The 72,089-nt window shown below is 42.0% G+C and overlaps 1 pseudogene; it reads left to right on the forward strand.

Annotated features, from left to right (window-relative positions):
• The first annotated feature begins 18,603 nt into the window (after positions 1–18,603).
• Positions 18,604–19,530, forward strand: LOC148009687 (short-chain type dehydrogenase/reductase pseudogene; annotated as a pseudogene).
• Positions 19,531–72,089: the final 52,559 nt, after the last annotated feature.

The raw sequence follows: 72,089 nt of genomic DNA on the forward strand, positions 1-72,089 counted from the left end.
CACTGTGGAGGATATGTTTCCCTATGCACTACAACATATAGAAATCTCTGAAAAAATAGCAAAGTGGGTGGTTCACTTCAAGAGTTTGATTATACAGTGCAGGTTGAAAAAACAACTCGAGCATGCCTGGTTGATATTTTGACAAGCAGGTGCTATGAGAAAAATCTCAAGGTGAAAAGAAAGGACCTTCCACCACCCCCATCCATAAAGACTCTTATAGATGCTTATAGCCTCTACTTTGATGGTGCATACAAGAGAACTAAGGATAAGGTTGTCGCAGGCATTGTTGTTTTCTCTCCTTTAGGAGAGAAAATCTATGGTGAAGTAATCATCTTGGAAGGCGTCCACTCTAACAATGAGGCAGAATATCAAGCTTTAATTCATGGTCTTTGTTGGTGTCTTAGTAATTCAATCGAGAGGTTGAATGCTTTTGAAGATTCCATGCTATTGGTAAGGCAGATGCAAGGTACATGGGCATGCAAAAATACAAACCTCTCTAGTAAAATGAGAGAGGCCAAATCTCTTATGAAAAGATTTAGGGAGGCACAAGTACATCATGTGCCAAGAGTCCAAAACAAAGATGCCGACCATCTAGCATCATCAAAGCTGAATGAGTCAATGGTGGGAGCAGTGGCTATCAAAACACCACTTTAGCAAGGCAAGGAAGACTTAGAAGATATTCTACATCTCTTAGAGCAAGGAGAAGCTCCCAAACACTTGACTAAGGGGGAAAGACAGTGGCTAGCTCGGAAGGCTACAAGATATCACATGGTAAATGATAGTTTGTATTGTCTTGGTAAGGATGGTGTGCTTAGGAAAGTGCCTTCAAAGTGAAAAATTGAAGAAATCTTAAAAGCTTGCCATGATGATGTGTATGGAGGCCACTTTACACACGACATCACAAGTAGAAAGATTCTACAAGCTGGCTTTACTTGGCCTAGTATACACCGAGATGTCAAATATTGGTGTCAAACATGTGAAGAATGTCAGAAATCAGGACTACGATGGCTCATAACAGAACCCCAAACCCCAATCAAGGTCTATGGACCCTTTGAGAAGTGGGGAATTGATGCCATAGGGCCTCTACCACGCACTCCATCAAGAAAAGAGTATATTATCATGGGGATAGATTATATGAGTAGACGGACTGAGGCTATGCCAACTAGAAGAATCACTGCTAAGGAAGTGAGTAAATTCATCTTTGACCACATTTTTTATAGGTTTGGTACCCCTCTTGAAATACTATCAAATAGAGGACTAGGGTTTAGAGCTAATGTGGTGGGTGAACTTATGCAAAAGCTAAATATTCAACGACGATAGTCTACCCCTTACTACCCTCAATGCAATGGATTGGTGGAGAAGGTAAATGGAATGATTTGTAAAATCATCAGCAAACAGGTACATTCAAGGCCCCGAGACTGGGACAAGCACCTCAGTGGAGCTCTATGGGCTTACAGAACCTCCTTCAAAACCATGTTAGGGTTCACACCTTTTCATCTAGTTTATGGACAAGAGACTCTTTTGCCTATTGAGGTGAAATTAGCTAGCCTTCGGGTATTAGGTGGCACAATAGGCTCTCAAAAGGAAAGTTACATCAAAGATTACTCAACCTAGAGAGGCTACAATTGGATCGTGAAGAAGCCATCAACCACTACTCCCAGGAAGCTGAAAAGCGTAGAGAAAAGTTCAACAAGAAGCTAATAGATAAAAACATCAAGGAGGGATCTTTAGTGCTTCGATATGACAATCACTTTGATAAAAGAAAGGATGGCAAGTTTCTCTACTAGTGGGAGGGACTGTTTTGGGTCACAAAAAAATTCAACAATGGCTCCTACAAACTTCAAGACATTGAGGTAAAAGTGCACAAGACTAGGGCAAATGGATGGTGCTTAAAACCCTATCACATCAGGGTGGGGTCACCTCAAGATACCAAAGAGTGTCTAGAGGCATAAATACCTCTAGCCAGGTTGGGGGGGCTATATAATCCGATAAAATCACAAAAAAATATTTGTCTAACACTTTGTTGATTTTTTGTACATTTGGAGGTTAGAAATAAAGAAGAGGGTGGGAACAACCTCTTGGGAAATCCAAGAAATCACAAGATGGAAATATTTCATGGACCGGTTTATCAAGGGGGGGTGAAGAGTAAAGATCAATGGAGGAAGGTGAAGGAAAAATGTGTAATGTGAAAAGAAAAGATATGAAATGGATTTGGAGCCATCCAAAGGGCATGTGAGGCTCATAATGTCATGGCTTTGGAGCCTTATGATAATTCAAACAAATGGGACCCTTCTTGGAAGCATTAGTAGAAGAAAAATCAGGCACATGATTTTGTAAGATTTTTAAAAAATACTTCCACTCCGATCCAAAAAAACCTTTCAACATGAAAGTTGTAGCGTGTGAGCTGAAGTTTCAGCTGGTATTTTTTTATATTTTTTTGAAGCTAGGAGTCGGGAGATATGGCCAAAATAGTGGATGACAACTTTTTCCAACTGTGGTGGAGACCACCTCCCAATTTTATACACACCCACACTTTCTTCCCCACACTTAATACTTCCATAAAACATAATTCATTAGACTTGCAACCCTTTCCCCTCTCTTCTTCTCTCTCTCAAGCTAATAAACCATTAGAATTCACCTCCTTAATCACCCTCAAATCATCCTTAATTGTAGTAGTAATGTATGAAATCTCACCACTCTCTCTCCATTATTGCTAGACATGATCTTATTTTATGAAGATTCTCTATATTTTTTTATAGGAGAGCTCTTGGACTCAAGCTATAGGGGGAGAATGGAGAGAACTCACCTATGATGGAACTTGATTAAGTACAAAATTGGTCAACAAAACATCTAGATGGAGCTTCCACATTGGTGGAACCGCCTTAATGCAGCTTTGGTAGTGTTAATTCCTATTCTATCTTAACCTCCTCCCTAAACATCCTCAAGGCCTATATAAAGAGGCATTCTCCTTTTAATTTACAAGAGAGAGCCAAGAGGCCTTCTTCAGCCCTATTGAGCCTTCCTCATTCTCTCTCATGAGCTTATGCAGTTCATTCCCTTACTATAGCTTATGCATGCTCTACAGTGTAATAAGCCCATGCTATTGGTGTCCATATTGTGTATATTGATTATGTCTTGAGGGTTCTCCATCTCTTACGCCCTCTTAAGTTTTATTGATTCATCTATTTTTTGTAGTTCTCTCTCTCTCTCTCTCTCTCTCTCTCTCTCTCTCTCTATCTCTCTGTTTTCCTCTCTTCTCCCTCACAAGCTCCTCTCCCTCTTGCATAGCGTCCTAGTCTGCTCTTCCATGACTAGGTGGTGCCCTTACCTCATTCACTTTGTGGCAGAAGGGAGTTTGGCATAGTACAGAGGCTGCCATACCGAATTTCCTTCGTCAAGTATGTAGGATAGCATAAAAGATAGCTACGATCCAAACTCCATTTCGATTACGTATGAAACTAATTCTATGTTGCCCATGGAATTGTTGATTCCAATTTTAAGAATTGTGGTACAAAAAAGATGGAAAGGAAATTCTTGGACACAACATTTTACAAAATCAAAAAGATTAACAAAAACTAGATTGTTGGCACTCCATGCACTCATTAAAGAGAAAGCATGTAGAAAGGATTATATGACAAGTATGTTCAATGTAGAAGCTTTGATGTAGGAAAAATGGATTTTATGTTCAAAGAAAAGGGTTTCAAGATTATTAAATGTTAAGATCTCAGCCCTTGCTAAGCTAGAAATATGATGGAGAGCTATTATAACAAAAACTATATTAAGATGTTATCCAATCAAATATTCAAGACATGGAGAGCCCTACAAAATGATGACTTCCTATGTTACAAATTGTAACTTAGCATTTGCATCTTAATGCACTCATGCAAGGGGAGAGCACATGTGACTATTAAAGAGGTAAAGATTTAGGCAACTATGGAATCAATGTTGAACTAAGGATAGGTTTGGCCTATGTATGCTATTTTGGATGTTGCTTTTAGAAAGTCAAGTTCTGTATTTTTTTGGATGGCTACATGGGTCTAGAAAAACCTTTGTTTAAAGTGCTTGATTATAGGCTAAAATTAATTTGCAATCGTTTCCCTTGCACATACATCACAATGCAGAGACTCGGTGGCATCTAATGCAAATATTGTTTCATCTCATTAAAGTCTATTTCTCATAGCATGTCTTTTTATTATTTTTTGGTAAATTGTTGACATTTAAATTTGCTACATGCAGGGTACTCCACAAACTACTATTTGAGTATGACCAATGTTTGTGATGGACACTTGCAAATTCAATGGAGAAGGAGGTGAAATGACCATGGAAAATGACAACGTAATGTTGTTTGCTTTCTCTGTAGATTGTAGAACTATGGCACGAGTTCAAAATTAGTTTGTATCACTTGTCAAAAATGATAGTTTAATTGCATTATAGCAAACTTCAATTTGCTACATCATAGCATATTGAGAACTTCTTATCATGCTTCAACCTTAGATCTCAACTAATTTGCCAAATACAATGGATGTTCTTTTATGAAGATTTCTTTCCTTTGCATGATGAAGAAGCTTGGCATATTCTCAAAATTAGATTGTATTTTCTGCCATTGATGGTATTGACATTGCAATGCATTGCAAAATGGCTTTCTATAGCAAAGCACAGTGACAAGTTTGATCTCCTCAAATGAATTATTTCACACTAAAAGTGGGGACATCTCAAAGTGCAAAGAACAAGGCCTTATATCATGTTAATTGTCAGTTTGCATGACATATAAGAGGCATATGCATACCATTTCCATATTTATTCTCATCATGTTTGTTATTTTTATGATATCAATAGAACTTGTCTTCATATATGAAGATATGCTTGGCAATACAACTACTTCTTACCATAGTAGACAACATAGAAGACAAAAAGCATGTCATTTTAAAAGGAAGTAAGATGAAAAATGTTATTATATTCATTGTTGTGATTTTTTTTTTCATATTTTGACATGTGCTTGTCATGATTGAGTGGTTCTTATAGTTTCATAATGCATATAAATGAAAAAACTTCACATCTGCATCTCTTATGCAATCATGTTTGCTGTTTTGCCAACTCAAGGGAAAGTACTACATGGTTTATATCCTTTATTTACCCACTTTTGTTTCGTTTCAATGAGAAATCATATTTTCTAGGATGCCAAATGAAGAATGTTGAATGCATAACCTGAAAGACAATGCTTGTGAGACCATATTGTTATGATGGGAGTGATTTGAAGAGTTCCATTGCAATAATCCATTGCATACAAATGACTTGCATGCATTGTAACTTTGCATAGGTCACTTTTTTAATAGTATGAACATGTTATCTCAATCACAATCATGTGAAATATTTTTTGACAAACAAATCCACACATTGATATAGCACAACATATGCATCAAGACCTTTTTCTTTGGATATATTTGAATATTATGTTCACATAGTTTTGTTGCACACGCGCACACACACACACACACACACACACACACACACACACTCTCTCTCTCTCTCTCTCTCTCTCTCTCTCTCTCTCTCTCTCTCTCTCTCTCTCTCTCTCTCTCTCAACTCTAACAAGGAGAGTATCCAAACATAGGTGGCTAGCACCTCGTATCACGTACATAAAGAGCTCCTCCCTAGCAAATTGCTTTGGCTCCTACTTTGCAGCTCTTCTACACCCTAGGGATTGGCCCCAGGATAAAGCACCATCTCAAACATGAAACACAAGTGTAACATTGGCCACTCTTTTGATAAGGCATTCCAGGAGATTATTTTGTTTCCTCACTTGATTAGTCCCCGAAGAAAATCATACCATCCTGCATTTCAAGGATCCTCACATGCTCTCATTGTTGGTTAATCGTTTTAGCAATCAATTGTGATGCATCCAGGAGACTTCCTCTCTCTTGATACCATGTATAAGAATGAAAATTCAAGGTGTAATGTCATATAGTGCTCAAAAAAATTAGTCACAAATCCACCACCATGTCATGTGAAAAACATTATTTTAACGATTTTCCTTCTAATAATGAAGTGCTACGTTGCTTAGAAACAAAACCGAACTAATTCATGCTAATGTCCTTGTAAAAAGATTAAATGAACCCTATATAGTTTATTTCAATGCACAAGCACTTATATTTCTACATAAAATTCTTAACATTTTCACTTCTTTGTGTTCATTTATTATGTAAGGTGTTTTCTATGTTTCAATATATTTTTTCCATAAAAACACCCTCAAAATGACCATTTTAACACACAAATGGGTGCACATTGAGGCCAACCTCATGGTCTATAGCCATTGTACACTCATAGGCCTTCCCCTAACTTTCGGTAATTTTTCTCATCCTTAAACTAAAATTTTAAATGATTTTTATCATTTATTTTAATATTAATTTTTAATTTTTAATTTTTAGATTCATGAAGCTTATATAGATTGTGATTTGGCATTATATTCAAGATAACTCTGTAGAAACATACTTGAACCATAAAAACCCATGAAATTATCATTTTTCTACTAAATCCCGCATTGCAGGTTTTACAGGTTTGACTACCATTACATGAATTACTGGAAATTACTGACTATTCTATGATTTCAAACATATTCAACCATTTTCAACCATTTTCAATCATTTTTCTATCACAAGAATGAAATATGTATTTTAAAATTTCAATAAAAGGCACTTATGCTATAATCTGCACACATGCATTGTATTTCGAATATAGGAAGCTGCTAACACTAGTTTACAACTGCCATTGATGCCTCCTTTGCACTTCCTTGATCCATCCCTCACATTTCTTCACGAACCAGCATCCATTCCCCCTCATTATCTTAGTCCATATGAACCACATTTATGGCGAGAGAGAAAGATTGAAATCTAATCTTTTCACTTCGATGCACCAAATTGTGCACGGTTTCGAGTGATTGGGAGCAAAGAAATCAAGGAATCCATGACTAGTAGCATTAAGCCTAATGCACGAACAGCCAAGAGATCCCATTTTTTCATGATTTGAGGGGTCACCAAAAAAATGCCCCCCCCCCCCCCCCCCCCCCCCCCTCCTTCATTGAGTTTCAAGAAGATTAGCTCCCTCTAAGCTATTAACAAGTAACTTGCAAAAAAATTAGTACAACCCTCTTGTGTTCGCACTATACAAAAGTGGTTTTCGTCCAAACAGAGGGGAAAACAACCTCTGATTTACGATTTGACTTGATGCGTAGCTTTTTAGCATCAAAATCTATTATCTAGCCTCCATCACTTGCTTTCAAACTTCTGCATCAAGTAGCTACTTCTAAACACCAAACCTTGCGGCCATTAAGTGGGGGATCAAACGGACTCCAATCAAGGAATTGTTGGGTTCCCGACATCGAAATGCATCTAGGAAAATTCTAGCTCCTTGATCTGTGATCATTCTATTTTTTGCAAAAAATTCCTTGTTTACAGCTCTCGTGCCACTTTTGCGCTTTAAAATCGGCTCTAAAATTTAACTTTCAAGTAGTAAGTATGCTAACTAATCAAAATGCACCCATATTGCATCTCTTATGATGATAGCAAGCAAATAAGGCTAGTCACGTATCACCCAAATGGTCAAGGTAGTGTGAAAAATATATATGAAAGCATTTACACACTACATGTACCCTTATGTGACACAAGCGGGTGTGATCCATTTGTTATAGGATTCTACTTGCTCTAGATTGATGATAGTTTGATTTCACTCAGAACGCATAGCATTACGTTTGACAAAGTAAGTTTTTTTTCTTTAGTTGGCTATGGACAAGACTTTGGGGGGGAAATCTCTTACCCAAAAGTGTCCGCCACGTAGAAATTATAGATCCAATCTCAATCAAGCACATATCCCTATGGACACTTTTTATTTTGCAAAACTAATGGTCTATCTTTGTGTGTAGCCAACCTAAGAACCTTGGAGCATTTATTTAATAACAAGTTTGATGAATTAATCTTATTTGTTTTGCTATTAACCCAAGTCATTATGATCAAAAAGAAGAAAGGCCATTTCTTTTTTTGTAACCCCACCCACCCCCAACCTTGGTGTGACTCAACCCTTATACTATTCATCTAGGCAATGTAAGCAACTACAACATGTATCTCGCCATCCATGCCACATCTCTCTCTCTCTCTCTCTCTCTCTCTCTCTCTCTCTCTCTCTCTCTCTCTCTCTCTCTCTCTCTCTCTCTCTCTCTCTCTCTCTCTCTCTCTCTCTCTCTCTCTCTCTCTCTCTCTCTCTCTCTCTCTCTCTCTCTCTCTCTCTCTCTCTCTCTCTCTCTCTCTCTCTCTCTCTCTCTCTCTCTCTCTCTCTCTCTCTCAGCACATAGGCATTCTAATAAGCAGCAAATATTTCATGGCTCTTCGTGGACCACAATTGCATAAGGAAAGAGGTGGGATGAAGGAGAATAGGCAACAAAAGTAGGAGGCCAAATGAGGGTAGGGTGACACACACAGATATGTAGGTTCATTACCTTGAAAACATCACTCTTTATTATTGCAAAAGAGGTACAAGCTCACACACATAGGTGGGGTCAATATTATAATACAAAGCCAATAACATGAACCTATAATAGTAGGTCAATGTTGATGGCAATGATGGACATAGTAATGTGGCTTTTCATCTGCAAGATTGTAGGGATAGTTTGACTAAAATAGCACCTTATTGACATGCCACATGTATTAATGCTACCATAAAATGAACATAGTAAATACATGGCATGATATGCATAAACCAAATAAGAGGTGCAAATTGAGGGAGGACTTAAAAAGTATGCATGTAGAGAGAGAGAGACTGCATATTGATAAACTAATATCTACATTGTGTAATTATATGCATATGAATTTGGTACATACATATGGTTATGCAATGAGGAGAGGGACAATGATTTACTTATTCTAGGTCTTTGATAGATGACATAATAATTTACTACAAGTTAGTTAGTAAGCTATATTATATAGGTCATGTATCATAAGTTCATCCATAGAACGGGTGGTATTGGTAAGCATGAACAAGGCAAGGGACATGAAAATTAGTGCATAGCCATCAAGCACCCATGAGGATTGCACAACATGGCAATTGGACCTATTTCAAAAAAACACAACATTATTAGAGAGAGAGAGAGAGAGAGAGAGAGAGAGAGAGAGAGAGAGATGAATTTAGTAAATGCAAATGCATTTGTAGTAATGACTGATGATGTGGATTCATGTACCTCTAACCATATGGCATCTCATGGAGAATGGTTTAGAGAAATGAAAATTTTGGAAATGCTTGGTTTTGTGGAAACATGTGACAATACAACACATCCTATTGCGCGTGTTGGGAGTGTCCCATTGTCTATGTAGGATGGAAAAGTTAAGTGTTTCATTGATGTGTTTCATGTGCCTAACATCACAAAGAACTTGGTTTCTATTGGGTAAATGGTTAAGCAGGGATTGCAAGTAGAGTTCAATCAAAAGGGCTACTTTATAGAAGATTTCAAGAATGGATGTAAATTGGTTACAAAAGACAAGAGTCTAGGAAGGATATTTACCTTAGATATAAATGTACTCAAGCTGAAGGCTACTATGTTTGTACAAAGTATAGGAGTTATGGGGCTGATATTGACATTTGGCATAAACGTATTGGCCACATAAATGTATAATGGTTGAAGAATATGCGGTCATATAAAATTGTGATAAGCTTACCTAAGTTCAAAGTGGTTATATGTAGAATGTGTGTGAAGCATGCCAATTTGGAAAAAAAACAAGGTATGCATTTCCTAATGATAAACACGTAAGCATGTATTTACTTGATGTTGTACATTCAGATATACATGGGTCTACAAATATTGCATCAATGGCTAGTGTTGACCTTTTTACAAAGAAGCCACGAGAAGCAGGAAACAACAAGCTACTAGAGTACACTAAGGGAAGCCAAAGATAAAAAAAGCAAGAGGTACAAAAGTTGAGGAGAATTCAAGAGTGAGGGCCTAAAGGAATAATGACTACATCCATTTGTTTGGTGAAAATTCAAAATCTAGAAGAAAAGCACTTATCAAGCTTTTAAAAAAAAGATATGAATAAAAATAACATAAAAGCGTAAAGCACTTTGGAAAAAATAAAAATTAAGAAAGAGGATCAAATAAATTTTGTAAAATCATTTTTGAGCACCAAGCTCACTCTCATGCAAATTGTAATTAATGCACATTTAATGGCACACGAGTGAGTGAGTTTGTATAATTAGATGGGACATTAGGCTCGAAGAGTAAGCATCAAGAGATTACGGGCAGTGGGAACCTTGAAATAAGAGGTCCAACCCAAGTTTAAATTCAAAGGCTACATATATATGGTAGAAAACCTTATTGTAAATCATTCCTATGATTAATGCGAAGCAAGCTTATCTCTTTCTTCTCCACTATCTTTGCTTCCATCTCTATGTAGCCATCTCGCACTTGTAGATGTTTTGAGAGATAGAAGAGCTTGTGAGCTTGCTCTCTGTCTCTTTGCTATATTATGCCATCTCTTCCCCTCACCTTCTTAGAATCTTCCCAGTATAGGTTGGAAAGGTAGCGATTATGTTGCAAAGACAAAGAGCTAGAGAGAGAGAGAGAGAGAGAGAGAGAGAGAGAGAGAGAGAGAGAATGCAAACTCACAGGAGCTTGGAGGAACAAACGACATGTTGAGATATTGGCAATCACAATCAGCTTAGCCTCTTTGTATGGAGCAGTGTGGGCTCAGGATGCAGAATCCCATATGCACAGTGGTGGAAAGCATAGCCTAGTCTATTCCTATAAAGCATTGTACTTGCTCTCATTTTGAATGCAATGTCATAGTACTTTTGTACTTCTAACAAAGTGTCTGTGTCATTGTCAACACACAAGATTGTGTTTATGAGTCCAAGCTTCCATCATCTTGGAACCTAATTCAATTGTGTGACATTTGGTCTTGATGTCTATTACCTCATGAGCTCACTCTTCCTCTTTCAACCTCCATAGCCATGCTCTAGATCCGACATTCTTACATGGTATTAGAGCCCAGTCAGGCATGGCTTAGCTCTACAAATCACTCCTTGAGCTCCTTTCAACCTTTGGTTAGCTCAGTGACATAAACCCTTCATCTTCCACCTCCATCTTCATTCTATCTCTCTTGGCTGCCATAGATAATACCTACCTACCTCTATTAGAGCAACCATATCTCTTCAACCAGGCCATATCTCTTTGAGATTTCTTCTCGAGCTCTTCAATATTTCTTCTCAAGATTGTTCCTTAGGTCAAGGCATATCTTTCTAGCTCAAAATTGCCTGACATTGTGCAACATACAGCCCGACATTGTTGAAAAACACAAATCTAGCTTAAATTTCAATTCTGTATAAATTGGACATGTTCTCTCTCCCTATTGTAATTATTATTCCACAAACTATCATAGAGAATTTGTTGATAATATATGTGACTTACTTCAATTAAGAGGGCTTGAGAAAATTCCACTCCAACAGAGAGATATTAGAAGATTGCTCAGAGTGGTACTACATGAAGCCATAGCCAAGCCTGATGTTATTCAACTGATGGTGCCATCATCACGCCTCAAAATGTCAAGGGCTACCATAGGGCCTTTGAATTTTTTCATATGGGCTACCTCCTGACAAAATTTCAACTCAAATGGTCCATTGGGTGAGCTGCTATAGCCAAAATATCATGCTTCTATCCTGAAATCGTAAAATTGGTAGCAATAGCCACTTACCTTCAAGCTCATTTTTTCCTCATCTTCTCTCTCTTGCCACTTAAACCAAGCCAAGCCCACTCTGATCTAAAGTTCTTAGAAAGCATTTCCCATCAAATCAGCAAGGAGGGAAGAAATCCAAGCATCAAAGCATCAAACTCAAGTGCCTGAAAGCATAATATCTATTGATACATCAAGTGTTATTTGACACTACATTCCTTGTGTCTCTTGACACAATTAAATCTTTTGCTACTCAAATCTAAGAGTTTTGGTGCTGATTTTCTGCTCTAGCATGGCAAAGACTCTAAAATTGTTCAGTTCAAAGGGCTTGGGTTCCACACCTGGCAAACCCGCATTAAGCTCATCCTGATAAAGAAGGGTCTTTGGGCCATTACCAATGGCAAGGAGAAGAAGCCTCCTAGCCATATGGCCAGGCACATCATGATGTCCCCATCCATTTTATCTTTTTCTTTGTGGTTGCATGAGTAGGACTAGAATGGGAGGCCCCCTACTTATTGTTGAGAATAGCAAATGATGCTTGCCCATAGAGGCTAGATGTATGCCTTGAAGAGACTAGAAAATAGAAAAATGATGTATGCTCTAGGAAGAGATGATCAGAATCCCATATGCACAGTAAGGAGAGTGGTACTATCCAAAAATCTATAAAGTTATGTACTTGGTTGACACTCATTACAAGGTAATGGTACTATCAGTTTGAGTCATTGTCATTGTCATTGTCCATCTTACACAAGAATGTGTTTATGAGTCCAAGCTAATCTATCTTGGAACCTAATCCACTTGTGTAACATTTAGTTTATCTAAGTCTGTCATCATGAGTTGTATATTCATCTTCCATCCTCCATAGCTCCTGCCATGCTCTAGATCTATGTTTTTGGCATGGTATTAGAGCTCAGTTGAACATGGCATAGCTTCATACATTGCTTGTCTAGTCTCTCTTCACCTCTAGTCATCTCTGTCTAGCTCATGACTTCATCTTGAACTTCATCCTCATCTTCCACCTTGTGCCAGCCATAGCCAAGACTGCACCTATCCACATTGGAGCTTCTAGATATCTCTCTATAGGCCATATCTTCCACCAAAAATTCCTTTTGGAGTTATCTTCCTCTACTCAAGGCGCTTCCTCCTGGCACCTCAAACACAAACATTGGTGGTATACAACTTTAGCATTGGCAAAATTCGTGGTCATTGTCCTGGTTGCGCTTGCATGCTCTTCATATTGACGAATTGTCTCCTACACTGTGCGATGTATCCTATGAGCATAGGGCTTTGAAAGCTCACTATGTAAGCTCTCTTGCCATAAAACATCTTCAAGAAATTTTTCTCCCACAAGCTGCACCACTAGAAGAAAAATCAGATAGGTTCAGAAACCCTAATTGTGGAGTCCATAGCCACTCAAGCTTTGTTGAGTTGGCAAGCTCAACATGTGCGGACATTGATTGTGGACTGCCTGGCTAGATGGGTCCGCACATCTACACTTAGCACATTGGTGGTCATTATGATACTCACATGGCCACTAACTTATCACTTATTATATTTAGTTTGTCACACCTACCTAAAGCTGGCAAAGATATAGCACCATTCGATTAGTGTAGTCTGTTATGCACTGTTTGACTTAGTAGGCAACTTTTCTTTATGTTGTATCTTACCTATACAGTGAGATGAGATGGTAGGAAACCTCGCAGAGGGTGAGAGCCTATGAGCGAACTTGACTTGAGCGAGTACATGATTGATATGTGTTATTCCATCTAGATCTGGCACGTAGGTGAAGTGGTCCTAGATTTTGGTTTTGTTGCCAAGACATGAGGGAATCCCTCTTGATGAGTTTTTGACCATAGATGATGAGCGGAATATGCCCGATAAGATGGGATTTCTAGCTATGACTTGTTCGATGTCAAAACCTCGCATATCATAGTTAGGAAGGACGGATTGAAGAAAGGGAACCAATCTATGGTGTGCACTTGTTTTTTTCCTTCAAGAATAGGCATGGATTTTTGAGAATTTTTAGATTAGGATTAAATACATTTTTATTTTGGAAAAAAAAACCCAATAGAAAAACAAAACTACTCTTGCTTGCCAACAATAACCGGCATAGTTTACATCATAGGCAATAGTGAAACTCTATCATTTGAGCATGCTTGATGGGTTGATAAGTCATGAAAATTGCAAAAAATTCATGAGATCTTATTGGTTTTTATGAGTTTTTATCATGAGATGCATTAGCATGTCACGGGGGGCCGAGAGTTTGATGGCAACTAGCTAGTTGCAGTCAACACATGACTACCGAAAAACCCCTTGACTGCAAGTGTCAATGCTAGCAAATGAACGGGGCTAAAAGATGCATCCCAAGAACATGACAATATGGATGGTCTGTTGTAGCTAAGTTGAATTCACTAAATTGAGAGCTTGGTAGGGGAAACTCATAGAAGTGGGCCATGCTTGTTACAATTAGATGCATCACTTATTGTGAATGAAATTTTGACATGAATGGGAAATATTGAAGCACATAATTAATGCTAAAATTTTACTGAATTTCCCTATTATTCATCATTAAAATTCATGTGGGTTAAGGGGGAGAGAAAGAATTTATGACAAGATAGTACAACACCACAAAACAATCTAGTTACGAGTGTTGCGAGTAGTCTAAGGAGACTAGAACATGCATGCATAACAGGAGAATGATGGAGGCTGAATGTTGAATTCAATTAATTCGATAAAATTTTTAGTTTTTGAATGTCAAATCATCATGAACGATCAAAAAACTACGTGATTGACTCTTGGTGTTTTACCAGTGCACCTGATTATTGTGGAAATAATGTGATTATCAAGCTTGTGATTGAAAATGTTTTGCCCAAGCAACTGGATGAGCTGATTAATGAAAGTTAATTTTTGAACTCATGGAAAGCATTGAAATTTTTTGATAATTTGTTGGTTGTATGAAGCATAAGTGCAAGAGCTAGACAGGGTTGACTAGCTAGTTTATGGGGCCTATAGGGAACTTGTTCTTGGTCATGTTGTCGATTGAATTATCAAATAGAGAATTGCTGTAATTTATTGTGTGAGAGTAGAAAAAAAATGCTGAAATTTGATCGGAGCCTGAGGCATATGTTTTTGGGCAAACCACTTGACCCAACAAGGGAGAAAACTAGCTATGTTGGTGCCACCATTGGCTAGTCCGGACTAGTGAAAGTCTAAGCCAAACTATGCAAGCCATCAAAAATCTCATGATATTCAGCCAAAGCAGGCCACAACCTGCAATTTCTCTGATAATCATTGAGCATTAACCATGGATATCATAGACACCACCTATTGTAGTGAGTTAGTCCTCCGTAGTGTCAATTAGATCCTCTTAATGGGGCCTAAGGGTGCATAGTTTGGAGAGGTATAAACCAAGGTAAGAAAGGATGTCACATGCATGCTTAGTTCGGAAAATTTACTGTTATTACCAGCCCAAGAGGTGCATTAAGTTTTTTGTAGTAGAAAAGGATGTTGCTAGAGGCTAGCAGACTATTCGCAAGGGCCCAAAAAGCTAGTTTGGGGACTCTCTGGGTCATAGTTTCAAGCAAATTGTAATTTGGACTCTCGCACCATTCCCCATAATGGAATTGTATGTTTAGTTGATGAATTGAAGGTTTTGCACCAAAAAGAGCCTTATGCAGTCAGTTATTCGATGTGGATAGGTTGATTGATGGGAAGTGGTCAATTAGTCATTGCCTAGTAATGAGCTTACCTTTTTGGGATTAGGGCTCCTTGTGTTGAATATCACCAAATCATTGAGAAGGAATCCACTCTAAAGTTGAAGGGCCTAGGTTATGACCTTACAAAATTTCACGTAGTTTACGATCTCTAATGAAACACATCGTGGACCACTATGGATGATTGAGAGACCCCCTTGAGGACTGACCAATTGCATAAAATAGGTTAAGCATCTTGCAAGCAAGATTTAAGTACCTTTCGCATCCACTCATCCCATCCACTTAAGTCACATATGAGTTGTGACCTTTTGATCAAGGCTAAAGCTGGTAGAGGCTATCAATCACCTCATAACTTCCAACACCTTGAGACTTAGAATTTGAAGCTCTTATTGTCCAAGAGACATCCACTTGAGGTGTGGGGGGAGTCTAGGGTTAAGCCTTAAGTGCTTCCATGTAGAAAACCTTGAAAACCCAATACAAAGCAAGCTAGACTTAGTGGCATGAAGTGTTGCCTGAGAGCCTCGACGACTAGAGACCTTGTCTTGAGTGATGAGCAACCAACCATTTTTAGAGAACACCCTAGACTCTAGATTTCGACCAAAGATGGTCCCGTCACCACCTCGCATTGAGAGTCGTGTTGTCTAGTGACAACGCCTAGAATTTGACTAGAAGCTAGAAACATCTAGAAAGCTTGAACCAATTACAATTGATACTAGTGGTACTACCATCCTTGTCATTGACACTACCATCATCAATGGAAGTGTACCTTCAACTTGTATAGGGATACAATAGGCACTGACAATGGCCTAAAGCCACTACCAATACTATCATCATTGTGAAATCATATTTCAAACCTCATTAACTCAAGATCTTCATAATTGTATGCTTGGCCAAGACAGGGAGTCCATATGACACAAGTATACCCTTAGGATCCATCAAGGTCCAAGCAAGGGCAATGTGTGCGTGGCAAATACTCTTAATGACCCAAGAAATCATCATTACACTAACCCAAGCTACCAAGCTACACCATGTTTGTAATGAGCACAATGATCCGAATTGGAGCACCAAGAATTGCCCCAAGCATGAATAAAAGTTGAGTTAAGTGCAATGGATGGTACATCACCACAATGCTTCTTCCAAGTATATTAATGTGTGTCATCCTCTCAAAGAGAATCAAAATCCCATGGAGCCAACTTCGACCCTCGATGCTTGTGGAGCAAGCCCACCCACCTCGAGATCCTTGCAATCTCATACCTACATTGAGAAGCCCATTGTAAGCCAGGAACGACTGGAACTCTTAAAGCACATATCATATCCTCTAGTGGAGATGAATCGTTGCTCCTTGTGGAGGAACCTCATACTCTGGCTCTAACCTTGGGATTAACCCTAGCCACAATTCACGCATTGTTCCAGTCGTGATGACCCACCAGGAAGCCTATTCATTGATTGAGTGCACAAAAAGAGCAACTCTTCAAGCACACAAACATCATGGCCACCTTGGCATGATAAGTCGAGAGCACCATCATTAAAATCAACTTGAAGGATAGCTCATAGGTCCAAGCATAGGTAATGACATCGATTTATTGCCAAATGTAGAAAAAAACATTGTCTTGAGAGCATTAAGAACACAATCATTAATGCCACAAGAGGCACCAAGGACTTCCTAGGGATTAAAATACTATAAGCCATTGAGAGGGTGCATGTCCTTGACCTAGACCCTGCAACAACTGACGTGGGTAACAGAGTAAAACCGAAACAAGGAACTTGAGCGATGGTAATGTTGAAAGAGAGAAGGTCAATGTACACATCCAAACCTTGAAAAGAACTACCATACCAAAAATGAAAATAGACTTAGAATGCCATCCTGGCCATCAAGGGCTACAAGGCAACAAGGTGAAAGCACTTGTAGGTGCTAACGCTACACCTTATTGTCCGAAAGCAAAGAGTATTTTGAGCTTACAAAGAATCCCCGTAGAAATCCCAAGCACCTTATCTGGGCTCATTAGCCTCATTGAAACTCTTATCACACAAGAAGACCCAGAAATCATGGCAGAAACAAGCTCAAACAATGACTCGTTGGAGTTTGATGCAATGGAGTTTCCAATCTATATTTAGCAATTAATGTCACTCTATGACTAGCATACTCATGTCAATCATAGAGGAAGAGAGGTAGAAGAAATCATAGAAGACATAGAGGTAGAAAGGAAACTTGGAAGGGACCTCATTAGCCAAGTTGCAAGTTTCACATGCAACCAATGGATAGACAAGTGAAGGAAAGAGATCAAACTCTAACAAATCTAGTGCATCTTGGATCTAGTAGGAGAAATCACTACAGGAGAAGAGGCAATAGAAGAAAAACACTTGATACAGAACTCTGACAAATCTAGCACATCTTGGATTTGGTAGGAGGAACCACTATAGGAGAAGAGGCAGGAGAAGAAAAAACACATGATGCAAACCTTAGCCCATCCCCAAGCTCTTGCTCAAGAGATTGCTAGATTGCATGTCAATAGAAAACAGTAGTGCTACACTAGCTATGACACTTTTGACCAGCTTGGGGTAGCATCCAAGAATAGGAGCCAGATAAAAATACTAATAGTCACGAAACAAGTGGACAAGTACAAGGCATGAGATGAGCCTTATAGCTTCATTGAGTATTTTGAACAAGTCTGTGATGCAGACAACCTCATGGATGCGAATAAGAGAGAGCAAGCTTTCAGGTTGTCGTGTCTTAGGGAAAAGGGTCAAACTTCATTCACAAACCTCGACGACACTGAGAAAAATAACTTTGATATGCTCATGAACTTGCCCATCAAGTGCTTCTCAAAGCTAGGGTACTCTGTTAACCTAATTGTCAAGCTTACAAATGTGAACCAAAAAGACAAGGAGGAGATTTGAGACTACATCGCCCATGTGAGAAGTCTCTATATAAAAGAATCCCTGAACCTGAGAGATCTATGGCTAGGGCAGTGTCAACAGTGTTTATCAACAATAGGATAAAGAATGAAGAATTGTATAAGTCCTTGGCAAGAAACTCAAGTCCATAGCAAGATGTATTGGCTAACGTGTTTGATGAGGCCATAAGGGCGGACGACCTGCTAAAGGAAAGAAGTAGTAAAACCTCACAATTGATAAGAATCATTACTATCCATAGCAAAAGATCCACCATTCATAGCAAGCAGATGACCTCTGTAGCTCAAGACAAAGGCAAAAGTGTGGATTTCATTGAGGAGATGTCTAATCTCAAGCTCAAAAAGATGAAGCTTCAAGATGCTCTTCGAAGACCTACAAGGCCAAACATTCAACGTGTGCACTATGGCTGTCATCATCTATTACAAAATGTCTAGAGCTGAGACCTATGACTTGTGCCAATTGTAGATTGCCTTGGCACTTGCTGCATACCAGCAACCTTATCAGCCACAGTGTCTAAGGAATCACCCCTTCCAGTTTGGTCAAGGAGCTCCATTAGCTCTACCAACTCTCAATGAGCAAAGACTAGCTGCATCAAGGGCAAAAATCAATCCGCCATCGCCCTGCAGGCCGACATCTCCGATGCCGCACAGGTCGCACCGCTCTTCGACAAGGCCGTCGAGGCCTTCGGCCAGGTTAACATTGTCGTCCACCTCGCCGGCATCCTTCTGAGCAGCTATCCCTTGCTGGAGGACACATCCGTGGAGGATTTCGAGAAGACCCTGCATGTCAATGTCACAGGCACCTTCCTGGTCCTCAAGGAGGCTGCGAGACGCATCGTCCCCGGCGGGAGAGGCCGCATCATCACCGCGAGCTCGTCCATGGTGCACATCCTGAAGCCAGGCTATGGTGCCTACGTCGCCAGCAAGGCCGCTGTCGAAGCCCTGACAAAGATCCTTGCAAAGGAACTCAAAGGGAGGAAGATCACTGCCAATGTTGTCGCCTCCGGCCCGGTCGCGACAGAGATGTTCTTTGCTGGCAAAGACGAAGCTACGATACAGAGTTTCAGAGAGGCACCGCCTCTGGAGAGGCTCGGCGAGGCCTCTGACATCGCATCGCTCATCCTGTTTCTTGTCAGCGATAGTGGAGAATGGGTGAATGGGCAAGTCATTAGGGCCAATGGAGGGCTTGCCATATGAGGAAATATTGTGCTTGTTAGGGTTGCAACAACAATCGGATCTGAACCTAGACCCCCAGTACCAATCATTACCTTGCCTTAGATTGATGCTCCCATGTATTATGTAGAGGAATCCCTCGATGAGGAACTGTATGTCTAACCATGCATTGCATATTATGAAGAGGGAAACTCGGTCCTTACAGACTACAAACCCATCTTGGTAATGACATTGGGTAGAGAAAGAGGACGTGGATCTAGAGGAATGCAGTCATAGGAACCAATGACATGTTGAAATTATGGTCGTCCTAGTCACATCTCCTTTTGATGCCCAAAAAAGGAACAATTGAACAAAGACAAGGCTGAGTTGTCATATACCCCAAGTGTGGCATAACCCTTTTATACATTCATTGCCCAAGAAGAAAGGCATCAACAAGTGGCTCTAACATTCCATCAGTTCCCTTGGCATTGTTTGGGATAGAGACTCTCGATGATGACATGATGCCCATACCACTTAATGTGATGACCCCGACACAATTGAATCAAGTCACAGTGACAATGCATGGACCTACTAACAAAGATGTATCTTCCATCGACAAGAAGAAGAAGAAGAATATAGCAAAAGGAAAAATCAATTTAAAAGTGATAGTGTAATGACATTGACATCAAGAAGGCAAGTGCTTGATGCAAAACCCGAGACATCTGCACCAAAGATTGAGAAGAATGTTGAGATATTTGCAATCACACCTACTTCGGTCCCTTTGTGAGGAGTAGTGAGGGCTCACGACCAGAATCTCATATGCACAATAGGAGAAAGTACCACCACTCAAATCCTATAAAGCATTGTACTTGCACTCTTTTTCTAAGGCAATGATAGTACTCTTTTCTTTCCAGTAAAGTGTCATGTCACTGTCAATACACAAGATTTTGTTTATGAGTCCAAGTCTCAATCATGGAACCTAACTCACTTGTGTAACAATTTTTCCTTGTCAAGTTCAATGTCTTCATGAGTTCCTTTTTTATCTTTCAACCTCCATAGCTTCCGCATCTGCCATGCTCTAGATCCCGCACATTTTCACATGGTATCAGAGCTAGTCGGGCATGGCACTGGTAGCCTCTCTTGGTTCCTCTCAATCTCTGCCCAGCTCACATCCCAGCTCAAGATCAGTGTATGACTTCAGTTCTTTAACTTCATGTTTAGTGCACCTTGTGGTAGCCATAGCCAGACTGTACCCTCTCTACTTTGAACTCCTAGATCTCTCTCCATAGGTCATATCTCGTTGTGATTCCTTCTATGAACTTCTTCTCCTACTCATAAAGCTTCTCTATGGCACCTCAATGCCTAACATCAGTAGCCAATAGCTCTAGCATTGCTCAAACTCTCAGTCATTGCCATAGCCTAAATCTGTGACTTGCAGGACATACCTTGATTGGAGTCCCTAGATCTCTCAATACAAAGCATATCTCCTCTTGCTCTCTTCTAGAGGATCATTCCTCTTGTCAAGGTGCTTCATCCCAACACCAACAACCATGACATTGGTCACTCTCTGCTCCGACATTACAAAATTTTGTCATTATTGTCCGAGATTACACATGTCTGCGTTCGTTTACTCTATGCATGACGAGTGTGCATCAATCTAAATGATTATCATAGGGCTTTTATAGAGAATGAAGAGAGCTTCATTTCTATAAAAAAAGTTTCAAAAATGATCAAGTATAGCTCCTAATATCTGAAAAAAACCAGGCCTGGGTCAGAAACCCTAATTCAAAAGCCATAGCCAAACCTCACTGAAGCTCAAAATTTTCATCATTTTCTCTCTGCTGTCACTTGGAACAAACCACTGCCACTCTGATCTACTATCCCAGCATCAAATCAAGGAGAAGAAGAACCTAGATACCTGGATCAAGATAGAAGAGCAACGACCTTGAAGATTCGAGTTTCAGATAGAGTTGTTACATAGTGTGTTTTTCACACTATCATTACTTGTGTCTCTTGACACAAGTAAAATGCCCTTCCACTGTCATTACTTGTGTCTCTTGACACATTGTCATTACTTGTGTCTCTCGACACACTGTAAAATGCCCTTCCACTGTCATTACTTGTGTCTCTTGACACATTGTCATTACTTGTGTCTCTCAACACACTGTAAAATGCCCTTCCACTGATAAAATCTGAAAATTCTAACGTTGTTTGCTGCTGCTTAAATCGGATAACTCTGAAGCTGATTTGTTGCTGTTCCCGCAAGTTTAACATGGGCGAAGATTCTCCAACTTCCCGTTTCAAAGGAGTCGGGTTTCATACTTGGCAGACCCGCATCAAACTCATCTTGATAAAGAAGGGCCTCTGGGCCATTACCACTGGAAAAGAAAAGAAGCTTCATGATGCGGATCTTACTGTCACTTGGCAAAAGAATGATGATAAGGCTTAGGCCATTATCAAACTAGAGCTAAACGATAGCTATATCCATCATGTGGATAACTGTGAGACCTCATAGGATACATGGAAGAGACTTGATACCTTGTTTGGTGCACAATCCAAATCATCAAAGTATGGTCTCCTAATTGAGTTTTTCAGGCTCGAAATGAAGTCCAACACATCACTTGCCACACATCTAAATTACATGGAAGGACTTCTAACTAAACTTGCAAGAATCAACATTAAAATGGAAGAAGATGTTTGCATCGGTGTTCTACTTAAGAGTTTTCCCTGAATATAATAATGTATCAACAACTTTAATCAACATGCCAAATCCTAAACTTGTTGATATCCAGGCATCACTATTAGAGGAGGAAAAAAAGCTAAAACTAAGGAAGAACCAAGCACCTCTAGAGATGAACATGCATTATATGTTGGCAATAGGTACAAAGGCAAGAAGGATCAACTCTTCTGTGACTTCTGCAAAAGGATGGGACACACCGAGAAGTTCTGCCACGCCACGAAGAGGTCCCAAAAGGCCTATCTAGTTGTAGTCAAAGAAGAAGAAGAAAATGGAGCAAAGGAAGAAGAAGAAGACCACCAAGAGAAGGAAAAACCTCATCAATCCTTCTATTCAGATAGACTTTTTTAGTGTTGTATTTCCTAGCCCCAATGCCTCAAACATAAACTTGTAAAATCCTCAGTTATCCTTGTACTACAGCCTCTCTACACTTTACTAGCCTCTGGATGTCCATCATGTTTGTGGTACTCACACTTAGCTTTTTCTGCAACAATAGCCTCTGTTGTTTTGCCATGTTTATGGTGTGCCCACACCTTGCAGGTGTTGTTTTCACTAAAGCCTCTACAACACTTTGCATTTTTGGTTATGATTGAGGAGGGGTGTTGAGATATTTGCAATCACACCTACTTCAGTCCCTTTGTGAGGAGCAGTGAGGGCTCAGGACCAGAATCCCGTATGCACAGTAGGAGAAAGTACCACTACTCAAATCCTATAAAGCATTGTACTTGCACTCTTTTTCTAAGGCAATGATAGTACTCTTTTCTTTCCAGTAAAGTGTCATGTCACTGTCAATACACAAGATTATGTTCATGAGTCCAAGTCTCAATCTTGGAACCTAATTCACTTGTATAACAATTTGTCCTTGTCAAGTTTAATGTCTTCATGAGTTCCTTTTTTCTCTTTCAACCTCCATAGCTTCCGCATCTACCATGCTCTAGATCCCGCACATTTCCACAAAGAAGGGGAGTGTTAAAGTAGGAGAGTACCCCAACCCTAGGTATTAACCCTCAAATGAATAAGGTGGAAAATTCAAGAAATATAAAGCAAAAGACAAGGCCAAGGCAAAAGTGAAACGGAAGACGAGGCGCACCAAGAAAAATATGGAAACACAAGAAGTGCAAAAAAGTCCTAAATCGAGGAGAGAGGCGCACAAGAAAAAGTGCAAGTCAATACTTTTGTAGAAAAGCGCAAGGCGCACCATGATTTATTTTGTAAAAGAGCGCAGTTAGAGGCATGGGTTGAGGCCATGCCAATAAGGAAAGAGGAGGAGAAGGGTTGGAGGAATGGACCAAGCTTAAAAAGGGGATGACTGCCCAAAGGGAATTAGAGTTAGGGTTTTGTATATAAAGTTGAAAGGTGAATAAGAAGCTCATTCTTGTGTGTGGCCAAAAGGAGCTCTCCTCTTCTTCTTGTTCTTTGCTTGCTTGAGCTTGTGCTTGAAAGAGGGAGTGTGAGAGTGTGAGGGAGTGAGTATGTGAGGGTGAGGGAGAGGGACCATGGTGGCGAAGCTCTCCATCTTCTCCTCTCTTCTTCTCTTCTCTTCTCTTCTCTTCTCTTACTCACGACAATGGAGCTTGAGGATCGAGCTCGCTTGAGGCTTGCACTTGGATCATGAAGCTACCAGAGTGCTCGAGAAAGGAGGCAGCTCGATTGGGCATGGAGATAAGCTCACTACACTTGTAGAGAGAGATAGTGTGTCGACTATGTGAGAGGTGGCCATTAGTATTCAATCTCCTTAGCAAGTAAGTTTTTGGTTTTTTGGATTTAGAAAAGTAAGTTGGAGTAGTATAGGTACTTTCTTTGTGATTTGGATGCAAAATAAAAACATGCATTAGGATTTATGTTGTCATAACAGGGCAAGAGGGTTTGATTTGTTGTGTTGATTTGTATTTTGGAGTTTTTTTGCTATTCCATGTATATACAATATTTCATTAGGGTCTATTTTTACATTCTGGAAGTTTGTGAGGCCCCTCATAACCAAAATCATTAGAATTGAGTTAATTTTTGTCACCCCTGGAAACTCCAATAGGAGTCAAACACTCTTACCAGAAGCCGACTCCCAAAAGATCTGACTCCTAGAATTGGACTCCCAGATTCAAACGCCAAAATCGGGACCCTGGGACCTGACCGAAGTCGAGAACCATGGACCAGGACCATAGTCAACCAAAGTTGGGACCACCTCAGTCGGTGGACCAATTGACAGTCTGTCGAACCATCCATGATTGGTGATCACTTTGTGTCCAATCGGACAAGGATCACTTGGTCTGATCAAACTGCCATCTCATCACCATTTTATCGGACATACCCAATTAGACTCTGAACGTCCGACTCCCAGAGTCAGACCACCCAAAATTGGAGGACCATGCAATTCTAATAATTGGACCTCTAAGAATCAAATAGAAAACTGTCAAAATCGAATGAGTGAACAAAGTACAAATTTGACGCATATAACCCTTGAAACCTACCTAGAGACCGTATAAAGCCGAAAGCACATCATAGATCTATCACTGGGTTGAAATCTAGAGCAAGTAGTTCAAAACTTGGCTACGAAACGGTCCTTCAAATTGTGCACGGTATTTATCATAATGGCCATGTGGGTTTTTGGGGGGGGGGGGGGGGGACTGCCCCCCCCCCCCCTCCCCTCGAACCCCCACAAAGGGGGCTCCTCTGCACCTCCCCCAAATAGGTTGGAGAGAAAACGTGAGAAAACGTGCGCCATGACAGGTCCTCCAAATTAGATCCTAGTGTAGTGATGGCTCTGCACAAGCAAAGGTTCTCACTTGCAAAAGAGCAACTAAAAGCCCATACCCAAACAGACAAATAGAGACCCTAAAACCTCAACGGGCCAATCTAGCCAACAAGGGCAAAAAGAACACACCACAAAAACATGTATATGTTTCATTCGAACTACATCTAGTCAAAGCCGAATGCAACAACATCAAGCTACAAGTGCGAGGATGACTAAACATGGTAGCCCTAATGACAGATGCACCTTGAACGGCACTACATAGACGACCCAAGACACTAGTAGAGAATCCACATTTGTAGTTGGGGACTCAAAGCCATGTATCAAAAGACTTGAACTTATAAGCCAAGACCCGGAAGATGAAGATATAGTACCATTTACTTATCTTAGGGTCAAACTCGCTGCAAAAAGAGAGTACAATGTCGATGCTCTCATCGATGAAGGAGCAAATTTTAATATCTTGACCTATGAAGCATGGACTCAACTAGGCCATTCAGAGCTCACACTGACTAATGCAACTCTTAATCCTTACTGGGGACACCCACCACAAGCTCTTATAGGAAAGTGCAGAGTCCTTGTGACTATTGAAATGGAAAGCTTGCCTATCCTATTCCATGTTCCTCCAAATAGTGAAAATTGTAGAAAGGAAACCCTCCTAGGATGGTCCTTCAATAGGGCGACAAAGTGTGAGGCCAATTATGTAGCACAGAGGATACACTTGACACTATTGGGTGTGAGGATAATCACAACCTTTAGCAAGGGTGACCTCATCGAACCTCGAGGGAAAGATAAGGAATGTTCTGACATACCAGGCAAGCCTACCTAATAACGAGAGCAAAGACTTATTGAAAGAGTTGATACAAGCGCATGTTGAACAGAGAGAACTGGTGAGCAAGGCCATGCTTGAAACAATAAGGTTAGGAGACAATGCCAAGGGTAGGCTTTGGACTTACAAATATTGTAGAAGACCACAGAAGAAGCCCAAGCCTTATAGACAAAGGTATCGATGGAGAGCCAGCACAATGCCACGATGGATATCCAAAATGTTGTTGCGTGCTCAAGGGTATTATGTAGGTAACCGATGGATTTGGGTACCTAAGACTTGAGTCAACAACATTGAAGTGATTGAGCCCCTCACGATTGAAATCAAGAAACCAAACATGACTATTTGAAAGGTAGATCCTCAACCTAGCATACTTAACAAGCGGATGTCAGATGTAACCATCGAGTGTGCACAAAGACCACTAGTGCCCAAGGAGCCTTTGACTTCCCAAGAGGATAATGAGCACCACAGGTGCAACATTGCTCATGATAAGGTTGATTTCTCAACAAAGCAAATGGAAGAATTGTCTAACATCCAAATCTTCCAACCAGTGCCAAGTCCACCTAGGAGTCCCACATCTCCTACACCCTCTTTCCCTAAACAAACACAGGAAGCACAACAACAGTTGTCAAGTGCAACTACTCAATCCCAATCTCTATCTCCATCTAAGCTTCCAAATGTCCAAGATGCAGGACATGACACCACCCCTAATTCTCAACCTAAGGATATGCTTGTGCAATCCACCATGGCTAGCTCAACTGATGCTCAATATGCACAAGTGAATGTGCAAAGGGCAACAAAAGATACAACCACTTCTGACCTACCTAAGGACTTGACATCGTAGTCTACCAATAGTAGTCAGTCCATTGAATTAGTTGCTACTACTTCCAATCAAGAATCACAACGGTCAGAGCCTTTGGCCATGAGATGACACCCCTTGCAGAACATGTCCTAAGCAATTCATCTACATAAGAGATGTTACAACCAACATCCTTGACAGCTCTGGTATTTTTGAAGCACTTAAAGCCTAGACTTGAGGAGAAATCTCTCAAAGATTTGGCCAAAGGGATAGTGCATCTGACCAATGAACCAGAGATGAAGTGCATGATGAAGCTTGATCACAAGTTGATAGCCATCACACGTGCGTATGTCCATGTGGACATCGGAAGGCTAACACTAGAGCACACAAAGTTCATAGCTGAACCCCTGACTTGAGACGAGCAACAACATGTTTGCTCCTGCTATGTAGCTATCCACTGAAGAAGTCATAAGGGACATCCCAAAAGCCACAGGTAGAGAATTGTGCTTGATACCCTCACTCTATACTACTCAATGTGAGACCAACAAGGAAAACCTCAAAGCAATCAGATGAAAAGGGAAAGAACAAGGCAACTTTGTGCAGAAATGGTACTCCAAGGTAGCCAAAATTGGCCACCAACTAATGACACTCACTGAGCAAAGAAAATCCCTTTAGACATCAATACATGATCCTACATACGATGCCCCCGACCTCATTAAGAGTGTTGGCAATGGTCCATGAGGTCCAACTTTCTATCATTGTCCAAAAACATCCCTTGTATGATAAATTGCTTCTAGAATAAGATCTACACATGGCTAGCAAGCTAAGAGTAGGGAATAGTGTACTTGATGTTAGCACATATGTCTTCTGCCTACCTGCAATCCTAGATCTCTATGCTTCCCATCAATACAACCCTAACTTCTTCAGTTGGTTTCATCCAAGCCTACATGACAGGAACCCTAGACCTTCTCTTGGTTCTACGATAGAGTCATCCAAACCTCCAAAGCAAGAGAAAAATAGCTTTAAACACAACATCTACTCTGATAAGAAGCAATGGAGGCATGTTCCAATGGGTAAGGACAAGGAGTAACTACCAATGCAATCGGATGAGGAGCAACTACCAATGCAATCAAATGAGGAGGTAAATGGAGGGGAATTAGCTGAAGAGCTAGACTCTCCAAAAAACCTCACAACCTAGCGAGGTTGTTTGGTAGGCCGCAACTATCTCCCATGAGGACACACCAAAGAAAGAGATGGCTAAGAGCACATCAACAATTGACCTAGTTCAGGGTCCTGAGTATTTAGAGAATATACCTCGATTTCCCAAGAAAAAGAGGAGAAAACAATTAAAACAATGGCAGTTGCAAGTTGTTGTAGACACCATGAAGATTGAAATCAAGAGAGTGCTGAAGAGTTGAGGAATAAAGCATCGAGTCCACCCACGAATGAGCCCATTGCTATCTCTCCTAACGACGGTGAAACCTCAGACACATCCATATATTTTGATAAATCAAAGCAACCATTACCATTCATGGTTGCTTGCAATGCTCAATCCACGGAAAACAGAACTTACATTGACCAATTAAGAGTGGATACAACACTGTCACAATGGGTTGACGAAACTATACCGGTCACATCCAAGGAGAACCATGACACAATAGCAACAAAGCCTCAAGAGGAACATGAAAACCCCAAGGGCATGAGCAATCCTAGTGTTGACCAATCTTGCTCATCTAGGCCTAAGCCCTTAGTTACACTAAAGCTAGAGATACTCCTAGAACCTTGCATGAGATAGCAACCGAGATAGCCCTGATCAAACATAGAAGTGTCACAGAGTGCTTGATCAAGTTAAATGCTAAACTCAAATTATTTGCACATGCCTACGTCCTTGCGGACATGGGCACATTCCCTAGGGAGTAACTTGAGGAATATTTGTCATATCCACTATCTTGGGAAAATCAAGAATATCTTTATGAGCACTATGACAAACTCCTACATGAACCCATGCATCTCATCTCTCTAATGAGGAAGTTGACGAACTATGCTTAACTATGACATTCAATGAAGTGCTTTGCCAACCAAATCTCTTAGAGATAGAGCAACTAAAGTGACAATTAGAGGGTCAAAGTCAATTTGAAAAATGTTGGTTTGAAAACCATGCTACAATGGCTAAACTTGGAGCCCTAATTATGATAGTCTCAAAGGAGCGAGTAGCCAAATGGTGGCCTTAAAGAGACCTGTGACCTATGTGGTGCCAAGTTCCCTTCAAGTACTAACTACCATTCGAGTATGGACTTAGCTAGAACTAGCCAAGAGAACTCTTTGATTGATAAAATTCTCACTAAGGAGGAGCTACATGTTGCCACCAATAGACTCAAACAAGGCACGATGCTACTCAATGTTGCAAAATATTTGTTGTTACTAAGTAGGCTGCCACCACGATTACTAGATACATATGCACACTGCATTATAACCTGAGTCCTACAATTGGTTTTTATCCTCACAAAGTGACATGGATTCATAAACATGTACATAGATAAACAATATGTTTTGTGACTATGTGCAAATATTACCAAAAGAAGCAAAGCCAGCACACACACAAGCAATGATAATCAAGCGCATGTGATATGCATCAAAGTCAACACTATGGGATTCAGATAAGTGATGTCTTTTTGAGCTACACCTGTTCATTGTGGTTAAAGCATATGACTTGCATGTACTCTCACGAGTTGCCAAGTGAATGCAGGATGACACAGGTCTCTGTATGAATGTGTTCAATGTCCAAGTCACCAAAGACCACCAATCCCACAAGAACCGTTATGGAGGAGAAAGTGACAAAAATACCAAGAAATAAAGAGCCATGATAGAAGCCTTGCTAGAAGAGAAAATCACCCCTACAAAAAGCACACATTGCATTTGAGCATGGCCCAAAGCATAGTCATTGGCTACTCTCTCTTTCTTGGCCAAACTCTACATCATCCGGGTAGGAGCCACGCTCTCAATAACAACAACCACTTCTTCATCAACCAGGATTCAATTCACCAAATGCTCTATCCCTTGTCCGTGCACAGCTCACTCTAGTTGCTACCTCAATTGGTGAAGTCTCACATGTTACAAACAAAGAGGTTTGCAAAATCTCAAGTGTATCTCTTCATCTCAACAATTGTTCCTCTAGCAAGGCTAGTAACACAATCATTTTTGTAATATCCATTTTTTACAGTCTTTGGATCTTGACATTTCTCAATTAAATTAAAGGCTGATATCCTCAATATTTTGCATTGATTTTACTCATTTTATCCCCAAAAAAAGAAGAGAAAAAAAAGGCACCCTCGATCACAGCACAACACCTAGGGTCCTCGAATTAGGTACATCAAGTGACCTTGGTCGCGGCTGGCTCTATCCCTAGTCACCTAGCCCTTTATACATCCCCCACAATTGGTCAGGTCACATCAAGGGCAGGACATACCTAGGGAGCTCGTCTCACCTACGGATATAGACCTGTCACCCTGAACCATTTGCACAATTCTTTTTCATACTCCATCTCAGTGCCATCCCAATCAATAGTGATAAGCAAGGCACAAAAGACCATGAAGAGTGCACCATACTCTTCAAACACTACAAGTAGCCACTAGCTACCAAAAGCTAAGGCATCAATGAGCTCAATTATGCTACATCATGTTGTCAAAATCACAAATGATGTCTCAAGAAGCCTTCAAGTGTACTTCTCCTCAACATTGATAATTTTTTCCACCCCATTGAACCCTTGCTTCATCCACACATTGCTACGAGGAACCAAACTAGAAAACTTCAACTATGTAATATCTAAGTATGCATGTGCACTCACATAATATCTACACCACAATCTATACACAGTTTGCGTTCTCAAGTACATGACAATACTCTCAACTTGCTTAGAGTTCAACTTGTCTCCCAAACCTAAGTCTTGTGCACGATAAGAAGACTAGCACTAACCCCTAGGGAGAAACCATATGAGAGCTTTTCAATTGCATGTATTGAAGACTCCAACGAAAGTACCATCAGCTCTTCATCAACACTCAACTCTAAACTCTTATCCTTTATCATTATACAAGCGCACCAAAGAATCATCACGAGCAGAATTCCCAGAACACCAACACTTATGCCAACCTTGAGTGCAACTCCCAACAAAGAACGGCCCTATCACCAACTACAACAATCATATCACTAGCCAATCAAGCCAACAACGTGCTACCAATGACCTTCATCCGCACCACCACCAAAACTCTTCCAAGGCAATCCATAGCAGTCCCTTCCATCCATGTCTTCGGTGCATACCAAAGCCTGCTACCTACTATGACAGTGAGTGCCATGGGACTGGTACTCATCTAGGAGGGGGTAATCTTAACTCTCAAATAAACAAGGTGGAAAATCCAAAAAATCTAAAGTAAAAGACAAGGCCAAGGCAAAAGTGAAACGGAATACAAAGGTGCACCAAGAAAAATATGGAAACACAAGAAGTGTAAAAAAGTCTTAAATCAAAGAGAGAGGTGCACAAGAAAAAGCACACGTCAATACTTTTGTAAAAGAGCGCAAGGTGCACCATGATTTATTTTGTAAAAGAGCATGTGCAAATTGTAAATGGTTAGAGGCATGGGTTGAGGCCATGCCAATAGGGAAAGAGGAGGAGAAGGGTTAGAGAAATGGCATGGACCAAAAAGGCGATGACCACCCGAAGGGAATTAGGGCTAGGGTTTTGTATATAAAGTTGAAAAGTGAATGAGAAGCTCATTCTTGTGTGTGGCCAAAATTAGCTCTCCTCTTCTTCTTCTTCTTCTTCTTCTTATTCTTCTTCTTCTTGCTTGCTTGAGCTTGTGCTTGAGAGAGGGAGTGTGAGAGTATGAGGGAGTGACTATGTGAGGGTGAGGGACCGTGGTGGAGAAGCTCTCCATCTTCTCCTCTCTTCTTCTCTTCTCTTCTCTTCTCTTGCTCATGGCAATGGAGCTTGGAGCGTGGAGCGTGAAGCTTGAGGATCGGTGAAGCTTGCACTTGGATCGTGGAGCTACTGGAGTGATCGGGAGAGGAGGCAACTCGATCGGGCATAGAGGTAATCTCACTACACTTGTAGAGAGAGATAGTGTGTTGGCTATGTGAGAGGTAGCCATTAGTGCTCGGCTTGAAACGCTTGAAAGAATAAGTGGTCCATGGGTATTGGCGATTAAGCTTGCCAGTGGCAAGATCACTACAAGTAAATTCCTTTTGGGAAGGTATCAGGATGCATGTCATCCTACCCATAATGGCATTGGGGGATACAACACAAAAATAAACACAGGAGCAGGAGTGAGAATTTTAGCCACACTACACTACAAGCTTGGGGAAGTCTGCTCGGTGGAAATTGCTAGATTGAATATGACCTTGGCTAAGAGTATGAAAGTTTGCCTATTCGGAGTGCTTAAGGATTGGTCAATCAAGATAGCTGGAGTGTATTTTTTCATGAATTCCATCATAATGATAGGGGTGGACTATAATATCTTGCTAGAAAGACCTTGGATGAGAAATGCTTATGTAATCGAGGACTAGGGTAACGAACTAATATTCTTTGGAAATAGAAAGGAAGGAGTGCAAGTGGAGATGGGCACATGGAAAACCACACACATTGACCTTGATTCCATCTTAGTGGAGCCCCGAGAGGAACACCAAAGAAAAGGGAATTCTCTTGCAAGAAAATCTATCTTGTAACATCAACAAGCTTGTTTATCATGTTTCATATGATCACAATGAAGAAAAGAACACCAGGCACAACAAATCTTCATACAGCACCATGTAGACCTCCCACGGTTTTAATAGAATCAACCATATTCTTCAACATCTTCATAAAATCCATCAATAGAACAAAGAAAGCAAAGAAGTACACCATCTTTGAATGGAAATACATCACATAATATTCATCTTCAATATCTTCATAGTCTTCTCTCTCAATCTCTCATATACAATCACTTTGTTTGAGTAGAATTGGCTATCTCTGACTCTCTCTCTCTCTCTCCATCAATAATACATCATGTCCTCACTACAATCTCTCAAAAATCACTCTCAATAATCCTTCTTAGGTCGTGGATACCCCTCCCAAGAGGTATGTCTGATATGAAGAGTCACCAGAGCCTCTACAGTGTCCTTTCATAGCTCACTACTGTCACTTCTCTCTAGTCTTCACTTGAATCTTCAGCAGCTACTTCTTCCACTTCCTTCAGCTCTTTTGCACTTGTATTCACCTCTTTCCAAGGCTAGAAAACTTTCCCAAAGTCACATATACATTCCACAGAACACTTACAGAAGCATACAAAACAGTCTACAGAACAGTACCAGAACAGCTACAGTACAGAACAGAACAGAAACAGAACAGAAGCAGAAGCTCTACAGAAGACCTACAGAAGGTTACAGAAGGTCATCAAAACCACATAACTTATTCTCAAATCATTCCAAACTCTTACAAACCATTCAATAAACTTTCTCAATATCTCAATCTTCATCAATCAATACTCCATCCCTCCTTACAGAAGACAATCAGAACAAAACAGACCAAAACAGAGCAAAACAGAAGGTATACAGAACCAATCAGAATCTATCAGAACATCACAGAACCACCAACAAACATCATGATCTTCCAAAACACAATCATTATCATCTAAAACACTCTCAAACCACTTCTAAATCAATCAATCATCTCATAAAATCAACCATTCAACTCTCAAAAACAACAAAAATCAGCCAAAAAACAAGTCATTTCAACACTCAACATATCCCCACACTTAATAAGGAAGCGTCCTTGCGACCCAGGAAAAAGGGAATACAAGTTCATTTAAAATCTCAACATTGATCTTCAATATCTTCTCAAAAATAATCCATCCACCACGACCCCAACTTATAACCTGTTTCTGATATAAAAATACAAAGAAAGAAAAACTCTTTATACATTAACACCTCTTATCAAACAAGAAAATCACAACAAATTTGTAAAGGATATAAGAGTTTGCTTCTTCTTCATCGGCATTTGCTTCAATTCTCCATCCACGACCCCATCACCACAAATCTCCAAAATGTAGCTCGTACACGAAATTCCATAGGGAACCACCACGTTCGTTTGACATAAATAAACTCACAACACAAACACTAATACACAACACAACCATCTGAATGACTCCTTCAAAAAGAAGAGAGTTTTGCATTAAAAAACTTCCATTATACATTGGAAAGGTATCAATGAAGATGATCCCTCTTAAAAGATTGATGTTGTCGGAAACGATCCATAGACAAGGATTCATCTACAAAGTTTTTAGGAGGATTTTGAAAAAATTGGAGACAGCACATCCTTTCCAACAGGACCAGGTATCTGCTAGGAAAACAGAGGGCATGAAAATACAATATCTCCAGCTGTTGGGAATCAATGCTAACATTGACATTCACGCACAACTTTGGAATAGGGTTTGTTGAATCATTATGAGAATGCCTATTCATATACGCCAGGTACCAAGCAAAGTGAGCGGTTAATCTCACTGAGGGATCGGCAGACTGTGAATACTGTTGGGCAAAATGAACATAGTTTTGATAAGCTTGACTGGAAGCTGTCCATTCTCCTGGAATTACTGGCCAATTAATCTACGGTCCTATAAGGCAATCATCCGAACTCCATCCCCTTCTTCTGGAAATCTGATTATCAAACCCATCACAGTCACTAACCAACTGAGGTGGTTGAGATATGGAAGTGTTAGGAGAGGGTAGTGGAATAAGGGAAAGTGGATGTAGGGAGGGATAGGAAAAATCATAAAAGGAAGAAAAGGTTAAAGAAGGAGTGGCAGAAATTTGTAAGGAATCACTAAGGAACGGTGTTAACTGATAAATAGGAAATGTAGAGGGTACATTAATGGAGGGAGAAGGACAGGGTGGAGAAGGGGAAAATACCCTATCCTCAATAAAGGAACAGTATGTGAAAATAGGAATTTGAGGGAAAGATGAAGGTTGAAAAAGAAGAGGTAAAATAATGGTGGAATTAGATTGACAAAGGGAAAGATATATAGCATAACGGTGAGCCATTTGTTGGTAATAGAGGAGGGTAGGAACAGAAGGTCCCAAGAGAGATCGTCTATGATAGGCATCAAAGAAGGGAGCATCAAATGGTTTATGTTTTGAAAGATAGACTAAGAGATCCATCCTCAGTTGATTAGTACTCTGGGCAAAGGTAGGAGCTGTGTTTTGTCTTTGATTTAGGGCCACCGAATCAATCATGGGATGCCACGAAGTATCCTGACAATCAGCTACTTTGGAGGAATAACTCTGGAACATATCAGCTATGCGCAACTCCAAATGATTGACATATAAAACAGCCTGTAAGACCATATCCCCCACATACCATGCCATATCTACCTCATCTGGAATTAACAAATCTCCTCGGAGATACATGTATGACATCAACATGGTATCTGACATGACAGAATCTTCAAAGACCATTCAGACTACCTCTGTCAACAACTCAGCAGACCAAGCCCCACTCCAACCATCCTCTGGAAAAGGTAAATCCATCGTGGAAAGCTTCATGTAGAAGACCAACTTCTGTAAGTGGTAGTGGACAAAGAAAGAATAGTCTGGTAAGACATATTCCTGAAACTGTTCAAAGATAGACCATAACAAGTCCATTCTGGACTGCAATCGTTCCACTTTATCTTGGAATAGAGGGCACAAAGTAGCCTGTCTCTGAAGAGCAGCCAAGTCCTGTTGTGAAAGAGAAGGAATCAATGAAACAGGAGGGCTTGGAGGAACAGAGCGGGACTTTGCAAGTTGATCTTGCAACTGCTGGATTTGGGAGGCTTGGTTGGCCACTGTGTCATTAGCAGTCTGTAAAGCTGAAAGCTTGTCATCTAAGATAGCTTGGAATTCTTTCGCTTCTCTGGACATCTTCTCCTTCTCTGCTGAAAGGCTAGTAACCTGGGATTGAGCCTTGAGTAACTGGGTCTTCAAAGAAGAAATCTCATCGCTTTGGGTGGCAACCAATTGGGTTTGTTGTTCCATTTGCTTAAATAAATCTGCTAGGGTATCCTTAGCAGAAGCTAACTCAGATGTTGCCTTATGCAACTGGTCTTTGGACTGCATGAGCTCTTCATAGAAAGATGCGTACAGCTGTTGAACACAGGCTGTCACTAACAACTCAATGGAACTTTGAATATCCTTGCAGAGGAAAGGAATGGCATCTCCTGAGACGAGACTGTTCAGGGAAGGAACTGAGATCTCCAAGGATCCTTCTCGATGTGCTCTGAACAGGTTATTACAAGTGAGATACCCAGGGAGTTCACTGCCAGAGGTACCAGGGATGGGCACTGAGGGAAGTACAGAAAGGGCTTTATCTGCTACCCTCTTCAAGCGTTTGCGCTGTATGACCAGGGGAGGCGGAGAATCATCATCCTCTACGTCAATGGGTTCTGACTCTTCTGAAGGTGGAGGAGGAGGTACTGGATCTGATGGAGGAGGTGGAGGCACAGTCTTCTGTAAACCTGAATAGGTCAAGAAGGCAGACAAATATGATCCGTAGGTAACATTGGTAACATTACCTCTGGTGACTTTAACAAAATGCTGATCCATTTTAGTGAGGAGGTATGTGCTCCAATCAATAGCAACTCCTTTCAGCACCATCCTGGAAGATGTGAAAAGCTCTTTGGACAAATAGTGGGATAGCGTTTTGGCAGGCATAAACCTGTCCTGGAGAAACTGACAGATCGTCTTCCATACGGGATTAGTAATCATAGAAAAGGAAACTCCTGAAGAGTTTATCACCTTCTTAACTTCAAGGATTTCCCTTGTTTGCTTTTGCAACAGCTTGAGAATCTCTTCATTAGAGAAGAGCTGATGAGTGGTCACAAAAGGTTCTCCTTTGAAGGGTAAAGACAGAGCCTTCCCTAGGCCTCGAGATGTCAAAGTCATAGACATGCCTTGGACTACGCCTGTCTTCTTGCTGTAAGAGGCCAGGAACTCATCACATAACGACGGATCCTCTGGAAGCAGTGGAAAAGGAGTGGCCACAAAAGCAGCAAGTCCCGCCTTCGTGAGAGGCTCAAAAGTAAGTAGGGAAGAGTAATCCCTACTAACTAATGGGATGTACTGGATAGGGGGAGGAGCATGAGAAGGCGCCATTCAGATGGTTACACACACACCACAAACAGAGACAATCAAGGAGAATGCCTGCAAAACAACAGACAAAAACCAAGGATAAGAGAAGTACCAAATAAAACGTGACACGACCAACTAACCCCAAGCAAACCACATCCTAGAAAAAATTTGACATGACCTTGAGACAAATGCGACCGAAAGCTTCATGCGATGCATCAGACAAATACCCAGAACCCCGTAGCAGGCAACAAAAGAAAAAGAAAACTGCATACCGTACCCGTAACCGTAACTAAGACAGGAAACCAAAATAAGACCACATCCGACACATATCAAAACTATATCTGTGAGAAACCAAGACTGGACCATGGAAAATAACTCTAATGACTGCGCATACCCATCCCACGAAACGGTTCATTAAAAAGGGGAAGTAAGTGCAGTGAGGGGGGAATTAATTTAATGAAGGGTTGATTTTAATCAATTATTAAAAATGGGTGAATTTTTATTAGGTGATAAACCTTAGCAAGAAAACGGCGGTTCCTTATTAGAAATTAAATTACCAATTATTAGGTGAAGCCGGTGCAGTTATTCGATTCCCGGACTTCGATTCCCGACTGGGTCTCTAAATGCAATTCATTGATTACAAATTAAGGTGATGTGAAGCACTTTTTTGCCAGCGCGTGCTCATGTGATGGCTGGTTTATTTTAATTAAAATTTAAAGTGCCTCTGTAGCGCACGTAGCGCGTGCTAAGTGAACGGCGGGTTTATTTTAATTAAAAAGTATGTGTGTTGAGCGCGAATGCACGTGGAAACTGTGGGTGAATTAAAGGGTTCATTTTAACAATTAATTTGTGATTAAGGGGAAAATGAAAATAAATAAAATACACAAAATAAATACCTGGAAGGGGTGTGTATGTAATGCAGAAATACGCACGGAAGAGTCCCCCAAAAGAAGTGAATCTAGTAAAGGAAAAGGAAAAATCACTGATGAAACAACAACGACAACACCTTAGCAGATGTGTGGATTTGGTTTTTGTGGGATTTTGATTTTTATTCGTAGTTTTATGTTTATTTTTTATTTTTTTTATGTTGTTTGTTTTTTTTTCGTGTTAAGTTAATATTATTTAGGATTGAATAAATGGAAAATGAGCAAGGGAAGTGAGGGGAATTTTTTAGAATTTTTTAAAGAATTTTTTACTATTTTTTAAGGAATTAGGAAATGTGTAATTTTCAGAAATTGTGGGGTGGGTAATGTCCAGTGGACAAACTCCCAAAAATTGGCAAAAAGCAAAAGGAATTTTTAGAAAATTTTCTGAATTTTTTTTATGGAAAAATTAATTTAGAAATGAATTAAATCACATAAATCATGTTAATTAAATAAGTCAGTTAAGTCTGGTTAGTCTGGGTAAGTCATGTGAGGCTAACTAAGTCAAGTCAGGTTAAGTTAGTGAGGGTAGGTTAGTCAGCTAGGTTAGGTTAGTCAACTAGGTTAGTCAGCTAGGTTAGGTGGTTAGTGGGTGGGGTTAGGTTAGTTAACTAGGGTTAGTTTAACCGAGTTAGGGTTAATTTAGGGTTAGGGGGTGGGGTTAGGTTAGTTAACTAGGGTTAGTTTAACCTAGTTAGGGTTAATTTAGGGTTAGGGGGTGGGGTTAGGTTAGTTAACTAGGGTTAGTTTAACCTAGTTAGGTTAGTGAACTAACTAGGGTTAGGTAACACTAATTAGGTTAGTTAACTCTAGGGAGGTTAGTGACTAACCTGAGGGAGGAGGTGGAAGAGGAAGAGGAGGAGGAAGGGGAGGTGGGCGGCAGCGGCAGGCGGCGGGAGGAGGAACCAGGGCGGCGGCGAGCGAGGAGGAGGCGGTGGCGGCGTGCGTCAACAGCACGCACAGGCGGGGAGGGAGGACATCCGTCGGCAGCGAGGAGGAACCAAGGCGGCAGCGCGACGGCGTCTGACTACGTGGCGGCGTTTCTAGACACGGCGGCGGCGTTTGACTGCGTGGCGGTGGCGTTTGACGGCAATAGGGCAGCGGGTCGGCGTCGTCCTGCAGGAGGCGGCGAGAGGCGGAAGGAGGGGCAGCCCCGAGTAGAAAGGAGGAAGGGCGGAGGAGGAAGACGGCGGGGGGAGGAGAAAGAGGACGGGGGAGAGGGAAGGGAGGGACGCAGGGAGAGGGGGGGGGGAAGGAGGTGGTTGGGGGTCGGGTGGTTAGGGGGGAAGGGGTGGGCAGGGCAATGGGCGAGCAGGTTGGGTGGGCAGGGGTCCCAAGGGGGGTGGACATGGACAAGGGTAGGGTAGGGTAAGGGGTGGGCAGGGGGAAATGGGTGCGTACCCCCGTCCCGCGCACATGCGCGGGGCAGGGTAAAAAAATTTGCCATGACGGGATTGAAATGACGATGGGATGACGGTACGGGTTATGCGGACACGACCAGGACACGTGGAGACGCATAAAATCGAAAAAGGGCGCGTGCACGCGCAAAACAGGCGCGCGATTACACGTAAAAATAAAGAAAAATTAATAACTCCCAATCCGGACGGCAAAACGAAATAGCGTAAAAACAAAAAGTGGGCAGGACGACAGGGGGAAAACAAGGAAAATACGGGACGGAGGTTCCGAGGGGGGGAAAGGGCGGTCACGTGCAAAAAACACAAAAAACGAACCAAAAAACGTAATTAAAAATTAATATCGAAAAATCCGTGCATCGGAATGAGGTGCAGAAAAAAGAAAAATGGTGCAAAAAGACATGCTCGACAATCCGATCACATCAAAACATAATTCTGACGGAGATAAGACGCGTTCTCATGGAAAAAACCCAAAAAACAAACCCGAAAATGGAATCGAAAATTAATATCGGACAAACCGTTCACTGGAATAACATGCAGTAAGAAGGAAAAATGTTCGCAGGAAGGAGTGGCACAGGGTTATCATGTTAAACCGCAGGTCCGGTGGAAATAGGAGGGGTTCATATGCGAAAAACTCCAAAAATACGCCCGAAAACTCATTTAAAAAATTAATAAATAAAAATCCGGATGTCGAAAAAGGGTGGAGGAAAAAGGAAAAAGGTGGAGGAAGGCACAGGGGACACGGCTGTCAAATCAAATTGGAATTCCGATGCAAATAGGGCAGGTTCACATGGAAAAACGTCAAAAATACACACGAAAAAGGTCGTAAAAAACCCGAAAAATTAATAATGGACAAACCGTGGATCGGAATGATGCGCAGTAAGAAGGAAAAATATCAGGGGAAAAGTGGTTGGCCGGGCTATGATGTCAGATCATAGTTCCGAAGCAAGAAAAGTGCATTCACATGGAAAATCGGCTAAATGGTGCAAAATGCTTCAAAAATTAATAACTTGAAAACCGTGCACCGGAACAAAGGTAGGTAAAAAGGAAAAATGATCAGTTCAAAGGGAGGAACAGGGCTATAAAGTTGGATGGGGACTTTGGTGAACGTAGGGTGCATTCACATAGCAGGACCTCAAAATCAAGGAATGAAGGAAAACTGCAGGGGAACAGCCCCAAGGGTGGGTGGAACATAACCGGATGGGTGGAAAGGGATCCCATGAAAGTAAAAACAAGGCAAGGCATTCATGCATGAACAGGTTGAGGCATATGCAGGTGATATATAATGTAAACGCGCAAGGACGCGTCCCCACACTTAAGACCTTAACGGATAGGGTTAACCGAGCAACAGGGATCTAGGACCACGCCATAGACCATCCACTAACGTCCCCACACTTAAAACATGAACGTCACGAAGAACCCAAAGTGTAGGGTTAGAAAAACTTTGCCCATTTTGTTGAGGATCAAAGTAAGGGTGAGTGTCGATGGCACGTCCAGTGTTGTTGTCGGCGTCTGGAGGTACCAAGGCATCTTCTCGGCACACGTCCGTCATGGAAGGGACCACGCGGCAGCACCCAGGGAGGTAGCTGATGGAAGGAATCGCAAGAAATTCGTCGATGATGAGGGATACTACACTCAACTCACAATCACTCAAATGAGATGAAAGAACAGTCACTCGCCCCATGACTAATATCACTCGAGGAAGAATGATTAAAACCCATATCTCATACCCGGTTGAGGAATCGACAAGGGGGAATGGTGCAGAAGGAGTATGCCAGGGTGCACAGTTGATGGTGCAGTAGTGCGTTCAACCCATCTGGCATAGGTGCAAGGAGGAAGGCAAGGGAGCCTTACAGTGCAGTGTACAGAACAGGGTGATGTGTCTGGTGATGACGGTAAAGACCCATCCCGTGGGTGCACAGGGAAAGTGGAACATACCTAACTCCAAGTGTCGTAACGTCCCTCAAACGCACCTCTCGGTAATTGATTGAAGAAACTCCAGTCACACTCAACCCACCCTCTATCTCACTCTCTGTTGATAGATACAGTAGGGCAGCCTTTTCCTGAAACCCATTGATATAATCCTCACAGTCACTTGTGCAAAGGTTGTATCCCTTGTGCGCATTTGATGGTGCAACTGTGCATCCCGCCCTGTGCCGGCATACGGTGCGAGAAGGAAGGCCAGGGAGCCTTATGGTGCAGTGCACAGAAACAAATTGTGCTTTGTGCATTGAGAGGCCCATCTTGTGCGTGCAACACTTCATTCACACTTCTCACCTTTCATTTGATTTGAAGGGAAAAGACTGGTCTCTCACCCCACCCTCTGTCTCACTCGTTGTTGATAGATACAGAGGGCAACCATACTCACTTCCCCATCCGGTTAGGATGAAAGCTCACGTCACTCTATTGTTTGTCGATGAAGATCACGTCATCAATTGTTAAAGAGGCGTACCCAGGGAGGTAGCCATCAAATCGAACGTTGTATCGGACAGGAACATGTCGTCTGCTAGAGGACAGGTAGTCACTTTGCAGAGAGTCCCAGGACACAGTGTACCAAGGGAGGTAGCGTCGGAATTGGATCCTAGGGATATCAATTAATGAATCCACTTTCTGTACTGCTGGGTGTTACCACCTTTTCCACAGCCAGCTTCTCGCCCAAGGGTGTTTACCACCTTTTCTTGGAACGAGGCTTGCTATGACAGGGAATTGATTCCTTTTCTCTCATAACAGATTTGTGTTTTTTTTTTCTTTTTCTTTTTCTTTTTCTTGTTTTCCCCTATTCCCGAGGGTGTTTTCACCTTTTCTCAAAGAATAGGTCGGCATGACAGGGACCTAAGTCCTTTTCTCCCATGACCGATATGTTTTGTTTTTTTTTTCAATATTGAGCAAGGGAATGGTAGAAAAACCATGTGTCAAGACCAACCTCGCCACTGTCGCTGGTGGAAAATAGAGGATAAGAGATCAAGGCTGGAAGGGGGGTTTGAGGGGACAGAGGGTTGTGTCCACTTCATCGGGAGTGATTGAAGAACGGCTATCAGAAGTAGCATCATAAGAAGTACAGTGCCGCGCCAATGAGGGAAATGATCAAGTGTCCGTAATTGTCAAGATCCCCAAGGAGGGAAGTACTTCTTCAGGCGATATCCATTGATCAGAAAGGGATCATCAGAGGCATCAACGGTCTGCACTTGGACAGAACCATTAGGGTTGACGGCAAGTACCTTATAGGGGCCCATCCACCACTGTTGAAGCTTGCCAGGAAACTTGCCAAAGCGTGAATCATAGGCTAGGACCAAATCACCTTCTTTGAATTCCTTATGCTTGATGAAACTGTCATGGTAAGCCTTACGTCGAGCTTGCGTGGCTTCCATGCACTGTAGAGCCATCCTACGAATTTCGTCCAAACATGCCAAGTGCAGGAGATGGCGTTGCAGTGAATCATCCTCCCCCAAACGCTCTTTGATAGCCACTCTCAAAGAGGGTAATTCTAGTTCAACAGGAAAAACGGCTTCTGTTCCATACACCAACTGGAAAGGTGTCTGTCCTATTGCTGCTTTATGGGAGGTTCTGTACGCCCAAAGGGCCTCTGTAAGTCGATCATCCCAATCACGACGATGTGCGGCAATTGTTCTTGTCAGAATCGAGCAGAGGATGCGATTGGTGACTTCGACTTGGCCGTTGGCTCTGGGGTAATAAGGAGTGGACTTGCGATGGCAGATCTTATACAACTCTGTCAACTCTTCCATGACTTTGTTGAGGAAATGCGTGCCTCTGTCACTTGCCAGCTCTAGGGGACTGCCAAAACGGGTGATGATATTCTCGTACATGAACAAGGCCACACTGTTACCATCGTCCCGCTTTAGGGCTTTAGCTTCACACCACTTTGTGACATAATCCATACATACGAGGATGTATCGGTTCTGTTTCCTTCTAGTAGGAGGATCGATCGGACCTACGAAGTCGATGCCCCACTTCTCAAACGGCTTTAGGGGAAGGATAGGTTGCAATGGCATGGCACTTGTCTTGGTGGGTTTCCCCATTCTTTGACAAGCATCACATCTTTTACAGTAATCATAGAAATCTTTGTGGATGGTAGGCCACCAATAACCTGCTAGCAGAGCCTTCCTGGTTGTAGCTTCTCCTGCAAAGTGACCTCCACATGGCTCGTCGTGGCAAGCCTTCAGAACAATCCCAATCTCATCTCCTGCAACACATCTTCGGAGCACTTCATCTTTGCCTTTCTTGTACAGTGCACCACCTAGCAGGGTGTAGGGGGCTAATTCTAGCATGAGCTTCTTCCTTTCCCGACTAGAAATACCAGGAGGGTACTGTTGGGTTGCCAGCAGATTGGCAATGTCTGCATACCAGGGAGTTACAGTTTCTACCAAGAATAGGGGAGCATCAGGGAGGTCTGGGTCATCCTGTTCCTCGTCTGCAGTTTGTGGGATCCGCGACAGATGATCAGCCAGAACATGGGAACGACCAGGCTTAGTAATCACCTCAAAGTCGAACTCCTGGAATAGAAGGAGCCATCTCATCATTCGTCCTTTCACATCTACTTTGTTCATCAGGAAGGACAGGGCCTCATGATCCACATAAAATTTAGTGGGTAGATAGGAGGTAATGGCGAAACTTTTCCAAGGCAAACACCATTGCCAAGCACTCCAGCTCTGTCACTGTATAGTTCCGTTCCCTATCAGTGACTTTTCGGCTTGCATAGTAGATTGGTTGATCCAACTTCGAGGAGCCCTTCTGGCAGAGGACAGCACCTAAACCTTCAATTGATGCATCAGTGTGTACATGGAACTCTTTCGTCCAATCAGGAGGTTGCAGAATGGGTGCCTCAATTAGACACTGCTTCAGAGTGTGGAAGGCTTTGTCACATTCTTCCGTCCAAGTAAACTCTGCATCTTTCCTCAGAAGCTTGTGCAAGGAAGTTGCCTTTGTCGCAAAATGGGCTATAAACCTTCTGTAGTAACCCACATGGCCTAGGAATCCCCTCAACTGTTTGAGGTTGGTGGGTGCTGCCAGAGCTGCGATCTTTTCAATCTTTGCAAGGTCTGTGGATATTCCTTGTGTAGAGACAATGTGGCCCAACAGAACTCTAGAAGAAACCCCAAAGATGCATTTTTTGGGGTTGAGGGAAATCCCATACTCCCGGCATCGATCAAAGCATTGCTCCAAATGTCCCCAGTGTTCACTGATCAAACTATAGACACAGAAGTCATCCAAATATACTTCGAAAAAGTCGTGTAGATGATTTTGAAATGCAGCCATCATGACTCGTTGAAAAGTAGCAGGGGCATTGCAGAGTCCAAATGGCATCACTCGGTAAGCGTAGGTCCCCCATTCTGTGGTGAAGGTTGTTTTGGACTGGTCTTCTTCTGCTATTTGGACTTGGTTGTATCCGCTAAATCCATCCAAAAGAGAATAAAGCTCATGTCTTGCCACTGTGTCCAATAGTTGGTCTGTGAAAGGGATAGGAAAATGATCCTTCTTCGTCTTGGAATTAAGCTTTCGGAAATCCACACATATTCGCAATTTGCCATTCTTCTTGGGTACAACCACGATGGGTGAAACCCATTCACTATTTGCCACTAGATAAATGAACTCGGCTTCTAGAAGCTTCAGCAGTTCCGCTTTCACCAATGTGGAATAATTCGGGTTCATTCACCTCTGTCGTTGCCGTACTGGCTTGGCATCAGGCTCCAAGTCAATATGATGTTGACATATTGTGGGATCAATCCCCTTTAGGTCTTTGTAAGACCATGCAAACACGTCCAAATTTTCTTTCAACAAGTTGTACAAGGTTGACAACTCCTCTTCTGGGAGACTGCTACCCACCTTCAAGTGGCGTTCAGTGCCATCTGCATCCACAAAGGTTAACTGCCTTTCACCTTCTACTTCACGGATGAAGGTCCCACGGACTGCTTCTGGGTACAGATCCGACTCCTTCAAAGGAGTGGTGTCCTCTTCTGATGTCCCACTAGAACCAATTTCTTCTTTTGGTGGAGACTTAGGTTGCTCCTTGAGATGTTGAAATGGAATAAGAGCCGTTTCGGGTTTGGTTTCAAAATTAATTACCTCTTGGCTTGAAGACTCATCTTCTGATGATGACACATCCAGGAACGTCACATAACAGGGACCCTCTGATGCCTGTTGGATTTGTGGGATTGGTGCTTGTTGGTACGGTGCATCATCATCATCTTTCTTTGGCAAGGATGGGTTAGGACGGCAGGAGCCACTCTTGAAAGACGGCTTGTTCTTCTTAATCCATTTCTTATAAAGGTTTTGCATATGAGAAGATCCATTTGCCAGACCAAATGGTATCATCACCATTCTGTCCCATAGCATGAGCTCATCTGCTTCTGAAGCTTCTGGAACTTCTTCCTCAAATATATCCTCTTTAGGTGAAATAGATTCTTCTGGCTCACTTTCATAACCTTCTTCATCCATATCATATTCAACCTCTTCTGTCTCTATCTCTGTTTCTGTTTCTGCTTCTGCTTCTGCCTCTGTCTCTACTTCTGCTTCTGCTTCTGTCTGTGTAGGAGCTCTGTAACAGAAGAACAGATTCTCTGTTTCCTCTCATGTCTCTATCTCTGGCTCTGCTATGGCCATGTAACAGGGAGAGCAATACATCCATGCTTCTATCTCACTGTCAGAAGTGATTTCAGAAGTCATTCCTGGTTCAAGCAGGAAGTATTCACCCATTGATAATGGCTTTGCATCTTTTGGAAGTCGGCTTACAGTATCCACTGTTAAGGAATGTGCCACTGTTTTCTTGGGAAGGATCTGTTTGACAGCATCTTCGTCTGCTGATGTTCCATTTGTAGCCTCATTAAAGGAGTCAGAAGATAATTCCAAGGAGGTGGATCCATGTCCTTTTTGAGAACCATACAGTTTCAGCACCACTTTGTTGGGTCCTCTACCCAAGGTCAAAGTTCCTTTGAACCAATCCGTCCTTGCTCAAGCTTCAAAAAGCCATGGTCTACCCAGTAACAGAGGATAGGATGTACCATAAGAGTTTGGCTTCACCACCAAATAGGTCAGCCAATAATCTTTCCCAGCCACTGTAGTCTTCACATATGGAAGAATGCCCAAAGGCTTGATTCTACTTTGATCCGCCAGTCTGATGAGCCATTGGGTGGGTTGCACACCTTGTAGGCCTAGATCCTTCATTGTCACATCCGTCATGATGTTCACTGACGAGCCTCCATCAATCAGTGCATTTGCAATAAAGCAACCTTCTATCCATACGCCAGTCTCTGGAGTACCTGGATCTAGGAAAGCATTAGCCACATCCACTTCTTTGACAGGCTCTGGAGCCTTGTTGGACTTTGTTGCTATTGAGGGAGCAATCCTTAAACCACGTCTTCTTGTCAGTATACTTTTGAACCTTTTCCGGCAACTAGGAGACAACATCAATAATTGTCGGAATGTGAGATTTGGTCTAAAGGTATCTAGATCTCTGACCAGATCGTATTCCTTAATAGGATCCACTGGCTTCTCTAACCGATTAGGGAATGGGGCAACACCCATCTTCATTTTCCCTCTTTCTTCCAACAGAGGAATTACAGGAGCTTCTTCTGCCAATTGTGGCACTTCCTCCTCTTCTGTCTCCTGGGCCTCTGGTCCTGCCTCTGTAACTGTCTCTGTAACTCTCTGTGGCACTGTAGGGCTCTGTACGGCACTGTTAGGCTCTGTTCTGTTCTGTTCTTCTGGTGGAAGATTGAACTTCACTGTTCTGGCAGGAGGGTTATTTTCTTTTTGGATAGGTGGTTCCTTTTGCTTTGCACGCGTGATGGCAGCAACTTCCAATTCCACTAAATTGGAGGTAGGCTCTTAGGCCTTGGCTGGACTATCAGTAGCACTGTTTTTCACTGGGGCTGGGCTTGGACAATCTTTTGCAGTGTGGCCTTCTCCTTTGCATCGACTGCATAAGGGCTTGTAATCCACTGACCTTCGAGGATTTGGACAATTTGGTGAGATGTGTCCCTTTTCTCCGCATCTGTAACATTCCACTTCTGATCTCTAACCACCGCCAGACTGTCTTCCTCTGTAACTTTGAGAGAGAAATCTTCTAGGTCTGAAATTAGGACCAAACTCTCTAGGCTTGGGTCCAATATCTTGTGTTGTCATTTTGGATTCAATCAGGTTGAATCTTGCGTCTTCTTCCTTCCTTCTCCTATCATGCATCTCCTTCAGAGAGCAAATGTCCTCTGTATGATTCTTCCGCAAAAAGTAGGAACAGAAGGCTCCAGGGATGGTTGGTTTTTGTGTACATTCAGTGGCTAAATGGCCTGCTTGATGACACTTACCACACCAAGTATTTGACCGCATCACATCTCTTCCTGCTCCTGCAACGTTGGATATGCTCACTGTGTTCACTTTCAACGTCTGTAGCTGCTCTGTAATCACATCCATCAACTCCTTTTTTATGTTTGCAACTGAATTGGATAAATAATCCTTCAAGCTTTCTCCTCCTGACGTACTGGCAGGAGGGTTTTGAGGAGTTTCTGTAATCACTGCATAAACTGGTTGGGCTGGTACAGAGGGGTCTCTGTTCTGGTTCTGATTCAGGGCTCCTGTTTGAACTGTTGGCTGTTGGCTCCAGTTGGTAGGATTCCACTGTTGCTGTTGATTTGGCATTGAGGAAATTGGTTGGGACCATTGTTGTTGTGGTTGAACCATCATTTGAGGCATGGATTGTGGCCACTGTGGATTTGGTGCACTGTACTGTGAGACCGGGGGCATCTGTTGGTAGGGGTAGGGAACAGTCCCTGGGACTGCATTTGGTGGATACATCATTCCTGGCATCAGAGGAGGTAGGACTCCTCTTCCCGAATTCATCGCTAATCGAGCTTCCACTTCATCGTACAGTCTTGCACCTTCTGTTGCAGCTTGCAGTGTGGCTGGTCTTTGCAGCTCCACAAACTTACGGACTTCTGGTTGTAATCCTCTGAGAAACACCCCCTTCTGAATGCCATCATCTAGATTATGGTTAGTCCATCTCTTCAGGATGGATTCCATTCTTGAGACATAAGCTTCCACTCTTTCTCCAGAGGACTGACTTAGGTTCATAAATTCCTCTCTCATCCGCTCTTCAAAACCTTCACGCCTGAATTTAGTAAGGAAGGCCAACTTCAGGTCATCCCATGTGCCAAAAGTTCCTGCTACTTGTCTCTCATACCACTGAAACGCCGCGCCCTTGAAAGTGGCGGGGAATATTGCTAACCAATGCTCAGGGGTTGCTACCATAAACTCTGCTACATGAAGATCGGGGTCTTCATTGTACTCTCCCTTAAAAACTGGGAATGGGACTACATTCGCTGGCCTGTCATCAATATTTCCAGGACGGATCTGGCTTGGAAGTGGACCTCCAGCAGGAGGAGGAAGGGCTTGATGTGCCATTGGGACTTCTGTAAAGAGTTCCGCAAGGGCGTTAAAGGCGGCTTCTGCTGCGAGCTCGCTCTCGGCTCTGATTCTTGCTTTCTCTCTTCTCACGTACCTCTGGACTCGTTCTAACGCTTGCCTCTTTATTGCGTCATTCATCAGGGACGAACAAATTCCAACTCTTTTCCTTCTTGTCTTTGTGAACCTCTACAGACCAAGACTCCTGAAGCTTCTTCACAATCTCCCACTTGATGTTATCTGGAAACTTCTCAATGAATGCCAAATCTTCCATGGATGGTCATTCTCTCTATTTCTGCTCTTCAGTTTGTTCCCAAATAGTTTGCCACCAAGATGCAAGTGTCTGCTGCTTCAACAGGAAGAGGAAACTGTCCACCACATAGCGCATGCATCATGATGGTGATGTGTTTCCGCCATTGTGGGATGAACTTCTTGTGGAAAGTGGCTTTGATTATGAGAAATTCCAACTCTTCAGTGGAAGAAGGAACTTTACAAACATCCATTGAATTCTTCTCTTCTTGGCAATGCCATTTCCTTCATTTTCAGCCTCTTTTGGTGCTTGTTGATGGCAAGATTCCCCGGCTGCGCACCAAAAACATGGAGCCCCGAGAGGAACACCAAAGAAAAGAGAATTCTCTTGCAAGAAAATCTATCTTGTAACATCAACAAGCTTGTTTATCATGTTTCATATTATCACAATGAAGAAAAGAACACCAGGCACAACAAATCTTCATATAGCACCATGTAGACCTCCCACGGTTTTAATAGAATCAACCATATTCTTCAACATCTTCATAAAATCTATCAATAGAAAAAAGAAAGCAAAGAAGTACACCATCTTTGAATGGAAATACATCACATAATATTCATCTTCAATATCTTCATAGTCTTCTCTCTCAATCTCTCATATACAATCACTTTGTTTGAGTAGAATTGGCTATCTCTGACTCTCTCTCTCTCTCTCCATTAATAATACATCATGTCCTCACTACAATCTCTCAAAAATCACTCTCAATAATCCTTCTTAGGTCGTGGATACCCCTCCCAAGAGGTATGTCTGATATGAAGAGTCACCAGAGCCTCTACAGTGTCCTTTCATAGCTCACTACTGTCACTTCTCTCTAGTCTTCACTTGAATCTTCAACAGCTACTTCTTCCACTTCCTTCAGCTCTTTTGCACTTGTATTCACCTCTTTCCAAGGCTAGAAAATTTTCCCAAAGTCACACATACATTCCACAGAACACTTACAGAAGCATACAAAACAGTCTACAGAACAGTACCAGAACAGCTACAGTACAGAACAGAACAGAAACAGAACAGAAGCAGAAGCTCTACAGAAGACCTACAGAAGGTTACAGAAGGTCATCAAAACCACATAACTTATTCTCAAATCATTCCAAACTCTTACAAACCATTCAATAAACTTTCTCAATATCTCAATCTTCATCAATCAATACTCCATCCCTCCTTACAGAAGACAATCAGAACAAAACAGACCAAAACAGAGCAAAACAGAAGGTATACAGAACCAATCAGAATCTATCAGAACATCACAGAACCACCAACAAACATCATGATCTTCCAAAACACAATCATTATCATCTAAAACACTCTCAAACCACTTCTAAATCAATCAATCATCTCATAAAATCAACCATTCAGCTCTCAAAAACAACAAAAATCAGCCAAAAAACAAGTCATTTCAACACTCAACACTTAGTGATGCTTAAAGGAGGATCACAGAGCAGCCCCAACTACAGTCTATTGACCAAGTATGTACCCTGTCTAGAGGATGAGCGGGATTGGATGCATGTGCTCGCAACCATCAACTTTCTATTCTCCAAAACAATGAGGATAACTACAAAAGGGTTGTGTGGAAAATGCAAGCGCCTTCACTACCCAAGCTAAAGCTCATGTACCAAAGGATGGCACCTTGCATGTGGTACCTTTGTGAATGTTGACATGAAGCTCAAATATGAAACCATCCATTTGAACCTACTATACAATTGGCTCTACTAAGAGAAAATAAGAATGTATAGGATGATGAATCAAATCAGGATGTCAGAGCCTTCAGAATAAGAGGATTCCAATGACGAGTACGTGGATTATGACTCTAGAAATAAAAAAAGTGAGAAAGAAGTAGAAACCATAGACTATGACACTGATGGGTAGACCATTGAGCAAATAATTATGGACTTTAAGCCCAAAGGTACCAATGCCTTTAAGGATAGAGAAAAGGATAATGAGGGTGGATTGCGGCTGGACCTGGCTAAAATATCTAAATGTAGTGGATTACGAGCACGCAAGGCTAACTCAGCTTACTTCATGACTTTATATGAAATAGAATTAGCATCTGAGTTTGGCTACTTGGTGAGACTCCTTCTTCCAATGAAGGTTGCAAATTCAACTCCGATTCTCAAACAAGCTCTGATAGTGATCCCGAAATTCCAAAACCCTGTAGGACTTGATGTGCCAAAGGAGACCTCTCAGTCCACTTGAGGTACAGACAACTAAAGGAGAAGGCGAGGAAACAATCTAAAAAGTCTGATGCTGAAAGGCATAAGAAACCTCAAGATCTACCTAAACAATTCACAAATTTAAAGAAGGTGAAGTGGTGTTGCTAGGAGCAAAGAGACAAGGTCAAACTAGCAAGGCCATTGAAGGACCTGCCAAGGTTAAGGAGGTTAACTTGGCTGGCAAAGGTGAAAAACCCCAACCAGTGTTCATAGCCAATGACCTAACCACATAGATGAGGAGGTTAACCTCGTTAGTCTCCTGAAAGAGTTCTCTTATGTGTTTGCATGGTTCATTGAGGAGTTGAAGTGTATGGATCTAAACATAGTAACCCACAACATCCCTATGGTGCCTGATGCAACACCCACAAAGGAAGGACCATACACCATGAATCCTAAGAATACTCATGTGGTGAAAAAAGAAATTTATAAACTCTTGAGTGCAGGATTCATCTAATTGAACACATAGATTGGATATCACCTATTATGATTGTACTAAAAAAGAATGGTAAGATTAGAGTGTACGTAAACTACAAAAAAGTCAATGCAATAACCAAGGGAGATAACTATCCATTGCCATACACCAAGCACATGCTTGAGAGAGTGGCAAGGAAGGAGGCATATAGCTTCCTAGATGGGTTTTCAAGCTATAATCAAGTGTAAGTCCACCTTGACTATAGACACAAAAAAGCATTCACCACTGAATGGGGGATATTTGCTTACATAGTCATGCCATTTGGGCTAACTAATATGCCAGCCACCTTCCAATGCCCCATGTGTGCAATCTTCAAACACATGCTCAAGAATTAGTTAGAAGTATTTGTTGATGACCTATGTGTTCACACCAATTGGGTAAAACACCTATGATTTCCCATTGAAAATTACCCATGGTAACTTTGTCATTACACATGGTGCTAAGTCTAATACTCTCTATCCCTTACTTATATCAGGGTTAGTTGACCATATTTTGGCAATGGATGCAATTCCACATGTATCTCTATGGCATCGTCACCTTGGACACAAGTCCTTGAAAGGAATGAAAATGCTTACTCGTTTGCAATATCTTCCATCCCTTTGCTATAAATGTTTTGAGTCTTGTTATCATTGTTTATATGGTAGGCAGACATGCAATATGCATAAAAAATTTGGTATGACATGCATGGATGAGCCTTTGGCTCTTCTTCATTTGGATGTATATGGTTCCATGCCTTGCAAGTCGTTAGGTGGTGAGAAGTACTTCATTACTTTCATTGATATGACTATACACATAAGGTCTAGGCATATCCTATTAAGTAGAATTCAGAAGTCTTAGCTACATTTTAGCCTTAGCTTGCTTTGGTTGAGTATCAATTTGGGTCTAGACTGAAATGCCTAAGGTTAGATAATTTGAGTATGTCTCTAAAGCCTTTAAGCAGTTTTGTGATGAAGAGAGGGGTATTAAAAGCATTAGTTGACCACCCCATATATCCCACCCCAGAATGGTATGGTTGACGCATGAATCTGACAATTCAAGAGTGAGTTCACAGTATGCTTAGCTAGACATACTTACCACATCATTTTTGGATTGAGGTAGTTACTACTACTGCCATACACTTGATAAATCGGTCCACATGTACTACTCTTGACTATCAGATTGCAGAGAGGTATGGTCTGGAAAACCTCCCTCATATGCTCATTTACATGTCTTCGATTATGAGGCTTCCTACCATGTAACCAAAGACAAGTGCAATAAGCTAGATCCTAAGTTTAGGAAATGTATATTTCTTGGTTATGGGTATGTAAATGAGATAGACTATCACTTATGGGACCCATAGGCTCAGAAGGTTATCTGCAATAGCCATCATGTGATTCTCCATGAGAGAAAATGCATAAGCAGCCTGAGCACATCATTGAGGTATGCAGGGTGATATTTCAAGAGGAGCCTCCTATTATTGTACAACCCACTATACATCTTGTAGTAACAAAGCTATTGCCCCAGTGGCCTAGGTCCCTAATACTCCACAGGATGTACAGGCCCCACAACCAGCTTTGGTCTACTAGAGATAGACAATAGTATGTGCAATTTGAGCTCTCTATGGATTATGTTATAGTGACAAATGTTGGTGAGCCTCTTACTTATGATGAGGCCATGTGTAGAGGCAATAGTCACTCTTGGAAGAGGGCCATACAGTCAGAGTATGACTCGCTACAAAAAAATCATACATGGGATTTAGTTCCTTTGACTAGATGTACAAGTTGAAAAGTACCTTTGATAGCCTAGGCCAGGATACAAGGCTAGATTGGTCACTGAGGGCTTCAAGCAAGAACATGGTGTGGACTTTGATGAAGTCTGTTCTCATGTTGTAAAGATGACTATCCTATACTTAGTATTGGCTTTGGTTGCTCAGCTTGACTTGGATCTCTATCAGATGGATGTCAAGACGGCTTTTCTTCATGGGAACTTGCATGATGAGATTTTCATGAAGCAGCCTAAGGGCTTTGTAGAACATGGCAGAAAACACCTAGTGTGTAGATTGAGGAAGAGCCTTTATACTATGGCCTTAAGTAGGCACCTAAGTAATGGTACCACAAGTTTGATGCCTTTATGCATTCATAGGGATATTCCCACAGTGATATGTATCTATATTTATATACAAAGAAGGATCATGATGTGAACCTTATGATTTTGATCCTCTATGTGGATGATGTGTTGATTGTTGGGAGTACTCATGATGAGTTGGATGCCTTGAAAGGCCAACTCAAGAAGAGCTTTGAGATAAAGGATATGGGACATGTCTCACATATTCTTGGGATGCGCATTATTATGTGATCACTCTAAGGGACTTCTCTACTTATCACAAAAGGAGTACATCTAGAAGGTCCTTGAGTGGTTTCATGTGTAGGATGTTGAGCCTATTAGTTGTCCTCACCTTCTAAGTTTAGTCATGCTGATTGTCCACAATCTAATGAGTAAAAGGCCAAGATGGCAAAGATCCCTTATCCATCCATAGTGGATAGTTTAATTGTATGCCATGATAGCCACTTGTCCTAACATAGCATTTGCAATGGGAGTTGTGGTATACTATATGGCTACACCTAGCCAATGGCATTGGGATGTTGTCAAGGGTATCATGAGGTACCTAAAGGGCACAGCAACTATGTGCATATGTTATGCTGACTAGGATACAAGAGTCATGGGATACACTAACTTTGATATGTAGATAGAAGAAAGTCCACCTCTTGCTATGTCTTCACTTTGCTGGAGGTGTTGTTTCTTGGATGTCTAGGATATAGAAATGCATGGCCATATCTACTACATAGGCAAAGTATATTGCATCCATTGAGGCTTCCAAGGAGGCAGGCAGACCTTGGTATTACTGATGTGGTCCCTACATTGCATTCAAAATCTCTGAGTGCTATTCAATAGCAATGAATCTGGTCTTCCATGTAAAGAGAAGCACATTGAGGTGCATTACCAACTTTATTTGCTAAGTCATTGGGGACAAGTCCATTGAGCTTGTCAAGATCTCAATTGACCAAAATCTTGCAAATCTACCTTCCTTAGAAATTTGATGGTCATTGGATGAGATGAAATCTTTCCTCATCCTGTTGTACTTACGTACATTTATACTTTGTCACTTTTTTCTTATTCTCTCCTCACTAGGGGCACATTCACCTTTAAGTAGGAGGTTGTTGGGGTAAAGGCACATGTGCCTAGCTGCTTATGTATTAGTTACATTAACAATATCTACATACCTACACACATGTACATTGTAGGTGGGGGCGCCTATACTATCACTTGATTCTTTATTCTTTCAGTGACATTTTAATAAAGGGAAGGCCAATCACACATGGTGACTATTGGAGTTCCCATTTTTTGTATCTCTTTCTCTTGCTCTTGCTCTTGCTCCTTCCACCATAGCTCTTGCTTCTACTCCATGCTTGCACTTCAAGGCTCACTCCCTTTAGGAAGGATATAAATTCATCTTCACCCAAGAATGCCTCTATTATGTTGCTAAAGAGCTCATTGCCACCCAAGTTAGTAAAGAATAAGACATACACGTCCGATTGATCACATCTTCCAAACAGAATTGCGTGGAAGTCTCCAAGGCAGAAATAGCAAACCTAGAGAAGCTAGCCACATCAGAACATGAATTCCTTCAAAAGTGTTTCACATTACATGCACAGTGGGAATGATGCAGATGTCAAATAATGACAAATGTGGAGCAATGATGAACCATCAAGACCCTTGGGTATGATCCCACTTACACTAAACCCACTTCTTTCTATGTCCTAGCCATCACCCACAACACTCCTTTGGAAGATCATGTACTGTTACATCCATACTTAGATAGAGTCCTATGTGAGAACACCGGTGATTTTCTCACAAACATACTCACTTATGTCACATAGGTGGGCATTAGAACAAGTGACATGGACCACGATACTACCATGGAATACAATCCAAATTTCTATGATTGGCACTGCAAAAAGGTTTGACAAAATCTCCTTAGTGTACATACGATGTGCCTCCCACCCATTCACTTTTACAAACTTCATTTCCTTCTATTTTTATTTTTTGTTCATTTCTTCTAGTCGGTTTGTAATAATAACCTACTATATTCAATGTTCCACCACCCTATCCTCGCCCCCTACAAGCTAGGAAGCATTTCTAATTTTCCCAAGAGGAGAGGGAGTGCACAAATGCAAATGTAATCATTTCAAATTCAATCATTCCATAGCTCTATTGAAAATTCTTAAATTCTGACAAGAAAAGATGTAAGGTTATGTATAATAGTTCAAATCTCTCTTAACCATGATTTTTTCCATTTCTTATGAGCATACCAAAAATGGCTGGAGTCAATGAAATTGTGGTCCATGAGAGACATGGAAAGCCCCAAATCCCTTTCACGGATGCAGAATAGCCAAAGTATAATATGAATACAAAGAATCTTGCAAAATGGAGACCTGAGGTACATGCAGATATAAAATCTCAGACAAGTGGTGGATAATCAACAAAAGGTAAAGGAATGGGTAGAACTGTCCTCCCTAACAAAGTGTGTTGAAAAATTTGGAGGTAGGGTCAACCACCCAAAATGTACTGAGTTCCTTACAAATTACGATGGACAAAAGAAAATAGGGACCATCACGATGCAAACTACTAAAGGGCTGCAAAAGGTGAAGATTCCACTTTCATCAGGTTTGGTGCACAGGGCCCTGGGATTGCCACAACACCCTTTCAAACCAAAGACAAAAAAAGATGGGGTATCCCTATTCAATTTTATGAAGCAACAAATGGGCAATGACAGAATCAAGGTCGAGGCTATACTAGACCCTAACAACTACAATCCAAGTTCTTTCATATATTGTTCTTAGGAGGTGCTTGGCACAATGTTCCCATGAATAGGATCCACCTCACTACATTTGAGGATTTGGTGTCACGAGACCTAAAAAGTGGAAAAACACAATGGAAGAAGCAAGAAGGGAAACGGTCGAAAGCGCAAGGGCGGCCTCAAAAGCTAAGTCAAAGGCAAAAGCACATTTTTAAATGCAAGGCGCCCCTAAAACTTTTTGTTAAACTGCTCCAAGCTCCCTCCTGTGCAAATTGTAAAGGTAGATGGGTAGTAGAAAGAAAGCTAGGAAGATAGGAGGACAATGGGAAAAAGGCCTAGGCCACGGCTGGCCATGTAAAAAAGGGGATGAGGGGATGACTACCCAAAAGGGATTTAGGGTTTTGTATATATAATTGAAAAGTTAATGAGGAGCTCATTCTTTGGTGTGTGGCAAAGTAAGTGGGAGGGAGTGAGAGTGTGAGGGTGACGGATCAAGGAGAAGAAGCTATCCATCATCTCCTCTCTTCTTCTCTTCTCTTGTCTTGTGCACAGCTATGGAGCATGGAGCTTGAAGGTGGAGGCTTGAGGTTGCTTGAGCTTGCATCACGAATCGGGAAGCTACTGATGTGCTTGAGGGAGGAGGCAACTCAGTTGGGCATCAAGATAAGCTCACTACACCCCACTAGGATCGAAGGTGAATCAGCTAGGTGAGAGATAGCCATAGGTGTTTGCTTGAAACGCTTGAACAATAAACATTTTGTGGGTCTTAGCGGTTTGCCTCTACATTTTGGTTTTGTTTGCTGGAACCAACGGATTCAAGCTTGAGCACTTGTGCACCTCAAATCGAGCAATGAAGTAAGGGTTTCATCCTCAAATCGGAGCTTGAGATAGGTAGGAGGTTTTGGGTTTTTAATCTCTGCAGCAACAAGTAAGTATTTTGGTTTTTTTATTATTAAGCAAGTAGGAGGAACCATTTTAGGGTTTTTTTTTGCATTTAGAGTAGGATAGGACCAAGAAATTGAAGGAAAAAACTTTAGGGTTTTTGGTGTTGAACATGCCCAAACAGGGCACAAACGCGGAGAAAAATGGAAAAAAAGAGTGCTTAGAGGTGTTAGAATCGCACGGGTAGTGATCATGTAGATTAAGGCCAAGCCCAGCAAGGGTTTAAGACCTTGGGAGCCTAAGGAAGACCTCATTTTCAGGTTCTCCAGTAGAGAGAGAGAGAGAGAGAGAGAGAGAGAGAGAGAGAGAGAGAGAGAGAGAGAGAGAGAGAGAGAGAGAGAGAGAGAGAGATTGAGAGCTTGTGTAGGACTTGGTGTTTCCAGTGAATTGATCGAAGGCCATAGGAGTTTATTGCTTGGATTGGGTGTGTAGAAACCTTTCTATGTATCTAACATTTGATCCTAGTGAATTTTACTAACAGATGTGGCCAAAAATTGGTGGCATGAAGCGATTTTTGTCCGTGTGGTTTATGTGTCGACAGAATCAAACACAATCCATAGGCGTCTGGTTCCGTCGCACCCACATTGTTTTCTAACACTTGAAGTGCACATAAGAAAAGCTGAAAGCCTGATTTCGCACAGTGCACATAAGTGAGCACGCACACACACACCAAGTGAGATTAATTAAGGATTGTTTGTAAATAATAAGGAACTCACTCAGACCTAACAATCAGAATGAACCCACTAGTAGGAGAAGACCCTAAAATGTAGTTGGGTGATCGAGATCTCCAAAGTATAGAACCAAGCGTGGACGTGACCTAGGAGTCATTGCAAGGACTGACACCATTGCAAGAGTGGATCTACCCGACTTGATCAATCTCATCGATAACCTGGTGGATCATGAGACCTCAAATATGGCAGCATCAAGCACTAACCACACAGACATGGTGAAGAGCTTGACCGAGACGGTTTCCCGATAGAAATCCAATAGCTAGTCACCAATTAGGACCTGCAGACCTGGACAGACCACCACAATAGGACATCCAAGGATATCATAGTAGAGCTCGAAGAGGAGAGGAGACTAGCACAGGAAGCTTTGCAGCATAGTGACCTATAATCAGAAACATCAAGCTAGGAGCTTGCAACAGAGCATAGAAATGCACAAGATTCAGCAAGTGCTAGCCCTAGCAAGATTCAGCAAGTGCTAGCCCTAGCAAGAAGAAATAGGACAGGCCCTAATGCAAAGAGGGAAAGAGTGCTAGAAGGCGATCTCACATTGAGCGAGCTTCTTACAAAGCAACTACTAGACAACTCATCAACAAAAGAGAGTGCTGCTGCAATGGCAACCTAATTGCTTGTAGGTTTAGGAGTTAACGAGGGCTCTAAGAGCCAATTAAGAATCCCTATTGTGGCTAAGCAACTAGACAAGTACCAGCCAAACAATGACCCATATAGTTTCGTAGAGCAATTGAGCAAGTTTGCAAGGCCAGTGACCTCACCAATCTTACACTGCACTCACAAGCTTTTGGTCTATGCTTAGGAGATAAGGGTAGGACCTGGTACACGAGTCTAGATGTTGTTGAGCAGACTGACTTCAACAACCTCAAGAGTCTCTTCATTAAAAGATTCTCTGATCCTGGGTACTCCCATAACTTTTCTAGTGTGGTTGATGAACATCAAGCAGAAGGACAAGGAGGACATAAGAGACTATGTCACCCACGTGGGGAGTCTCTTCAAGAGAATTCCAATTGTTGAGTGACCCACCGAAAGAGTAGTCTCCATAGTCTTCATCAAAGGGATATGAAATGAGGAACTCTACAAGGCCTTGGCAATTCAAGCTTGCAACAAGACATACTAGCTAGGATCTTTTACGAGGAAATTAGAGTAGATGGCTACCTCAAAGAGAGAAGCTCCAAGAGCTCGACCCGAGAGGAGACTAATGCTAGAAACTTTGAGAGAGTTTTAACATCAAGTGAAAGATTAGGCCGAGAGCTAGCAGAGATGAAGATGGAGCTAGCCAAATTACAAGAAATGATGAGACAACCAACACGCCCTCACATCCGACACATGTATTATGGCAGAAACCACCTGCTAGCCAAGTGTCAGGACCCGAGGTCTCAACCTTGCACCAACTGCAGAGTAGGTTCGGTCACAATGTCATGCACTGTAGACTACCAAGGAGACTCCCATACTCACAACCATACAAACATTCTTACCTAGCAAATAGACCGCAAAACTTTTTCAGGAGGGGAGCCCCATTGACTCTCCCAACACCTAATGATGCCAAAGCAACCATTTCTAGGATGGAGATAAACCCTACAAGCATACCTAGACCACCTGGACCCTACATAACCCATCCACTACCAAGCAATGCTCCAATCTACTATGTGGAGGAGCTGAACAACAAAGAGCCTTATGTGTACCCTTGCATCTCGTATGATGAAGAGGGCAATGCAATCCTTATGGATTACTGACCTATACTGATGATGGTGTTAGGTAGAGGAAGAGGTAAAGGCTTTGGAGGGCAAGCTCAAGAACCAATCCCGTGTTGGACTTGTAGACACCCTAGGCATATCTCCTCACGTTGCCCCAAACGGGAGCAGGCTAATTGGGAAAAGGCTGATCTTAGATGCCCATAGTGTGACATCACTCACTTGTTTGTCGAATGCCCTAAACAAAAGCCACCCTCTAGTGCAGCAAACAAGCCATCTGTACCATTGGGGTTGTTTGGAGTCAAAACATTTAATAGAGAGGACACACCCATTCTGTTGCATGTCATGACCTACACATAGACAAAGCAAGCCAGTGTATCATTGCTAGGGCCTAGCAACTTAGATGCAACCTCAATCGAAAAGAAAATCCATAGGTGAAGGAGAGACAAAGCTAATGCTAAAAATTGAGAGTGCCACGGCACTACTTACCAAAAAATAGGTAACAAACGCAGAGGCAAAAATGTCAGCTCCAAAGATGGCCGAGAAGAGGAATGCAAAGGTCGGGGAGTACCCCAACCTGAAGTGCCAACTCGAGGCCATCAAAAAGGTCAAGGAGTGGGTTAAAGAAGCCTAGGAGCACCTAAAGGATGCTAAGCCCATATTGGAAGTTGAGATTGATGATCTCTCAAGCATAAGCACACCAGTCTTGACTCCACGACCAAAGTCAAGAGACGTGGTTGTACCACAAGCAGTGTCTCTTAAACAATCTAGCCCACATGCTATGGGTCAGCAAACCAATCAAGCCCATTGGCCAAGAAATGCAGAGTTATGAGAGAGGCAAGCAGTCAACAACCTTTTCACCATGCTAGTGACCACCCCATTGACTCTAAGCCTAGGAGATCTGCTTAGCAACATCCGACACTATGGAAGAACTGAAGCAGTGGGTTGAATGACCAATGGAGCAAGGGATAGCTGATCGACACGATCATGATGTGGTAACTTAGATACCCAATTTGGTGGTGCACTCGATGCCCGAGTCCTTGCACATAAATGCTTTTTGGGAAGGCATTGAAAGGCATGCAGTCTTATCGATCCTAGCTTTGGGAGACACCACGAGAAAGGGAATTGTAGATATGAGAGTAGGAGTTAGTGTGCTAAGCCACGCAACACTCCAGGAGTAGGGCAACCTACCTATTGAGAATGAGAATGCTAGGTTCAATGTCACCCTAGCCAATGGAATGAAAGTGTGATCATTTAAAGTGTTAAAGAACTAGCCCCTGAAGATCGTAGGAATCCAATTCTCTACTGACTTTATAGTCATGAAACGAGTGGATTATGACAGCCTGTTAGGCCAGCCTTGGATGCGCAATGCACGGGTCATAGAAGATTGGGGCAACGATTTGATCTTCTTGGAAAATAGAATAGAGGCAATAAGAGTAGAGATGGATACATGGAAGATCACACCAGTCAACCTAGATGCCATCTCCACCGTGTTGAAGGGTGACATGCAGAAGATTAGGAAATCTTACGAGCCACAAAAACTAGATTAGAAAATCTTACGAGCCACTAACCAAGTATATTCCCTATCCCGAGGGGATGAGAGAGATTGGATGCATGTGCTTGCCCCATGATAGATCTACCATTCTCGAACAATGAGGAGTATGAGAAATCCACTAAGGCAATTGGTAAGCCTGGTGATATGCCCTTAGTACTAGTCTACATGATGATTAGGAGCTCACATAGACAACCTTGCTCTGTCAACGTACGAGTAGCCACTATCACGGAAATTGAAGATGAAGATGAGGGAGTCGTAGCTTCGGCTTACCTGTGCATGACTGTCATTGCCAAGCAAACACATGCCATTAATGCTTTGATTGATGAGGGTGCTGACTTTAATATCTTGACTCACGATCATTGGACTCAAATTGATAAACCATAGTTACAGCCCACTAACACCAAACTCAGTCCGTTCGGGGGTCAACCATATGCACTTCTAGGAAAGTGCAAAGTTGTAGTCTCTATCGAGTTTGAAAGCATACCAATGATCTTTTATGTGTTGCCAAATGCGAAGGATGCAAGTACAGAATCGCTATTAGGACGTATGTTTAAAAAGCAGACACTTTGCAATGCCGCCTATGACTTGCAACGTATTCACCTTGCTATCAGAAATATATGAATAGTCACCACTTTCAGTAAGGGTAGCATGGCTCCATCAAAACCTATAAAGCCACCGGTAGAGCAACCCACCACCAAAGCCTAAGGAGGGGGGTTGTAACTCATTACAACCTGCCAAACCTCAAAGCTAGCAAATCACTAAAATCAAAGCCAAGGCCCATGCACCACAGTTCAAATGGATGCCTAAACACTAAGGGACACCACCCAAAAGTGCACAATCACAACCTCGCAAGGCTAGGAATTCATATTCAAGACCTAGGAGGTAGAGAAGGAACTATAGGCATCGACTGATAAACAATCAAGCAACAATGGGTCCCCAAGATCTTATTGCAAGTGTAGGGCTATTAGGAGGGCAATGCCTGCATTTAGGTGCCTAAAGCCAAAGTTGCCAAGGGCACTACTCAAGTGCCACCCTCAAACCCATCCACACAAGATTAGAATATCAGTCAAGGAAGCAAAGCCCCAAGAGACCCTTATACCCAAGCCTGCAGAGCCTAGAGCTACTAAACCCATAAAGCCCAATATCACTAAGCCATTAGTGCCACAACAAGTCCATCGACCAAAACTGCAGCCAACTCCCATTGACTCGACCACCCTCAAAAAGCATGGTGACCAACTACTTCGAGGCTGCTTCTCAAGCTGAATGTAGCACATCCTCTAAGCCACATGCCCAACCCATGGTCCCAAAGGATGCCATTACTCCTAAGGACCCACCGGAGCATCAACCACACTAGAAGCTCCCTTGTTTAGCCCATCTCGACTCTACCCACCCAAACCATCCTACGAACGATGATTGATCCTCACTTTGGCTAAGGACCTAGCTGAAAACACAGGGAACAACCTAGCCACCTGCATCAAGCACTTAGGTGCCCCTTTCACTCTACTTGCTAAAAGCTATGAGTGCTTAGACCTAGATCTACTTGACCCATACTTAGCATTGAACGTCTGTGCCATGCCATGCACCTAGGAGGAATACGAATTCGTGATGGTAAATAAAAACTCCCACATTCATGGAGGAATTGATCATCGATGCCCAGAAATTTCGAGACCAAGCCCTCAAACAACGGTTGATCACCTCCTACATCAAGAGCAAAGTTACTACCACAAGCCAACTTGGATGAACTCCACAAGCTAGCCAATAATAACTTGTCTTTCTTGAGGAATTGGTATGGTCTCAGACTCCAATGGGAACAAGAAGGTTGCCAGATCATGACCAATGCTGAGCAATGACATGCCATTAAGACCTCCGAGTATGATCCCACTTATGTAGCTCCAACCTCCTATAGGGCATTAACCACCATTTGTGAGACCAACCCCTAGAAGAGCACATCTCACCTACATCACTCAAGTAGGCATTCATCCTTTTGACATGGACTTATAGTCAACTAAAATTTAAGTATATCCTAAATCTAGAAGACATAGTCAGGAAGGAACCAGCCATCCAGCAACTGGAGAAGTAGTGCAGGCTGCAAAAGTATGTGGAAAAGGTGGGCCAAGCCATCGACTATGAGAAGTGCACCAAGTTCCTTTGGACCTTCAATAGAAACCAAGGCACTATCACGACGCACCTAGAGAATGAAGCCACCAAGTAGAAATTGAGCTAAGCCCTCAGCTAGTACAGAAAGCATTGGGCTTACCAAACAAAGTGGAAAAACAGCCAAAGCGAGATGTGTACGACATGCTGGGGATGGACAAGGTGGTAGTCCACACAAACAAAAGCATCAACCTAGCCGACATCCCCAACCCCAAGGTTCAAATCTAGGCCAAAATGGTACACTTTCTCTTCTCTAGTAGTCAACGGTATAATGCATTGATGAATAGAATCAACATGCCAATGATGGAGAGCATTGTTGCCCAATCCTTCGATGAGGTAAACCTCAATGGCCTCGTGAGGAAGACGATAGAGATATCGACAAAAGCCTTAGCCACCACCGGTGCAGAAGACCCACAGGGCGGAGTCCTCGGCCTCCAAAGCCAAGAATTTGTCGTCCTCAAAGACCTCCCCCATTGGCTTTGGAGGAATCTTGACAACCATCATAAGAGAAGCACTAGGGAATGCACAAGATGGCGAGGCAGTTGATAAAATACCTAACAAGTCCCTTTTGCACCAAGGACAAGAGCAGTCGAGCGAAAGGACCATGAGTGAGGACAAAGGAGAGCAAGAAGCATAATTTGGCCAAGGAAGGGCCATCAGGTTAAAGAAAGAGACTCTGCAAAAAAAGAAGGCCAAAGAAGAGAGGGAGAGGAAGGAGAAAACAAATCTACACAAAGCACAAAGTGAGTCCAAAAGCACGAAAGAATGACGAAAGAAAGAAGAAAGGGACAAGATGAAGAGAATAAAAGAGGAATCCAAAAGAGCTAAGGATGAGAGAAAGAGAAGACTTGAGGAGGAAGAGGCAAAGCTCAGGAAGAAGGAGGAAGAAGAGATAGCTCTCGCCATCCACCTTCCAGTGGAGCAACCTCCAAAGCAAGAAGAGTTGGTGGCCATGAGCCCACCTTGACAAGAAGTTCCAAGCACCAGCTCTCCACGGCACCCAAAAACCTGCTGCCCCCCCTCCCCCGGTGACCAAGAGAAAGGGAAAGGTTTTGATTCACCCTATCTCAACCATCCTACTACCTGCCACCCCAATCACTACGCCCACCCAAGGCTCCTCTACCACGGTAGATGCTAGCAATCTTGTGGCATGGGTCCAGTTCCTAGTCAACAAGGAGGCAACTCAAGGTGTGAGTGCAGGAACCCTTGTGGTAGGAGCAAGAAGATAGGCAACTATAGATGCAGAATCCAGATGGGACCTCAAACAACCAAAGATTGAGGCATCTATAACCACTAGTCCCTCTGCACTGCCCTTGTCCACAACCTACAACACCTATGTGCAGGAACTCCTGTCACAGTGTTGGAAAGGGCAAAGGAAGACAAAAAGATCACCATAGTTGAGCTCGAGGCTGAAAGGGAGACAATGGCAGCCTCTCAGCTGGAAAGAACCCATCAAGTGGCCCTCTATCAAAGAGAGAATAAGGAGCTACAAGAGAAGCTCGAGGCCAAGAAAGGAGAAGATGAGAGATGACAATCAAAACTTGCAGCAGAAAAACACAACCTTATGAGCCTACAACACAATTTTGATGAGCTGTTGGCACTGTACAAAGAGTTGCAAAAAGAAAATGAAGAAATCCGAGATGCCACAGAGCAACTAGCAACATTAGAAGAAGAAAGAAGCCGATAGCACCTAAAGCATATAGCAAATCTGGAACAAAGGCTAGCATCGAAGCTTGAAGAACAATAGCACTTGGAAAGGGAAATTGAAGAATAGGAGAGACGGCTAAGGGCATTAGCCTGCAAGTTCAACAAAATCCTAGAAGATATGAGGGAAAAAGCTTATGGTTGGGTGAACAATAGCGAAGAAAGAGTGAGAGCCCTAGCGAGCCGCTTGGCCCTTGCAGAAGGAAATAGAGTGTAAGTGGAGAGCAAGGCAAAAGCTGCTCACACAATAGTAGAAGCCCAACAACATGCCATAGAGTCAAAGGAGGAGGAGGCCGTTAAATCCCTAAAGAAGAAGCTAGAGATTGCCCATAGAGCAATAAGATATGGGTTGTGTGTTCAACCACAGGAAGAAGGGACTAGCCTAAGTCGCAAAGAGCAAAGGGATTACAATCTAAGGGCAGGGTTGATGGTCGAAGAGGTGTGCCTACTAAGCTTCAAGGAAAAATAACTACAAGGGCCTAGGAGTGAAGCTAAAAGTCAAAGGCCACTTCCAGAAGCCAAGCTGGAGCTTGAAGAGGAGCTAGGTTCACAACCTCCCTCTCCACAACCAAAGATGTAGCAAGAAGTGGACCCCATTGCCGAGTGAAGAGTAGAACTCAAGAGGAAAAGGGTGAGGATGTTGGAGCAAGCAAGGAGAAGATTAAGAGCTCAACCAACCATGGCCACTCAAGCACCCCTTCCACTATGAAAGGATTGCTTCCCAGTGGATTGGAATGTGGAACTCATAGTGTGGGAGCAAAAAGAAAATGGCCGCCAACCCTTTGACTTCATCTTCGAAATCCCCTCCATCTTATGCAAAGTCCTATCGACCAAGGTGGTGGGGGAGATAATAAGCATGGGAGGAAGGTTCGGCAGTAGCTGGCATCAGGAGAGGGAGAAAAACTTGACACAATGGAAAATGCAAGGATCTGAATACTGGGAAGACAAAGTCATGGAGGTGCCCCGGACAATCCAAGGCTACAAGTCCCAACCAAAGTGACGGCAACGTAGATGCCTGGATGTCATTTTGCAACACACTACCCTTTGAGAGAGGTGACCCCACATATATGCCATATCCAAGAAGGATAGGGGTGAATTTCAACATTGAGATCCATGGCAAATATGATTCTCCAAAGATATATAACATAAATGCCACCAGGCCGAAGGGACCTTCTCCGAAAATACAATCGCCCATTTTCTCAATGAGTTCACTTTTGTCCAGATCCTACCTTTATTACTACCTATAATTATATGAGATTGCTTAGGGTACTAGTTAGACAGGAGCCTACACCACAAGAGTGCTACCTCCCACCACTCTTTTTTTATCTCAATGCCAGCATAGATAGCTCTAATGATGCACGCTACCCCCTACCCTCTTTTTGCATAGCCCTCTTAGAGGATATGAGTGACAGCCATTTCACTAGCTACAACCATCCCTTCCTATCCACCACCCCTTTTAATGCTCAACTAGGCCTAAAAGGATACATCCAAAGTATATAATTTCTTAGCAAATCCATTAAGCCTCCAACCCCACCCTCTCATATCTCTAATGGTGACAAGGATTGAATCTTTGTCTATTTATTATTTAATTTATTAAAAAAAGTAGAATAAGAATAAGAATAAAAGAAAAGAATAGACCAGGCGAGAAAAGAAAAAGAAAAGAGAAAAGTAAAGGAAAAGAATAAGAGTAAACGAAAGGAAATCACAAAAAAAAAAAGCAACCAAACGTTCTTCTCCATGTAGGCTACAAACATTGCACCTAGGGATCCTCAAGTTAGCAACATTCGATGGCTTCAGTCAACTGGCTCCGTCCCTAACCCCCTAGCCCATTTTTTTATTTCCCACATCATGCTTAGGGCCCCTCAAGGACAAGACTTCCAGACCTGTCTCCCTAAGCTGTGCATCGCACCTCCAACAATGCATGAACTAGGTCCTCAAGTGTGGGACAACACCCAAGCAACCCAATTCCCAGTTCCACTAGCACGAGCATAATGCACCACATGGTAAGGTAGACACACCCTCAAATAGTGCACCTTCTTTTCTTTCAAGTACAAACAAAGGCTGCAACCCACCAACTTCAGAGGCCCCATCCTCCATGCAATACATTTTTGGCCCCCACCACCACCTCAATTGGTTAATCAACCTCTCCTCAAAACCAATCCCCATGAGACCCTATCATCAACTCACACAACTGCCCTTTTCAATCTCACTTAGTCTTCATCAACTCCAAATTACCAGTGTCATGGAACTTGCAACCATCTAGGAGAGGGGTAATGTTACATGATATATCACCATTCAGCCCACACGATGCAGAGGAAAACCAAGAAAGCCCCCATCAAAAAGTGAATGAAGAAGCTCATTTTGCTCAAGCACGCACAGTGGAGGAGAAGAAAATCTCTGAACAAATGTGGGGGAGCTCCAACTACTTTGGCGAGGTCCTCTCAAGGATGAGGGAGGTCCTCTCAAGGATGAAGGATGCTCTCTCAAGGATGACAGAAAGCACCAAAGATTCTAGCAAGGTGCTCAGAAAGGATGGAGGTAAGCACTGAATATTCTAGCAAGGCTCTCTCAAGGATGAGGAAGAACCTCCGAAGGCTCTCACAAGGAAAGCACAAGACACAATGTAATTCATTTTATAAGAAGTGCAAGTTTTCTCTTGTGCAAGTGATAAACTCTAAACAGACATAGGTGAAGGGATAAGGCAACTTGAAGGGAATAGGAAAAAGCCATGTTCCACTCGTATCGTCACGCAACCTCAGAGGGCCAATACCATCTTAAATTTCAAAGACAAATCTGCCCCCCCCTCCAATCTCCCTAGAGGATCTGTCCAACACCACCTTCAATTTCAAGGGATAGAACCACTCAAGATCAGTGTCAGGGAGGGACCCGCCCCAACTATATCTTCAATTTCAAGGGCCGGTCCATCAACACCATCCCCCACAACTACTATCCATTAGTGCCATGGGACTAGCACTAGGCTAGGAGGGGGTAATGTCAACCTCACACAAGAAGAAAGTGGAAAAAGTGGAAAAGCACAAGTCAAGACCTAAAAGATGTGGCCTAGAGGACACAACGGAAGAAGCAAGAAGGGAAATGACAGAAAGCGAAAGGGTGGCCTCAAAAGCTAAGTCAAAGGCAAAAGCACATTTTTAAATGTAAGGTGCACCTAAAACTTTTTGTAAAAGAGCGCTAGGCTCCCTCTTGTGCAAATTGTAAAGGTAGATGGGTGGTAGAAAGAAAGCTAGGAAGATAGAAGGACAGTGGGAAAAAGGCCTATGCCATTGAAAAAATGGGATGAGGGGATGACCGCCCAAAAGGGATTTAAGGTTTTGTATATAAAGTTGAAAGTGAACGAGGAGCTTATTCTTTGGTGTGTGGCAAAGTGGACTTATCTTCTTCTCTCCTTCTTACTTGCTTATGTGTGCTTGAGAGTGTGAGGGAGTGAGAGTGTGAGCGTGAGGGATCAAGGAGAAAAAGCTCTCCATCATCTTCTCTTCTCTTCTCTTCTGCATAGTTATGGAGGATGGAGCTTGAAGGTGGAGGCTTGAGGTTAGTTGAGCTTGCATCAAGGAGGCAACCCTCTATAGCAAGGAAAAGGGAGAAAGAAGAAGGATGTTGATAAGAAGTAGGGTAAACAATAGAAGACTCCATTAGAAGAACAAAATGCGCTAGGGATTGCTATGGAGGAGTCTAGAAAGGTTGAGGCAAAATGACAAGCCAAAGAGAAGAAAGTTGAAGAGGAATATCACCTGGCTATGCAAAACTCGACAAAAGAGAGACGCACAAAAGAGAAGAGAAACCAAGGGAAGCTCCACTTGAAATCATCCAACCAAGCATTAGTTCAAGTAATAGGGCTAAAAGTACAGCAAGTGGAGAAGGGTACAAGTCCATAGAAGGTAAGGGGAAGGCACCTATCCATCCTTTGCCACCACCACCATAGCCTACTCAAGTAATAGAGAGAACCCAACTACTGATTGCACCATTACCATTGCCACTACTTTCTAGATCGGAGGGGGTAGCCAGATCTCAAATGAAGGCCAGCAATGGGTGGAAGCACTCTATTCAATCTTGTTAGGCATCCATCAATAGGATTCACCCTTAGAGGATCAAAATTTCCTGCAAAAAAAGAAGTAGAACAAGAAAGAAGAACAAATAAGGTGATGTGTGTCTAGAGGAAACATCATCCATTTGCACGGCCCTTGATGGTGGCTGAAAAGAATATGCCTCATTATTATTGAGCTAAAGCTAACTCTACAGCTATGTATATTATGAACATGAATCCTACTACTGCAGTGCATGATGTGACACCAAAGGAGAAGTTTACCAACAAGAAACCAAATTTATCACATGTTAACATATTTGGATGCACTACATATGTACATTACATATGTACATGTTCCTAATGAGCTAAGAAAGAAGTTGGACCCAAAAGTTAAAAGGTGTGTATTTGTTGGCTATTCCCTTGAGAAAAATGGTTACAGGTGTTATAATCCAATTACACGCAAGTTAAGTGAGCAGAAATGTTTGTGCTTGATGAGATGAGAAATTGATATGTTGTAGGACGATGTAAATGAACATGTAATTACAAAAAATGTGGATCCATAGTCATAGACATTAAGTGGACTTAAAGAGTCCTCTTCTAGTAGTTCTATTGAGAGACCGGGGAGTGGTAGGTTGTGTGTGAATGACACTCTTACAAGTGCCAAAAATGTACCATGCAAGAAAAAAGAAAAGGTGGTCGATTCACTTGGTGTGCTAGATCTTTCCACATGCTATTTACATGTAGATGGTGAGTTTCATGGCTTAGACCAAAGTATGGATGAGGAGTTTGATATTCCAATTATTTGTACATCTAGTGTAAGAAAAACCAAGGCTAATGTAAAGTGGAGCCCCAAGAGGAACACCAAGGAAAAGGGGTTTCCACTGCAAGAAAATCTATCTTGTAACATCAACAAGCTTTTATTTCATTATTTAGAGAACCACAACAAAGAAAAGAACAAATCTTCACGTAACATCATAGTAGATATCTCCCATAGATTTGATAGAATCAACCATAATCTTTAACATCTTCATAGAATCCATCAATAGAACAAGAAACACAAAACAACACAGCATTTTTGAATGGAAATAATCACATAGTGTTCATCTTCATTATTTTCATAGTTTTCTCTCTCAATCTCTCATAAATAGATACATTATTTTGATAGAATTGACTCTCTCTCTCTCTCTCTCTCTCTCTCTCTCTCTCTCTCTCTCTCTCTCTCTCTCTCTCTCTCTCTCTCTCTCTCTCTCTCTCTCTCTCTCTCTCTCAATCAATCAATCAATAGTACGTCATCTTCTCACTACAATGCTCAATAATCACTCATAATAATCCTTCAAGAAGTATGGGAGGTATGAAAAGGCACCAAAGCCACTACAGTGTCTCTTCATAGCTCACTGTTGTCACTTCACTTCAATCATTTCTTCAGTCTTCAACAACTGCTTTTTCCATTTGTTTTAGCTATTTTGAACTTAGATTCATCATTTCAAAAAGTTAGAAAACTTTCCCAAAGTCACACATACATTCCACAGAATACTTATAGAAAATCTATAGAACAGAACAGGAACAAAAATAGAACAAAGATAGAGGCTCTACAGGAGCTCATCAAAGGGTTACAAAAGGTCAATAGAGAACAACAGAACCTCATAACTCATACTAAAATTATTTCAAACTATCCAAAACTATTCAATAAGCCTTCAAAAGATTTCAACCTTCATTAATCATCAATCCATGCTTCATACAACAAAAGAAAATCAAAACAAAACAGAAGCTAAACAGAAGGTATCAAAACCAATCAGAACCTATCAGGACATCATAAAGCTTCATATTTACATTAAGAATCATCATGAGCTTCCAAAACATGATCAATATTATCAAAACACTCTCAAACACTTCCAAAATAACCAAACTTCACTCAAAATCCATCAAAAGTCAACCATTCAAGCCTCAAAAACAACAAAAAATCAACCAAAAAATCTAGTCATTTCAACATTGAACATATCCCCACACTTAGAAAGGAAGCGTCCTCGCGACCTAAGGAAAAGAAAAATATAAGTTATGTCAAGAATCGCGTGGTGGGGGGACTTGCTTGAGCTGCTGCACCAAACACACACTGTATACACAAGAGGAAGCTCACTCGAGCACAAGAAGAGAGATGGAGGTCAAAACGTTTTCTTGTTGGTTTCTTCTTCTTCTTCCATACACTATACAATGTACACAAAGTATAGATAAGATACAACATAAAGGAAAGTGGCCTACTAAGTTAAACAGTGCATAATCGACTGGCGCTATGTCTTTGCCAGCTGTAGGTAGGTGTAACAAACTAAATATAATAAGTGATAAGTCAGTGGCCATGTGAGTATCATAATGACCACCAACATGCTAAGTGTAGACGTGTGGGCCCATCTAGCCAAGCAGTCCATTATCAATGTCAGCACGTGTTGAGCTTGCCATCTCAATACTCCCCCTTAGGCTCAACTTTATCTCTACAACTCCAAGTAAGCTTCGAAACTTTCGAAGCTTCTCTGTACCCAATGCCTTTGTGAAAATTTCAGCTATCTTATCCTATGTGCTGACATATACCAAGTCAATCTCTCCTGCAAGTACCTTCTCTCTCACAAAGTGGTAGTGCACCTCAATGTGTTTTGTCCTAGCATGGAACACTAGATTCCTAGCTTGTTGTATGCTGCTCATGTTGTCACAATGAATGACAACTGGACCATCTCCCTACATGTCCAAATCACCTAATAACTTTTGAGCCATACCACCTCACATGCTGCCATAGCAGGACCTCTATACTTAGCCTCTGTATCAATAAAGCAACTGTAGGTTGCTTTTTGCTGCTCCATGTAACTGCTGCACTACCAAGGAAAAACATGAATCCACTTGTAGATCTTCTGTCTGTGCTACCAGCCCAATCTGCATCTGTGTATCCAAAGACCTGTACATCCTTACCTGCCTCATAAAAAAGACT

Source organism: Lygodium microphyllum, chromosome 30 (genome assembly GCF_053477565.2).
Source record: "Lygodium microphyllum isolate KBCC chromosome 30, Lygodium_microphyllum_v1.1.10, whole genome shotgun sequence".
In the NCBI taxonomy this organism is placed as follows: Eukaryota; Viridiplantae; Streptophyta; class Polypodiopsida; order Schizaeales; family Lygodiaceae; genus Lygodium; species Lygodium microphyllum.